We start from the raw sequence: 72089 nt of genomic DNA on the forward strand, positions 1-72089 counted from the left end.
AGAGAAGATCAAAATAAAATACTGGAACAGTACGAAATATGATACCTTTACTCTTGTACATTTTCGTCTCTAGGGACAAATGTAATGAATGTGTGCCTAAACACTGCCATTCAAAAACCACAGTTATGCACTTTCATGCCTTGAACGTTAAACAATATTTTCACTTCTGACCACTTCTAAGCTATCTAGCTAATACTGGGTAATACGTCAGGTGATAATCAGAGGGGAAACAACAGCTGAGAAATATTCAGGATGTTCATTTTAACAAAGACACCCTGGAGAATGAAAGGATACAAAAAATGTATTCAAGTTTTGAATTTCTGACAATGCAAAAATGTTATGCTATCTTTAGGAGCAGTGTTCCAAGGCAAAGAGAAATCTCATCTACTTTAAGTGTGTTCTTAAAAATGTCTGGTGCAGAACCAACAAGCTTAAAATATTTTGAAAGTTAATACTCCATTTTATTGGAACCTATTAAAAGGAAACAAAAGGGAACATTTGTTGTGCCTTGAACCATTGCCACCTGAGTGTATGTTGTCAGGTTTTAACTTCCCCAAAGAGTTAGTTTGGATATAGAATGCACAGAGTGAGCTCTAGTAAAAAATAAAACATTAGAGCAAGCCATCAAGTTGTACTACATTGTTATTTACAGCTTTCCTAATTAAATTCTTCAATATCAGTGAATGCTTCATACCATATCAAACAACACCTAACAGACTGTGTATAGTCTTTGCATGCTTTTTTCTCATTTAATTTTTGTGCTTATAGGTGAAATGTTTTATACTTATATTTTTGTGTGCTGTTGTTTCTCCCCCTCCCCCATCTGAAATATGAATAAAAATATAGCTAGACCAGATTTAAGAATATTTGAGAAAGAAAAAGACTGAAAAATACAAGGAAACACCAAAACTAATTAGGAAAAATAGTTAGGAAAATATTCCTTTGCCATCCTGTGGTCTGATTGAAAGCCCACTAAACATTTTCATTCACTATAGCAAGTTTTAGTTCAGGCCGTAATTAAACAGTTAAGAAATGGTAGCATAAGGAAAAAGGCATTTCTGCCTAACAAAGCTAAATACCTGATTCCTATCTTGTACCTTTGTATTTTTCATCACACTACATAATCCAAAAGGAATCAAAGCTGGATTCAAAGAGAATTGAAGTTGAACTTTGTGTTTATATCTCAGCTCTGTGATTTGAGCTGTATTTCAACATCTGTTGAAAGTTATTCTACTGTTTTGACTTTGCAGTGGAAATCACTTGCCATATTACTGAAAGAGAGAGAAAGGAGAGAGAAATATAAAAAATAGAAAATTTTGCCTTTAGTAGGGAGTGGGCAGACATCTTACAGAAAAGAAGGACATTTACATATTGTTTATGTTTGATCACTTTGAGATTCTATGAATGGACACTGAATTTTTTTTTTTTTTTTTTTGTACTCTGTGAAATACCATTCTCTCTAAAAGCAAAAGAATTGCTGTTCAAAAAGAAGCATTATCATGAGATTTAAGACATGGCTTTACATTTCTACACACCTTAAAACAGTGTTGGTAACCTCTTATCCTCTAACTAATGTTAGCTTGTTCAGCCCTTGTCTTTATGCTCTGGTATGTCATGGGTATCAATTATCTACCCTAATGAATTCAGACTGTGCAGCCTGATATTTTTGTCTTAGATATAACATTTGTCACCTTTAATTTAGTAACGAAGAAAGAGTTAATAAGGAGAAAGCAACACAGTGATGCATTTCATAGATGATTAATTGTATACAATCTATTTACTGTATAAATTCAAATGTGCAGTAATTATAATCATGTATAAGTGGAGGAAGAAATAACACTGCTATAGTGTACTGTATTATTTAGTCCAAGAGCACTGGGTGCTCTTCACCCAACAAATAACATAATAGGCTTGGTTATATACATTTTTAATTGATTTTTGTTTGTTTCTTTTAAGGATAATTTTAAATATATAGAAAATACGTATTTTATAATTATTTGATTATATTTACATTTGCACAATTGGGCTGATTTTATATATCTCTATACTTTCTACAGTATACTAGGATGAAAATGCAAACTACTGTCCTTCAAATTGTTGTATTACTTTATTCTTCAGTATTCTTTATACAACTGAGCACTTTTGGACTCAGAATCAGATGGCTAGCCATCCTTAGCGATGCTTTTTTCAATAAGAATGGAACTCACTCTCAAAAACTATGAGGTCATCTTTATGGAGTAATTTTGATTTTCATATTAGTGACAGTAGCATTACATCACTCCCTTTAAAATTCAGTTTCTATCAACTTCTAGCAGATTTTGGGAAGACCTTATGAAAAACACTCATGTTGCTATGACATGTTTCTTAAAATATGTATTTTTAAGAATGGAAAGAAGAGACATTTTCTTCTAGCTTTGTCTGATGGTTCTGATCCAATTACCTTTCAATCGTGAAATTTGTTTCAAAGTCTTTTGGCATCCTACCGCTTAGTCTAGGTATTCAGTATTTTCCTGCTGCAATTACTACTACTTTGGCATAATTAGGAGAGTGAGGCACAAATCCCTTACTCCAGTCTGATTTGGAAGAAGGGATTCCAGATTTCCTACAGTCAGATGAGACTGGCAAAAGCTATGGGACTTAAGTTTTGCATGAATAATCAGCATGAAACTCATATTTGTCATCTCATTATAATTGTGGTGTAACTGCATACCAGGACTGTTCCTCTGTGCACATGCAGTGCTCTTGTCATGAGTTCCCAGGGTGGTCCAGGACCTCTCCAGACAGTCATCTACAGCAATGAGCTAGCAGACCTGTTTGAAAGAAGGGACCATCTTGAAACTTCTTCTTCCCCCAGCTTTACATGCTGAGCATGACATCATATGGTCTGGGATGTCCCTTGGGTCAGTTGGGGTCAGCTGTCCCAGCTGTGTCCCCTCCCAACTCCTTGTGCCCCCCCAGCCTGCTCGCTGGTGGGGTGGGGGGAGAAGCAGAAAAGGCCTTGGCTCTGTGTAAGCACTGCTTACCAATAATGAGAACATCCCTGTGTTATCAACACTATTTCAAGCACAAATCCAAAACATAGCCCCATGCTACCTACTATGAAGAAAATTAACTCTATCCCAGCCAAAACCAATACATTAACATAACAGAGAAATTAATTTTCTCATGAGGATTATCATAAAATGAAAATGAAATATGTAGAAAATCTATCAAAAGTACATACTTTAAAAAAAGGAGGAAAAGAACCCCAGGAAATACAGCCACCACTACATCACTTGAAATCTTCCAATTAAGAGTTTATAGAAAAGATCAACAAGGTTAGGAAATCATAATTCCATTTTATACCTCCTAGACTACCTGCTTCTGGATATCCAGTTTAAGATCTATGTTTGAGTACATCATCTGTTCTACACAGGAATGTTGAACTACTCACCTTCTGAAGTATATATGGAATACATGTTTTTTTCTTCTAGGGTGAAAAAACATGGCTAGGAATCCGAGAAAAAAACTACTTTTGACAGTTGTAGCATCAAGATTTTTATCATGGAGATGTATCATTTTGCATTTACAAAATAAAGTAAATTTGAAGATGTTCTTAATGGTTAAGAGATCAAGATGAAACATTTTGAAAATAAAAAGATCTCTTCTTCCTGATCTGTGAACATTACAAGGTGTCCAAGACATGGGCCAATATTTCAGTTTGTATTCCGGACCTGTAGCTTTCTGTTCAAAGAAAGAACTGTAAGTCCTTAATAGGAACGACAGTTAAATTGGTGTTCATTAACAAGATAAATTAGAGGAAAAGTACAGGGGGACAAACTGTCCTTCTGTAGACTGAAGTCTGCTGAGCTCTTATCCTATCTCAGACAGCAAGCAGCTGAAAGCACCTCTAGGTGCTTTGCCTTGCCTTTCCTTCCCTTCCCACTCTGCCTCACCTCAGCTGGTTTGAAAATACATAAGAGAGAATGCAGGAAAGGGCACTAAAATCCAGATGTTACAAAAGTTACAGAATCCAAATGAAATACAAATTTAGAAACCAGAGATCACCATTTTCATAAAGATAAAATACGTGCTGCAGTGAATACCTGGAATGGCAGAAGGATAAGAGTCAGAGTAACAAATATAGAAATAGTGTAAGTAATGGTGGAAAAGCAGAACAGGAGAGGACATGTGGAAGGTAAATAGCAAGGAAGACTATAGCCTAGATCTCTGTTATTGTGAGAGACTGAAAAAGTTAATGTCTCCAACATGGCGGGGGGAGTTCTGCATAACAACGCACCTGCATAGCAAGGATGAACCGCAGGTGAAGAAACGCCGGTCAGGCGCGAGGCCACCCCCTGCCGGAGGGTGCGCAGTTCCCAGTTCTGAGGTGCTGAGCGGGGCAGCTCGCCCCGCACGGGCAAAGATCAAACAACGGCCACGTCTGCAGGGAGAGAAAAGCTACTCCCCAAGCCCGCCGACCCATTTCCCGAAGGTTCTGAAAGCCCGTGACTCCTAATGAGCTCGAGTGCCCGCCCGAAGGAGGGGCCGGGAGAGGATAAAAGGGCGCGAACTGGAGCCCCGCGTGCGCGCGCCCTTGGGGACGGGACCCCTGGGCTGAGGGGAGCGGCGCTGGAGCCAGGGCCGGTGAGAGCTTTCTCGTTGCTTTCCCCATAACCCCCCACCTCATCCCTCTGGACACCAACCGCTGACCAGGTCTGGGACTCGGAGCGGATCCCGCCGCCGCCGGGCTCCTCTCCGAGAGGGAGCCTGGAAAGCCAGGGGGTCGCCGGGAGGGCTCGCCTCATTCCCCTCCCGGAGCTGATCCGTACGTGGTGACCGCGGGTCACCCGGGCTGCCGCGGGGGTTTCGCGCCGGTTCCCGCTGTGAGGAACCCCGCCACCTGCTGTTACACCTCCCGCGCTCAGGCTGCCTCTGCCGTGAATAAAACCGCCAGCTGATCGTTGGTGTCGCTTCACCTTAATTCGGCCCGGGGGAATTCCGAACTGACCACGACTCCCTGGTCTGTCCAGCCCGGGTTGTGACAGTTGCCAGATATCAGGATAAAGAGGAGAAGGGTAGTAGGTGGAAGCAATAGGATCTGAGAGGTGAGAAAGGAAAGGTAACCTGAAGGATAAATTGAGTGGAAAGAAAAGAGAATAAAAAGAACAGTAGAAATAGAAAGCAGGTAGGGTGTGGGAGCATTCAAGTATTATATCAGCTTTCTCTCTGGAGACATATACAAATGTATTTACGGACAGAGCCTGGGAGAATTCTACAACAAAACTTCTTAATGATTTCTGTCTTGGGCACAGTTTGTTTTCACCATCAATCTGATGATGTAGCACACTAATACATCATCACAGTGACAGCACTGTGATGATATACTACACTAATGCATCATCAGAATAACTGTGATAAGAGCTGTCACTCTGGTGATACATTAGTCTGGTCCATCATGAAAGAAACATGTATTTCAAAGAAATGTAGTATAGCTATCACTAAATTTTTGTTGCCATTGCTTATTTATTCGTTCACTTTCATAGAAGACAATATCAAAAGTAGAATGCTTTTTAAATTACATTAAGTTAAAACCAATAAAAAAATGTTAAATAAAGGAAGGAATACTTGGGCATATACAATAAATGAGGAAGTGGGAGCTCAACCATTGACTACAAAACTTTGAAATAGCATATGCTACCACATTTCTTGAAAACTAATGTAAAACGATCACTAATTTATTCAAGTGTTTTCAAGTGTTCCCCCATAAGTAGCTATTTGATATCCAGACTCACGCTTGTAATAACTTTTTTCTACATGTATTAATATACATTAAAACCCACAATGATCTAAAGCACATATAATTGTCAATGTATTAAAATAGAGAAGGCCTCCTAGGTAAAGAATGTATCTTCATATGTATCTGGAAAGCCTCTACTATTTCAGTGATATATATTATTACCAGCACGAGTGGTTTTGAAAGGGTAAATAATCTGAAGTATGCCTGAATTTGACTTTATAAGCGCAAAATGAAAATATTAATCAATACTTCTGACACTAAGTTGCTCCACTGCAGTATCATTGGACCCTATGTGGAATAGTAGGAGTGGATGATAATCTGTAGGGTTCACCATGTTCAGCAGCTTCTCAGTGATGTGTGAATGCAAGCTCCTGGTAGGCAGCAAAATTCACTAGAGAAATTGTCGGGAAGGCAATGGGTTCTTTGGTGCCTCTCAGTAAAGAATCTCTGATTACATACTTTTCTGGTGGCACTGGTTCTAATGTGGGTGGGCAGTTATATCAACTTTGCATGGTCAGCCTCCCCTGGATCCCCCTCCATTACTCATGTGCTCTTCATTCTTCACCCCCAGAGCATCATATCTGTCATGTAGGGACAATTTGGGGAAGAGGGAAGGTTGTTCTTTCTTCCCTAAGCAGTAGCTCATCTTGTGAGTTACTTGAGTTAGCCGGCTCAAGGTTGAATTCAGGCTTACCTTCCCCTTGCACAGCCTGAAGGCCAGGCTGTCGCTCAGCCTGGGACAGCGTGCAGTACAATGTCTTGATCTCCTGCTCACGTTCCCAGATACTGCACTGCCTGTTGAGTTCCTCCTGTAACATAGCTACTTGTTTGAAGAGTTCTAGCTGGGCACGCTTACAGCTATGACATCCACCACTGCCTTCAGGTGCTAAAGGGACTTCCAGGTGCTGGAGCTTCATGCAACCTGAGGTTTGGACAGCTATTTCAGTCCTTGGGAGGTCTGCTTGTGTGGAGATGTCAGCATAGGTAGGCTGTAGTGCTTCTGTTTGGGTTTCATCCTCAGCTTTGCAGTTGCAGCAGGTGAACACCGTTTTCTTTTAGCAGGTCGCAGTCACCTTGTAGTTTTATAAAATGGTAATTCTTTTGAAAGATGCAATCCTTCTAATTCCCTGGAGACCTCAAGCTTCCAGGTAGGCTTGCGCATCCACCAGCTAGCTGGGGTGATTGTCGGGATTGCGGACTAAGTCTGCGGGTGAGCAGAGCAGGCAGCAGCCTGACAATGGGTGAAGTGTACTACTCTGCACATGCAAACTGCCAGTGCACACTCTGGTCACTGGCTCTTCCTAGGGACCAGTTATATGTGGTCACTCACAGTTTGAACTGGCCACAGGGACCACAAGCACTGCCCCACTCTTGCCTGCCCCTCTCGTGAGACCTGTCACTGGATGGTTGGTCCCTGCCTTTACCAGTTAGTTTAAGTTCTGTAGTGTTTAAGACATACACTTGGTAGACATGTTAACTGTGAGATGGTATTTTATGTAGTGTCCTATCAAATTGCATTGGAATAAGCTTAGTTTTAAAAGATCAAAATCACATAGAAATGTAGTTTTTATTCTGCTGACTAGTATTTCTATTTTTTTAAAAATTTTCTTAAGCTTTTATGCTGACTTGGGTATTTCTACTTTGTATTTTTCCTACTCAGCACTCTTTTGAGATCTTAAAGCAAGAATTGAATATATTTTAGTGAGCATCAATCTTGTCACTCTGCTGGCAATTAATTAATAGCCAGACAGAAACCTTGGAGCACTACATATTTAGTTTATTGATTTTTGTACACTATTGTATGTTATAGCTCGCTACACAGACTTTCAGTTGTCATACGTAGAAACTGCATTAACTCCTGACGAGTCTGCTTCTTATATTAAAGTGTCTTGAAAGAATGGAGCAATGAAATTTGGATGATTAGAGATTAGAGCAAAGAGGATTTGAGGGAAAAAAAGTAAAAACATTAATTGTTTAAAAAAACATATCATATCCAGTATCATATGTCACTTTATTTTAATATACTTTAAAAATCAGTATCAACACCACTTTGTTTAATGTGGGAGCTAGAAAAGCTTTCTTTCTTTCTTTTTACCAGTGCCTACAAATTTAAAATAAAGTCCTACAATATAAAGAATATACTAACATTTATAGACTCAGCAGAGGTACTGATTTTATTACAGACAATTTTCTCTGTATCTTGCCCCAGGGAGCTACTGAGTTTGCCACAGGTGATACTCATCTGCCTTTCCCTCTGTCTAGGAAGGCTAATGGATTCATTATGTTTCCTGTTGCTGACATGCCTTTCTGCTCCCCATTTGCCAACAATCCTTTTGCCAAATTATTTAACTGACTAACATAATTAAGTTAAATGCCAATAAATTGTATACTTAACTAGATGTTTGCAGCTTTTGAAGAAGGGCCTGTATGTCCTCCTCCCACAAAGTGTGTTTCTTGCCAGTAATCTCACAATTCTTGAATTACTAAGATGTTGTAACAGTAAGATACCAGTGTGTGTAAAGGAAAAAATGAAGTTGAACAAACAAATTCAGTGGGCATATACTCCTCACAGAGTTATTTGATGGAAACAGACAAGTTTCTGGCTTCATAATGTAGATTATATAACTGGAAAAATAATAAATTCCAGAGATGGATTTCCTTTAGTTGCTATTGCTCATTATGATTTTGTTGGTAACCTTGACAGTGCAGGCAAGGTTCCAGGACAGGCTTAAACCAAAGTGAGAACCCAAGCTGAGAGTAGTCCTTCATTTGGGCTTTACAGTGTTAAATCCCCAAATATATCTCTGTTCTTTTTATTAATTTACTGCATCCTGGACAGGCTTTGTTAACATAGTTGTTATTTCATGGCCCAAAACTCCAGGCTTAATCAACATAGTTCCACCCATGTCTGGAGAATTGTCATGATTTACATTAGCTTAGAATGTAATTTGCGTGCAGAGATGTGAAAGGTGGACATGAGTGCTGCTGTTAAAAAAAAAAAAAAAAAAAAAAAAAAAAAAAGAAAGAAAGATTGATGAATAATGCATGAGGTGTCTATGCCTTCACAGTTTCCATGGGTAGGCAGTCCTCCTAGACACCAATGTGTCCCATATGGCAATGGAGATTACCTGCTCCACTCAGCTCCTCCCACCAGAGCACCTCAACCCTCCCTCATTGACCATGAGGTTCCCTGTGTGGCCACCAGAGCCCTAAGGCACTCTTCTGGGGGAGGATACTCATCTGTTTCTCCTGAAAATTATACAGTCGCCATGTGGGGAAACAACTGAGATCTCCAGTGTCATCCAAAGATGACATAGATTTTGCACAGTATAAATGGTGTCTTACTTATTACAGCACCTTCACAAAAGCCAAAGGTTTTTATCCTTTCCTGTGAAAGGGTATAAACCACAGTTTTCATTTGCTGTTCTAGTCACCAGACTAAAGAGATAAATCCCAGCCCTCCAGATAAATCTTGTCTCCCTGTGCATCCAGGTATGCAATGGTGATGAGTCAAAAAAAGGACACCTGTCTAACCCATGGAGCAGAATGGAAAGGAGCTTCAGATCCCTGGATAGTCACTGGTTTTATTCAAAGTGTGGCTTTCTGCTCAAGAACAAGTAGAACTTCACTGTACTCTAAATAGTCAATAAAGCAATATCAACAATGCTTATTTTGTATGAAGCCCAAAAGATTATCATAAACAGTGAAAGTTTAAAGTGATCATTTTTAATGACAAAGCATAATCCTAATTTTACATATGTTGAATTTAACAGAAATTTGTAAACTATTGGTAATGTTAAAGCAAGTGCTTTTTGTGGATTGAGGAATTTCTTGACAAATGCACACAGTAGAAGCATTTAACTTTAAATGAATTAAAGCATTGTCAGGGACTGACAAATACAGTGATACGACTCCACTACCTTCATGATAGGCAGAAGCTTCAGTAAATCAGATCCTACTGAGTATTTCTGAAGTTAGTACATACATTATTAGACAATTCCATATTGTGCCATCAGAGTCCATTAAAAACTGAATTCCCTTCTTCAAGTTGGAAAAATTCTGATATTTTTACATTTCTGACATTTTAACATTTTAACATTTTTAAGATTGAAGTACTATTTTCAAATGCTGAAGTTTTCAGTGGTATGTGAAACTCCAATATGTAACTGTTTAGAAATACTTAAATAGTTAAATATTACTTTTAGACAATTTCAAGCAATTCAGTCTATTCTGAACTTAGTTTTTATATTTCTTCATGAAGTTAACAACTGAGTATCTCTTCTGCGCTTTCATTTGTACACAAAATGATTTTTTAATGATGATCAGAATTATTATTTTTTATTATTATTTTTGCCGAAGCTTTCTTTTTCATTAAAAAACATGTTACAAGAAAATACCAATGATCTTCACCAAAATTGCCGTAGAGTTTTTTTTTCTTAACCTAAGGGAACTTACAATACAGTTGTTTTCCATTTCCTACAAACAAGCTGTAAAAACAGTTTTCTTTTTATCCTGTGTTCATCACCAGGCTTTCTTAGTGACTCCACTGTGGCACTTACGGTAATAAAAATTGCTCAGGCTTTACAAAATATTTATAAGGTGGCTCCTGTTGGGGGTTTTCTGGTATTAAAAAGTACTTTAATTTCTAGGCTAGGTAATATGACGAACAACTTGCCAGCAGTTTGCACTGCTGAAACAGCTTGCAATTTATTAAACCAGAAAGAGAAAAGCAAAGGAACACTTATGTAATACAATAAATTTTCTTTCTTTTCCATTCAGCTGGTTATTTCCAAACATAACTTTTGACCTGTCCTCTTCTTTTAGAACATACTGCAGTGTTTGTGTTATTGCTAAGTACAGCATATTAATACACGAAGAGCACAAATAGATATCTCTGTGTGTATGCACAAATTAGAATTGTAGCAATGTGATGAATGATTGAAACTACGTCACTGGATATAAATTGCTAGATGTCTGACAGTTAAGTTATTCTTACTAACTTTTCCAAGTTTCTTGAATTACTGTCAAAGAAATCTGCTAGTGATAAGCCCAACACCTTGTTTCTCGAATATTCAGTAGACTTCCTTGTATCCGGGACTATTTCCAATATGCCTTACAGTTAGCCTTATAGTCTATTTTGCAGACATTTTGGAACTCAGCAACCCACAATGTATTCAAAGTATCTGCATAAGACTTGAAATGCCTCCCAGAGACAAATTCATGTGTTAATTGAGTAATGATTTCTAAGACCAAAAATTTTCCGTGTGGTTCAAATATGATTCCTCTTGCATGTCTGCGAGTCAGTTCAAGCATATGGCTATTGAAGTACATAAAATGCATGTGATGCTGTATGAATAATTACACAATCAGATACACTGCCATCATGCTATATATTCAGTTTTTTTAGTTTGTGCAAACAAACAAGACAATTTATATATTGCACAGAAGTATTATACAGATTAGAGAATGCTTTATTACATTATGGTGACAAAAGCAGACAAAATGTATGGCCAATGGCTATTGGATACATTTGTTTGCTAGTTTTGTGCATTGGTATCATGAAATGTATACATTTTCAGTTCAAAGAGCAAATAATTGATTGATGTGTAGTTGTGTTTTCAGGGTGCTTGGGGGTGTGGTTTTTTCAGTGTAGAACTACTTAATCGAAACAGTTCTTAAAAAATTTATATCTTTATAGGTCTGGTATTAGCTGATCTTAGTTTGCTCGGTCATGCTTTTGGTTCTTCATGAAATGAATGTCCAATTATGCTTAAACCTCTGAAAACTGGGAGATGAAGAATTAAAGAAACAGAGGTCTAAATTATGAAAAACTGCACACACCCCTCAGATCTCTAAAATTTAATTTAATCTCCCTCAATTTTACATTAGCTATAAAGATATTTTAAGGAGGGAGTGTTTGTGAAAATAATTAGAGAGCAAGGAAATGTATGCAATGAAACCTAGTGATAAGAGTGCAGATAAACTGTGACTCAAAACTTTAATAGGGGAGAACAAGAAAACAGCTATAGAAGAGGTTCAAGACCAAGTTCTTCAAGCTGTCTAGGTATCTATTCATATTATCAATGCAACATAACTTAGTCTAAAATTTACATTTGCTCAGATGAATTATGCTACGTTGAATTAGTCTAAAATGAGGTAAAATTAATTTCTCCCAAGCAGCTTAGCTTAGCTATTAAGCACCTAGCCCCAGAAAATTGTTTTAATATGGTCAGAACAGCTTCATGGGCTACTTTTATAGTTATTGGAATGGGGCAGATGTCTCGGAGTTATGCATAGAGCTTCCCCCCTCATATTGGCATATCCAGGTTTTGGTTTTTTGTTTTAGGAGAATGGCTGCTTAAAAAGTCCATACGTCTCTGTGAGGAATGTGAATGTCAGTATAGCTTTTTGAGAAAGCAGCTGGTTACAGCCAGGCAACAGAAATTCAAGGTAGAAATGTTTCAAACTTCTGTCTCTTAATAATGTTGGCCCTCTGAATCAGGACCCCACCCCAATAACATTCAAAGCACTGAATACTTTCATGACAAGAGGCACTAAAAGACCATGGGCAATTTTTCTGAAGTCAGTTAATAGGCCCATCTCGTTTGTAATTGCCTATGGAACATTTAGACTGAGAATGGGGAGCCTGGATTATATGTCCTGGTCTTTCTTAGGGTTTTAAATATTTGTTTATCCATTTTTAAGCAATTACAATCTCTAGGCAGTTTTGAAGTTGAAGTATTTTACTTTCTTAATAAAGCTGAATCATAGTAATTAAAGGGCAGCTACAAATTGGACAGAGGCTCTCTCTTCACAAGGAGCCTTGTGGAGAAGTGTGGTGGGTTGACCCTGGCTGGATGCCAGCTGTCAACCAAAGCCACTCTATCATTCCTACTCCAAAGCTGGACAGGGGAGAGAAAATATAATGAAGGCCTTGTGCGTCAAGGTAAGGACAGGGAGATCAGTCAGCAATTACTGTCATGGGCAAAACAGGCTTGACTTGGGGAAATTAGTTTAATTTTATTACCAATCAAAGTCAAGGTAGGATAATGAGAAATAAAAACTAAATCTTAAAACACCTTTCCCCACCCCTCCCTTCTTCCTGGGCTCAACTTCACTCCTGGGTTCTCTACTTCCTCCCCGCCAGCAGCCCTGGGGAATGGGGGTTGGGGTCAGTTCCTCACACGTTGTCTCTGCTGCTCCTTCCTCCTGAGGGGGAGGGCTCCTCACTCTTCCCCTGCTCCACCGTGGGGTCCCTCCCACGGGAGACAGTCCTCCATGAACTTCTCCAGCGTGGGTCCTTCCCACAGGCTGCAGTCCTTCAGGCACAGACTGCTCCAGTGCGCGTCCCCCCTGGGGTCACAAGTCCTGCCAGCAAACCTGCCTCAGTGTGGAGCTGTATTTAAGCTGTAATATGAAAAAAAAAATGGGTGAACATCACTGGCAGCCAAAAAACCCCAGGTTCTTCCTCTGTCTCTGGAAATTTTCTCTCTCCAGTCAGCTCAGCTCTCTACAACTCTATTTCTGACTCAGTCTCATTTGACTTCAGGAAGTAGAAGTTTACTTCAGCACTAAATTCTTATCTGCTCACATGTTACTGTGTGCTGTGTTTCTCAATTCAAGATACTTGACTTTGACCCACAAGAAAGACTTTTGAATTGACACACATAAACAACTTCATTTTGATCTGGCTTGGATAAAAGTTTCACAAATAACCCAAAGAACAAACAAACTTAAAAGCAATTGTCAGAAGCATTGACTATCTTTTTTTCCGTATCAATAGTATATACCTATCAGCCAGCCTCTATTTTGCCAGGAGCCAAGGTGTAAGAAGGATGTGGTCCTTGCTTATTAGGATAGCAAGGTTTTCTAAGAGGAGGTTCCAGTTTATTCAGGTTAGGAGTGGGTTTGGTTTTTTGAGTTTTTTTTAGGGTTGGGTTTTGGGTTTTTTTCAGTAGCCTTTGAGATATGGCCTCTTCACAGCATAGCTTAATGTTTTGTTAGCACAACAGTCATCCATCTAGCTGATTTAGAGTGAATAGTCACAAATACATTATTGTCCTAAGGTCTGCGAATAGTTCACTCAAAGAATAATGGTCTGTTACATACATGCTTGTGTATACTTTCAAGTTTTTTCAACAACTTTTTATTAATATTTATTCAATTATGGCAATATCACTGGCACTTTTTTTTTTCTGGTTAAGACACAAAATTCTACAGCTCTGAGCAAAAGCAGTACTTCAATCAATGTTGTATTTGTGTCTCCTAGTGGTTACACTGTCTTGAGGCATTTTCAACCACTATATCTGTAATTTGTCCTTAGAAAAACAGGAATATTGCTCGGGAATTCTCTGGGAACAAACCAAGCATTCTCAGGCTGTCATTCTGGTTTTGTGTTTCATGTATCTCAGATGTCCGCTGACCGAGCACAAAAAAGGCAACTCTATGGCAGGTCATTACTGCTATTAGTCAGCTTTGTGGCTTATGATATCAATTAGTTTTTCATGATGGGCCAATAGGCACAGGTTTAAAGCCTATAAATCTTTGATAGCTATATAATTTGAGGATAATTACTGTGATATGGAGAAACCGAAGTGGTTCAAAGCCTTTTCTGCTAAGCTTTTTCCTACTGAAACTTTTCTGTTCTGGCAAAGCTGGAACAAGCATACACATGCTGATTTTGCAGTTATTTTCAGTATAAAGTTTTCTGAGATTCAGTATGGACTTTCTGATCAGTGAATTATAAAACAAAGTAGAAATATGGAAGAATCTGTAACCTGCCCATTTCAATTTAGAATAAATTATTTCAGTACAATTCTATTTTGCAAAAGTTTCAATGGTTTTGTTTTGCAGTCCAGAATAAAGACATATTTCAGAAGCTCACAACTTGCTGGAAAACTTCTGACGCTCACCCTACAACTTGCCCCAAACCAACAGAAATTACTATAAAGAGTGGAACAAATCAAGTATCATTTTTTTAATTAAGTATTTATCTCTTTTCATACTTTCAAGGAATCTGAAAACAGTAGACTATTTTTTACACCTTCTAAACAGTGATACTTGCACATGCTACAAAGTATTAGTGTGGATCCGCTTTGTTCCAAGTTCTGCAAATTAAAAGCTATGGATCTGGTAAAACAAAAATAAACAGAATTGGAATTTTCTCTGATTTGCAAATTGTATATAGCTTTGCTTTGTTCATTAACAGCTGCATGTACCATTGAAAATACATTAATATTTCATCATATTTATTTCCAGAAGCTGGAATTATCTTCCACCTATGATATTGGTAAGTAACACAATGTGCTGAATGGCAAATGGCGAAACTGTGGAGACATAGTCTTTGTTTTAAAAGGATGTTGTGTTAGAGCTAATGACAATAGCAAATAATTTCAGTCTTTTCATAAGCTGCAAAATTTGTGCATTATCCAATACACAAACTCTTTTTCAGATGCTGCTTTGGTATAAAGCTAGTTATTTAGTGTCCTTCCCATCTTATCTACCATGTGGGTAGAGATAGTAAGCGTTGCGAGACAGCGGCTAATACTATTCATGAATGACCAGGTTTTTATGTAATAATAATAGTAATATAGATCAAGTGGTAGGGAGTACATAAAATTCAATTTTAGTAGCCTGAGTGGAGGATTTTCATAGGTTTCTAATCATGCTGAACTCCTCCTACTGAAAATAGAGTCACCACTGTAAAGTGAGTCCATTTTTAGGGAAGCTTCTGGCATGTCTTCTGGCATTGTTCTCTCTTTCCACTGACTATGGAGGAGGACAGGTCAAAGAAGTGCCTTATCCAATTTCTTACATTAGTTTCTTAAATCCAGGGTTAGAGTATTTTTCCTAGAACAGAGTTGGAATCCACTATGACTCTTCATATTGCTACAAATATTTCTACTACCAATAACATTCTGTGTGCGTGTGTGCATTTATAATTCCTTTACATACATATATATGTATTACACAAATGTTACAAAAACATAGAATTGTTTTATTCTTAATTTTTGTTATTAAATTTTCAATCATATATAAATATGTATTTCTTTCATATATGTATATTCTCCCACTATTTTGTTAAGTTCATCTATAGCTATTTTCTCTTTACCCCTGGTTTCTGATACTATAGAATCACTCTATTTCCTGGTGACTTTTGCAGTACAAATTCCAACACTGTTTTTTACAAACCATTCTGATCTTCAACTTTACTAACATTTTGGGTTTGTGCTGGGGTAGAGTTAATTTTCTTCATAGTGGCTAGTATGGGTCTATGTTTTGGATTTGTGCTGAAAACAGTGTTGATGATAATTAATACAAGGATATTTTCACTATTGCTGAGCAGGGCTTACACAGAGCCAATGGCTTTTCTGCTTCTCACCCCACCCCACCAGCGAGCAGGCTGGGGGGGCACAAGGAGTCGGGAGGGGACACAGCTGGGACAGCTGACCCCGACTGACCCAAGGGATATCCCATACCATAGGACGTCATGCTCAGCATAGAAAGCTGGGGGAAGAAAGAGGAAGAGGGGGACATTCGGAGTGATGGCGTTTGTCTTCCCAAGTCACTGTTATGCGTGCTGGAGCCCTGCTTTCCTGGAGATGGCTGAACACCTGCCTGCCAATGGGAAGTGGTGAATGAATTCCTTGTTATGCTTCGCTTGAGTGCATGGCTTTTGCTTTACCTATAAAACTGTCTTTATCTCAGCCCATGAGTTTTCTCACTTTTACCCTTCCAATTCTCTTCCCTTCCCCACTTGGGGGGAGTGAGCAAGCGACTGTGTGGTGCTTAGTTGCCAACTGGGGTTAAACCATGACACTTTATTTTGGGGAAAAAAAAAAAAAAAATCTTAGAAATAGTTCTTCTCTAACTTCCTGAGAGAATCTGATTTTATATTTTTACCATAGCAGGTAACCAAACAGCTGAAAAAATTAGTTGTATTAAGATACTATTAGAGCATTAATTCATATGGTGGTTTAGAAGCCTATTCTATATTAAAAAGTGCTGGCTCATGGAGACTGGAAAGAAAACCACAGCATAAAAAATAAAGGCTCTCTGGGTTAAGCCTGACATCTCCTACAAAGTCTCTGCAGAAAAAACTGAGCTGAAGATGGAACAAATGTACTATTGGGCAAGTAAATATGAACTGTCAACACTGTTTTTACTTAAATGTTATTTCAAGTTTGTCCTGGTTTCAGCTGGGATAGAGTTGATTTTCTTTCTAGTAGCTGGTATAGTGTTATGTTTTGGATTCAGTATGAGAAGAATGTTGATAACACGCTGATGTTTTCAGTTGTTGCTAAGTAGTGTTTAGACCAAGCCAAGGATTTTTCAGCTTCTGGTGCCCAGCCAGCAAGAAGGCTGGAGGGGCACAAGAAGTTGGGAGGGGGCACAGCCAGGACAGCTGACCCAAACTGGCCAAAGGGGTATTCCATACCGTGTGACGTCATGTCTAGTATATAAACTGGGGGGAGTTGACGGGAGGGATCGCCGATTGGGAACTAACCGGGCATCAGTCAGCAGGTGGTGAGCAATTGCATTGTGCATCACTTATTTTGTATATTCCAATCCTTTTATTTATTATTATTTTCATTTTATTATTATTATTGTCATTATCATCTTCCTTTCTGTTCTATTAAACTGTTCTTATCTCAACCCGTGAGTTTTACCTTTTTCTTTCCAATTCTCTTCCCATCCCACTGGTTGGGAGGGGGAAGTGAGTGAGTGGCTGCATGGTGCTTAGTTGCTGGCTGGGGTTAAACCACCACAAAGTCATATTCTTTTGCTGTAAAATCTAAGATTTATTTTTCAATTTATTGTATGGTTTTAATCTCTGTTAATGCAAGTAAGCTTTGAGTGTTTTCCGTTATTCAATAACACTGAGAAAATCCTTAGTTAATAAAAATTTAATACAATTTAAGCTTCCCAAGACCATTAAATCTCAAACTCATAATGCTGTCAAATGCGCATGTCACTGGAAGAGATTCCTAATTTAATCTTTAGGCATTCTGCAGTTATAATGAATGGAAATCTCTGTAGGAATACAAGATAATTCAGAATCAGGTACAGAATATTCTAAGTGAGAATGACCGAACTTTATCTTCATTTAGCACCTTCAGTGCTCCTAAAATATTGCAAAAAAAATAGATGCTAATTACGTAACTTCTGGGCATTTGTTTCTAATAGTCATTGTTAGTGAATGCTCATAATTATACTACTATACAGACATGTTAGATATGTTAAATGCACTCTTTTGTAGTAAAGTCAGTGAACATTTGCTATCCTTGGCACTGAGCATTCCTTCTCTAGCAGAGTTAAATTTAAGCACTATTTTGTTCCAAGTAATCTGGATCTAGACTGACTCTCACTAACAGGAACTGACCAGACTTCTTTAATTAGCAAGCACTTATGCAAGTTTAATCATTTAAAGGGGATTTAAGAACAATACAAGGCCTTTGGTGATTTGATCATTAAAAGTCAACACATTTTTTGATACTGTAAATGTTGCATGAGGCTGATTTAATTTTTAACAGAAAGAATCACCTTCTTCCCTATAGCTTGAAGAATATTTTTAGATGCAATCATCAAAACACCAAGAATGCCATTTAAAGTAGTTTTTACTGTACCAGTTCATGTCAGTGGAATTGCATAAAGTTTGGGATTCCTGGAAAGTTTTTTTACATAAGCTTAAATTTATAACATGTATTGCTGTGCCTTTCTTTTTTATGTATCAAATGTGTCTAATGATATGTTCACTGCATAGCATTGACTGCTTCATTCCCTCTGATCAAAGTAGAAAGGAATGAAGCAGTAAATTAATTTTGTTATTAATTTTTCCCTAATATAAATATCTAATTATTATATAAATAAATTGTCACCTAAATTCCAAGACAATTAATTTTGTGACTTTAAAATGCCTTAAATTTTTATGTCTACATATGTACAGTAACACTTCATTTGGAAGCATTGAGAAATTCAATTATTGACTGATAATTAAGCCTGATGAGGATTTTAAATCTCATCCAATCTCTTGAGTAGCTTGATCAGCTAGGCTGAATACACATTGATGGGGTGAAACTGTCCCACACAAATTACTGCATCATAGAAGGTTTGAGATTGTGTATTACACATGTACATAAGCCTGAGGGAAATATTTTCCTCTAACCTCAACATTTTCCTGCTGGTTTTCTTTAGCCAGATCTTTGTTTAGCATTTGGAGTGATGCAATTCTGAAGTGCCGATACTCTGAACACAGAACTAAGGTATATAATAAAAAATTAAGTTTTACTTTATGGAGTGGAGCTTGCCTAGCTTCTGAATGCGTAAGTGCTTTTCTTTTAATTTAATCTTAAGCGACAAGCCTATGAGCTTTTTATTATTATAATGTTATAGTATTACATTATAATTATAATTATATTACATATTAATGTAATTATATGATATTATATAATTATGATATAATATTATAGTATAGTAATACAAAGTTTAAAACTGTTATTACAGTCTGGTGAGTGTGAATTGGTGAAGTAAGACTACCAAACTATGTATTCTTGTTTTATTTTCATATTGAATTTTTTAGCATAGGGTCCATACCCTTCAATGTTTACTTTTGCAGCAGTTAAGGAATCTGTGGTGTTTCTGTGGGTGTTTCATTACTGGTTTTGGCAATCACTGCATTAAGAGATAACTAAGTCTGATAGGTCTCTGACTTCAACTGCTTTTCAAAACTATTAGACTGAATATGAGATTATCATAATAACAGATCCAGCAAAACAGTACATCTAATATTGGCTTTCTCTGTAATGGATTTTAATATATTCCATAATAAGTTGATTATACACCTATATTAGCTTTTATTATAACTATATTTTTCAATATAGTTCTAATTCAGCCTGAAATGGTATGGAGAAGTTTTCCTTTAAGGAGCTGTAATTCTGAAAGCAGAAGTTTTGAAGTAAAATTAATTTTCTCCCCAGATAACTCTTTTTTTTTTTTTTTTTTTTTTTTTTTTGAAAAGGAAAATTTTTCTCAGGAAAAAAAAAAAAATCCAGAATAAAATTCACAGCTAGTTCAAACATGTACAACTACCATTAGTATAAAATCATAATTTTTGAAAGTGATTGCAAATCTTCAAGTTGATCTAAATAAATTAAAAAAATAAACTTCTCTTTTGAAGTCCTTCAAAACTGTTGTAACTATTCAAGTGAAAACAGATTATTTCTTTGGCTGAAAATGACTGATCAAACCCTATTTGTCTTCTGTTCCAAATAGTCTTCTAGCACCTCTTATGTCCTGGATTTCACTAAATATATAATGTTGTTACCTTCAAATTATGACATTTATCTGTCCAACTTATCCTCTAGATCTCTTAAAAATGTAAGACATAGAATCAGACCAATTAGGGAACATTGGGGCACTCCTAGGTTTGAGGATTTCACTGCAGTGAAAATGAACTGATAGCTTTGGGGGTTTGGGATGGGGGGGTTGCTTGTTTTTTTGGTGTTTTTTTTTTTTTCATTTACATCCCTTCACATTCATTTACATCCCTTCACATTCATTTACATCCTTTCACATTCATTTACATCCTTTCATAGTCCTTGGGTTTATATCTTTTAGGTGCTTGAGATGAATGGCTTCTTACATCATATTCTATTTGATAGCTCCTTATAAATATATTGCAAAAAACTAGGTAAATTAGGTTCACTTACAGTGCTGTCTACCTCACAGAAATATTTGTAGAACTGTGATAGTTTAGTTGTAACTGACTCAAGTCATTCAGCTTACACTTTATTGTGACAGGCCTTCTAGTTCAGTTTTCTATAATTTCCCTGAATTTACTAAACACAGAAATGAATATAATGCTGAACATAGCATTAAGCAAACTTACTTCTGTGTATACTCTGCTTATATCTAGGCCCTATTTAAATTAATGGTGCAGTGTTAACCTCAGTCTAATTTTGCACATTTTTTTCTCACACATTCAGGTGTGCACACACCCTGAAGATATTCCTAGCTGAATATGAAATGTTTAATTGAAATATTGTCTTGAACAGTGATTTTTTTCAGTTCATTTCAACATAGTTGTGAGAAAACAGTGAGCAACATTGTAAGGGTTAATGATATAGTTATTTTTCCAGGTGAGACATGTTTCAGACAAATATGTTGCATTAGTTATTTCAATAAATGCCCTACTGTGAAGAGCTGTGCTTGACAACAGCTCCGAGCGTAAATCCAACTGTGTTAATGGTGGCCCATTACCCTCCTTTCTGAGTAAATGTAACTTTAGAAATAAGCATTCTTTGCATGAAATAATCTCCATTAAACATTACTCAATTATAAGCATTAATCTATGTAGATTTATAGGATTTTGACAGACAACTTCTTGAAATAACAAAACAGGAAAGTCTTTTAGAATCAGCAGTATACTAATAAAGTTGTTTGGCCAACTGTGAGTAAATATTTATATGCATATATGTGTATGCATATAATGTATGCAAATATGTATATATAAATATGTGTATGTATGCACATACAAACACACAAGTATATAATGCTAAAGAATGTGGGAGTTCATATTTTTGTTTTGCTGTTTTCTTTCACTGCTTCAATTTAAATTAAAGTATGGCCTTGAAATATGGAAGAATTTGTGGCAGATACGAAACATCTAGAAACTGACAAAGGAAGATATTAACAGCAGTTATTCACGATATTTATTACTATTCAAGACTATTTCAATCTAAATAATCCTTCAATAAGCAGAAAAAAGGTCTATCAATATCAAATATTGATAGCTTCATATATCGTCTTGTATTTTTATGCACAACTCCTGTTGAAAAGCATCAAAATTTTATGGTTGTTCCTCTGTGGAGAATGAGATATTATATTACAAATTACATTCTAATTTTAAGCTAGTTGGCCAGATAGTCATCATTGCTAATGTTTTGTAATAATGATTTTCACTGATAGCAGAGTACACTGACTATATGAATTTTATTTACAGTGAATTTTAATTTAGTTCAGTTCAGTCTATACTAAATTTATAGCTTAAAGATTCTGTAGTGGCTTTTTTCTTTCAAACAGGAAGTGATCATCAATGGCATAACTCTCCACTTGTTTTTGTGGCAGTTTGCTCACTGACTTCATTGTAAACAAGATTATGCCTCCCTTGCAATACATTTGCACCTTGTAGTAGGCAGCAGAATTTGGCAGGTAATGTAACTAAATATTTATTACTCTTATTTTATTGTGATTGATTGTCACTGTTTTAAGGTTTTTTTACATGCATGTAACAGGTTGCCCAGACTGCAGGGGTATTTTTTTAAAAACTCGCTCAGGGCCCATAGGACTCAACTATTCCCTGCTTTTCTGTCACTTCCAACAGATCTTTCCTGATTCCTGCTAGCCACTGGAAAATACTTTTTCTTTCCTGACTGCCTGCATTACTGTCTCTAAAATTAGGATATGCAGATTCTGCAGAAATACTGTGCTAGCTTTCAGATACTCTAGAGCCTTTTGCTGGCAGCTTAGCACTTGCCTGGGATGGCCTAGTAGGACAGTGCAAGGGCAATACTCCTTTGGGTGGATATGCCATGAAATTAAACAATTGGAATCCACACTTAACAAAACCCAAAGCATGGCAAGTGGCAATTCAAATATTCATATACAGCATTCCAAATTGAACAGAACAATGATAAATCTTTTAAAAAGGACAGAAGTCAGGAAAAAACCCCACAACAATTACTCTGTTCATGCTAAGATGAAATCTGAAAGGCCACTATTCCTCTCACTACATTTAGTCCTCTTGAGAAAGATGTATTTTTGGCACAACCAATCAAAGACTCAGTAATAACTCACGTGGCCAACACTAATTTTCTAGAGTGTAGGCTTCTTGTCTCAGCTTGCCACTTTGTGATCTTCATTGTCATGGAAGAGAAATAGGCACTTCTAGAATCTCATCTTAAAATAGAAATCTAAAATATACAGATGAATTCCATCCTTGTAATGTTTTTTTTTTTCTTGTTTTCCATTGACTACAAAGGCATCCGAGAACAATTGATTCAGATGCATCTATCCATACTGTAAACATTTCTGACAAAGTAATTCCACACAACGAATCTGCATGTCTAATGCCTCAGTTTTATTTCACTGATCTATTTTCAGTTAAAAAGTAGTTCCTTTTATGCAGTCTCTTCTGGAGTTTTCCAGGGATATCATTTAGATCAATTTATTCCCTAAATCCTAAGTAATTCTAAATCTCTCAGAAGTTAGTTCTCATCTGTCTTACTGTGGACCTACCTTACAGAAGATAAGTAAAAGAATCATAGAACAGCCCAGTTTGGAAGGGACCTCAAAAGATCATCTGGTCCAACGTTTTGTGGGAAAGGGAGCCTAGGTGAGATTATCTAGCATCCTGTCCAATTGCATCTTGAAAACCTCCAGTGATGCAGACTTTATCACATCCCTGGGGAGGCTGTTCCAGTGATTGGTTGTTCTCACTGCAAAAAAATTCTTTCTTATATCGAGATGAAACCTCTCCTGGTGCAACTTGTACCTGTTGCCCCTTGTCTTCTCTCTGTGCGCCTTGTGAAGAGAGAGCCTCTGTCCTCTTTGTAGCTGCCCTTTACATACTGGAACACTGTGATTAGGTCCCCCTGAGCCTTCTCCAAGAAGAAAAAACATTCAGTCTTTCCTCATAAGGCAGGTTCTCCAGCCGTTTGACCATCTTTGTGGCCCTCCTTTGGACCCTCTCCAGTCTGTCTGTGTCTCTCTTGAATTGTGGGGACTGGAGGTGGACACAGTACTCCAGGTGCAGCCTGACAAGCACTGAGTAGAGTGGGGTGATCACATCTGTATCTCTGCTAGTAATGCCCCTGCAGATGCAGCTTGGTATCTGATATGCCTTTGTTGCTGCAGCAGCACATTGCTGACTCATGTTAAGCTGGTTGTCCACCAGGAGCCCTAGGTTCTTTTAAGCACAGCAGCTCCCCAGCTCCACAGATCCTAGCCTGTACTGAGCTCTTTGGATGTTATTCCATCCCAGGTGCAGAGACTTGTCTTCATTAAACTTCATACAGTTCTTGCTAGCCCACTCTTCCAGCCTGTCCAGGTCTCTGTAAGATGGCTCTCCCTTCAAACATGTCCTCCTCATCACCCAGTTTAGTGTTGTCAGCAAAGCTGGTGAGGGTGCCTTCAATTCCATCATCCAGATCATTTATGAAGATGTTGAACAGTGTGGGGCCCAGTATTGATCTCTGGGGAACCACATTTGTGACAGGCTGCCAGCCTGAGTAAAAAACATTGATCACCATCCTCTGAGTGCTGCCTATTAGCCAATTTCCTGCCCATCTCGCAGACCACACATCTAGTCTGTATCTTGCCAGTTTGTCCAGGAGAAGGCTGTGGGAAATGGTGTTGAATGCTTTGCTGAAGTCCAAGTAAAAAACATCCACTCCTCTCCCAATCTCGTCACAAAAAGTCATTTTGTTGTAGATGGTGATCAGGTTACTCTGGCATGATTTGCCTTTTTATAAATCCATGCTGGCTTTTCCTAACCACCTGCTTCATTTCGTTTGTAGTAGTTTCTAGGAGGACTTGTTTCATTACTTTCCAAAGGATTGGAGTAAGACTAATGGGCTGGTAATTTCCTGGGTCCCCTTTTGGGCCCTTCTTATAGTTGGGTGTGACTTTTGCCCTCTTCCAGCCACAAGGGATAACTCCTGATCTTCACCACTTTCAAAGATTAGAGACGGTGGCCTCGCAACAATGTCAGCCATTTCTCTTAACACCCTGGGGTGGATTCCATCCAGGCCTATAGATTTGTGTGGGTTGAGCCCTTGCAAGAGGCCACAGACCAGCCCTTCCTCCACTACTGGTAGGTTGGCACATGCGTTGTCATAGCTACTTGATCCTGTGATGGTAAAGATAGAGAAAAAGAAGGTATTGAGATCCTCTGCTTTGTCAGCGTTAATAACTAGTTTCCCTGCCCTCTTCAGCAGTGGACCTACATCTTCCCTGTGCTTCTGCTTATTGCTCATGTATCTAATGAATCCTCTCTTCTTCTTGACATCTGTATTGGCTTTGTGTGGCAAGGTTTTGGTAGCGGAGGGGGGGGGGGGGGGGGTGTTACAGGGGTGGCTTCTGTAAGAAGTTGCTGGAAGCTTCCCCTGTGTTTGAGAGAGAGAGCCAATACCAGCCGGCTCTAAGACGGACCCACCGCCGGCCAAGGCCGAGCCAATCAGTGATAGTGGTAATGCCTCTGTGATAACATTTTTAAGAAGGAAAAAAAGTTGGGACAGGCAGTATTCGGCAGCCGGAGAGAGGAGTGAGAACATGTAAGAGAAACAACCCTGCGGACACCAAGGTCAGTGAAGAAGGAGGGGGAGGAGATGCTCCAGGTGCCGGAGCAGAGATTCCCCTGCAGCCCGTGGTGAAGACCATGGTGAGGCAGGCTGTCCCCCTGCAGTCCATGGAGGTCCACGGTGGAGCAGATATCCACCTGTAGCCCATGGAGGACCCCACACCGGAGCAGGTGGGTTCCCAAAGGAGGCTGTGACCCCGTGGGAACCCCACGCTGGAGCAGGCTCCTGGCAGGACCTGCGGATCTGTGGAGAGAGGAGCCCACGGAGCAGGTTTTCTGGCAGGACTTGTGTCCCCGTGGGGGACCCACGCTGGAGCAGTGTGCTCCTGAAGGACTGCACACTGTGGAAAGGACCCACTCTGGAGCAGTTCGTGAAGAACTGCAGCCTGTGGGAAGGACCCACATTGGAGAAGTTCGTGGAGGACTGTCTCCCGTGGGTGGGACCCCACGCTGGAGCAGGGGAAGAGTGTGATGAGTCCTCCCCCTGAGGAGGATGAAGCGGCAGAAAACAACGTGTGATGAACTGACCGTAAACCCCATTCCCCGTCCCCCTGTGCCGCTGGGGGGGGTTGGTAGAGAATCCGGGAGTGAAGTTGTGCCCGGGAAGAAGGGAGGGGTGGAGGGAAGGTGTTCTGAGATTTGGTTTTATTTCTCATTACCCTACTCTGGTTGATTTGTAATAAAGTGAGTTAATTTTCCCCAAGTTGAGTCTGTTTTGCCTGTGATGGTAATTGGTGAGTGATCTCTCCTGTCCTTATCTCGACTCACAAGCTCTTTGTTATATTTTCTCTCTCCTGTCCAGCTGAGGAGGGGGAGTGATAGAACGGCTTTGGTGGGCACCTGGCAACCAGCCAGGGTCAACCCATCACAACATCTCTCGGCTAATTTCACTTCTAGCCAAGCCTTAGCCTTCCTGACTGCATCTCTACGTGCTCTAGCAAGGTTCTTGTAGTCCTCGATGCCTATTTAGCTGCCTTTCCATAGCTAGTATGCTTTTTTGCTTTTAAGCACATCCAAAAGCTCATTGTTAAGCAGGGCACAGGGTAAGTGCTTTCTTCCTTTCCCTTTGTGGGAGATGGACTGTTCTTGCAGTTCCCGAAGGCTGTTCTTGAGTAATTCCCAGTACTCACAAGCTCCTTTGCCCTACATGGATGCTTCCATGGAATTCCTCATGGCTGAAAGTTGGTTATTCCAAAATCCGGGGTCTTTGTGCTATTACTGATGTTCAGTGTGCTCAGCACGATCTTAAACTCCACAATGTGATCTCTGCATCCAAGGCTACCATTGGTAATTAGGTTGTCAAGTGTGGTGAGTTGACCCTAGCTGGACGCCAGGTGCCCACCAAAGCCATTCTATTACTCCACCTCCTTAGCTGGACGGGGAGAGAAAAAAGGCTTGTGGGTCAAGATAAGGACAGGGAGGGATCAGTCAGCAGTTACCATTATGGGCAAAACAAACTCGACGGGGAAATTAGTTTAATTTATTACTGATCAAATCAGAGTAGGATAATAAGAAATAAAACCAAACCTTAAAACACCTTCCCCTCAGCCCTCCCTTCTTCCTGGGCTCACCTTCACTCCCAGTTTTCTCTACCTCTTCCCCCTGAGCAGCACAGGGGGATGGGGTTTGTTGTCAGTTCATCACACGTTGTTTCTGCCACTCCTTCCTCCTCAGGGGGAAGACTCCTCACACTCTTCCCCTGCTTCAGCATCGAGTCCCTCCCATGCGAGGCAGTCCTCCATGAACTTCTCCAGCATGAGTCCTTCCCATGGGCTACAGTTCTATGTGAACTGTTCCAGTGTGGGTCCTTCCCACGGGCTGTAGTCCTTCAGGCACAGACTGCTCCAGCGCAGGCTTCCCATGGGGTCACAGCCTCCTTCGGGCATCCCCTTCTCCGGTGTGGGGTCCTTGCCGGGCTGCAGGTGGATATCTGCTCCACTGTGGACCTCCGTGGGCTGCAGGAGGACAACCTGCCTCACCATGGTCTTCCCCACGGGCTGCAGGGGAATCTCTGCTCTGGTGCCTGGAGCACCTCCTCCTCCTCTTTCTTCACTGACCTTGGGGTCTGCAGAGTTGTTTCTCTCGCATGTTTCCACTTGTCTCTTTAGCTGCAGTTTGCTGTGCAGGGTTTTTTTGTCCCACTTCTTAAATACATTATCCCAGAGGTGCTACTACTGTCACTGGCTGGCTTGGCCTTGGCCAGCGATGGGTTCGTTTTCGGGTCAGCTGGCATAGGCTCTATCGGACACAGTGGAAGCTTCTGGCATCTTCTCACAGCAGCCATCCCTGTAGCCCCCCGCTACCAAAACCTTGCCACACAAACTTAATACATCAAGTAAGTCTTCTCAGTTTTTGATCAGTAAATCTAGTGATGTGCTCTTCCTAGTTGGCATGTCCAGCATCTGTAGCAGGAAGCAGTCCTTGATGAATTGCAGGAACCTGATGGACAAGTTGTGCACTGCTGTGTTGTTTTCCCAACAAATGTCTAGGTAATTAACGTCATCCATGAGGACCAGGGTCTGTTGGCCTGAGACTTCCTTGAGCAGCTGAAGTAAGGTTTCATTGACCTCACCATCCTGACTGGAAGGTCAGTAACAAATACCTAACATAAGATTACCCCTTGGTAACGATCCCTCATATCTTGATCCAAAGGCATTCAATAGAATTTCTGTGGTCTCCATAGCTCACCTCCATACACTTGAATTTCTCTTTTACATAAAGTACAACTCTACCTCCTCTTCTTCCTTTCCTATCTTTCTGAAACAGTTTGTAACTATCAGTTGTGGTCTCCCAGTCATGTGAGTTTTCCCACCAGGTTTCTGTGATTCCTGTGACATCATAAGTCTCAGACTGGGTACGGAGTTCCAGTTCCTCCTGTTTGTTGCCCAAACAACAGACTACCTGCATTGGTATATGTCCACCTGAGGTGGCTAGACTTAGTTTTCTTGCCTTTGCAAAGGCTTGGGAAGCATTCCTCACTACTCTGGTAGGTGCCCTCACCCACCCAGTCGCTTTTGAATACACGAGCATCACAGCTTTGAATACTATCCCCCAAGTTAAAGCACAATTTATGAAGTCAGCCAATCTACTAGTGAAGATTCTCCTGCCTTTTCTAGATAGGTGGATCCCATCTCTCCCCAACAGGCTGTATTTGTCAAAGAATGTCCCATGATTGTAGAAACCAAAGGTCTGGTAATGACACCAGCCACAAAGCCAGGTACTGATCTGGATGATTTGTCAAATTCTGCCTGCATCCCTATCTCTGACTGGCAAGACAGACATTTAGCTGACTAGTTGCACTGGGTTAAAAAACCATAAACAATCCCAAAACCTAGCTATTATTTTCAGTAAATTACCAACCATTTCCTCTGCATCATTGCCTGCTGTTTTCTAGTTATTATCTTCTTTAAACATGTACTACTAGAATTAAATACAATACTTCACAGAGTATCACAGATACATACTCACTGGTCCTTTGTACTAAGGCTTTAATATTTTTCTGTCTCAAATGGAAACAACATTTTTATTATGGGTCACATTAGTCTTCCCTTTTGTGAATAATGTCATACATGCAGCTTTCTGCTTCAGTGATATTTGCAGCTACTGAGCGCCTAGCTGATAGCAGAAATTCTGGTTTTAGTCCCTAAATTCATGATCTTGCACTTTCTACAATTATATTTTTCCCATTTGCTTTAGACCACTGTTCATACAGGGTTATACAGTTCATCCTGGATCACATTCCAGTCCTCTTCTGTTTTATGAATATCTCAAAGATTTGCATCATTGTGGCATTTTGTTAGCAAGTTCTGGATTGTTTTCAGCATAATGAATTAAAATATTAACAACTGGAGGACTAGCCTACTATCAGTGTCTCCAACCTGATTCCCATTGCATCAAAATCAGTTATCATCTTTCCAGCTCCACTTCTAGTAGGATTTCATAATTTATAAGATGTAGGCTTTATTTGCTGTAATTGTAGGCTTTATTGTCTCTGATTATGTTTGGTTAATTACATTTTATTATTGAAGTAAAAGGAAGATTCATTCAGTGTTGTAGATACAAAAGTATTCTTTCTTTTTTGATGTTTCCTAATAGCTGCCAACTACATTCTTCCATGTTTGAGGAAAAAAAAGCACACAAACAAAAGATAGTAAAAATGAAAGCAATGAAACTTTTTCATTGATCTTGGACATGTATTCAATGACTACACTATTAAGTTTTTAGAAATATTTAATGCATTGTGAGTAGTCAGAAGGAAATACAATGTGCTGTTGCTGCCAACTGAAACTAATCAAAGAAGTACTACAAAGAAATCCACAGAAGAGAAATTACCTGTGCAGAACAACTTCCTAAGTGACTGACATGGGGAAGAAAGCTGCAAGCATATAGCACCACTAACGTTATTAATCTGAATGACAAGTACGAAAAGAAAAGATAACAATAGATGCTGACAGTGCACACCATGAGCAATGAATCAATTTATCTTGACACTGACAGTTTAGAAAGGACATTCATCTGATTACGTGGTTAAATACCACCATTATCTGCATACAAAAGTGGGGCAGCACAGCTTTTTCTTTTTCCTTTTTTTATGTTACAAGCATATTTTTTCTTCCCTCCCTTCTTCCCTCCCTTCCTCGCTCTTCCCTTTCTTTTCACAGAATGGCTGAGATGGTAAGGGACCTTCAGAGGTCATCTTGTTCAATCCACCTGCTCGGAGCAGGGTCACCCAGAGCCCATTGCTCAGCACCACATCCAGTCAGCTTTTGAAGACCTCCAAGGCTGGAGACTCCAGAACCTCCCTGGGCAACCTGTGCCAGTGCTTAGTCACCCTCACAGTAAAAACGTGTTTCCTGATGTTCAGATGGAACCTCCTGTGTTTCAGTTTGTGCCTATTGCCTCTGGTCCTCTCTTCCCTCCCCCCCCCCCCCACCCCCCCCCCCCCCCGCTTCCTTCTCTTCTTTCTTTCTCGGTCTTTGTGTCTCTTGCTTATTTGGACTTTCTGATTTATTTTGTTAAGCTTTTTTTTTAGAATAATTTCACTGTCTTTGGTCAATTATTAAAGGTTTTATTAAATTTTGATAACTTTCTGGAAAAACACACAGTGAAAATATATTCATGATCAGTGCCGTCATCTCCATCATATCATCATCACCATGAGAGAGGGAGATTCTGAAGAATGAGAGCATTGTGTCACAAAATGTTTACTTCATGCAGTGTGATGACCAAAATACATTACTCAAAATTGCAAAATCACGCGTTCCCGTAAAATGTAACTTGGACCATCCTTGTGTGCAGTTACTGCTTTTTATAGGACTCTCTTGGGAGGAAGAAGAGATTTATTTGTGTTCAAGAAACCAAACTTCCTGGCTCCAGAGAGAGTGCTGTCATCCTAAAGGTATTATATAAAAGCTAGATGGTGGCCCAACCAACTCCTCTAGCTGTGCTTTAAAACAAGGGCAAAATTTATTGCCTATGGCAGGCTCTAGGCTGCAAATCCTAATAAAACCTTAGTCAGGATTTCAGGTACTTAGTTTCCAGTGCTTTAGGTGGAAAATCTATACAGAAAAAGTGCTCATCCTTGTTCTAGAAAAGCAGAAAAGACCTGTGCTGCATTTTCTTCCCTGTACATACTTGGGGAAGTGTAAAAAAAAAAAAAAAAAACAAAAACCTAGGGAGAATGAAAAGTCCTCCTGGACTCCAATGTTACTGGTCAATAATACACAAGGTCGTCTTAATCTGTTTGATTTAAATACGTTTCAGAACGTTGAGGATTTTTTTATTGAATACACACTTACTATATTTATTATCAATACTGCACTGTTTCACAGGTTTTTAATCATTTTGACAGATAAGTGAATATTGTTTATTTTTACAGCCATTTTTTGATAATCATTACTGCTTACATTATTTAGCCAAACTTTAATTGTTTTACATTGTTAATGGGCACCAGGGGATAACCTGTACTTCCTGTTATTTTGCTTTCTTGTAATGGATTATTAACATTTTTAGGCTACTTACATATTTACATACTTTCTATTCTGTTTTTAAAGGAAATTACTGAGAGAACTCCAGTAGACTCCCTCACTGCAAATGTCATTCTACTTTCCCTGTGAATTAATCTACCTTGAATAAATCAGTAACCCTTGTCTGAACTTCCTGCATTGCTCAGTCTCGAAAGAATACTTAGACCTAATTCTTGTTTGTCTCTCTAAAATATTCATCATGGGACCATATTTTTGAAAGGGAGCTACCATGTTACATTCTTCCTTAATTATCGTCTGCTTTTAAAATTAATCATAAGGAAAATAATATTTTACCAGTAGAGGGAGATATAATACTAGCAAAATATTTTTGTTTTACATGATTTATTACATGCTGGAGGAAGATTTTTTTTTATTAGGATTTCTTTGTGTTAGCTAGACAGATATATTCAGGGCTGCAAAAACATAAGCATCCAAATGGCAATGCTAATGGAATATTTATAGCCCAAAGTATTTCCTGGAGACTAACCGGAATTGCTCATAACCACAAAAATTTCAACAGATCTACTGGGATCAAGTTTAGATCCTTTGTCACTAATTTCCTGCATGTATTAAATTAACAGGTAGTGCATACATAAGCCATGTGAAGTAGTCCATATTGTTTCAGAATATAAGCATGAAAAACTTTTTATTCTAGTAAAATCATACCAGCCTTATTTCCATTGCACTTACAAAATTATATTAGACTATTTGTAGTTTTTATAGTCTGAGCAGAGGCTCTGCCTTTCAATAAAGTGAGATAGGCATGTCCAGAAAAAAAAAAAAATCAAGCTCACGCTCCCCCAAAACTCCAGATGAGATACTTTGGCCCCAAAAGTTTTTATTTACCCCTGTTAATTAGGGAGTGAAACAGTTTCTTGACTCCTAATTCACAGTACCTTTGTAATCTCACATTTTATGGATCTTAGCATTTCTGTTCCTTTCCCTCCCCACCTTTCTTTATTTCAGCTTGTTAGTTGGTTATATCTCTGTAACAGACTCTCTCTTCTGTAATAAAGGACATCACACAACCTCAGGAACAATAAGGACACAGATGACATCCCTAATTATTGCTGTAAAAATACAAACCAGCAACATATCCCTTAAGTAGAAAATAGATTACATTCACTGACACGTTCAAATACAATCTTACTGTCTACAGTACTAGAAGGGCTACATAAATGTTCTCATGGGACAATATTTTAAAGGCTTAGATTGTGTGCTCAATGGACTGCCATATGGATTTCAAATGAACTCTTTATGCAAATACAGTAGATCTGGCACCATTATTTATTCTCTCTCTTCTCTCCCTTCTTTCCCTGTCTCTAAAATAGTGTATGCTATTTAAATAATATCAGAAGGGCAAAGAGTTAGAGGAATTTTATTTACAATTTTTAAATGAGAACTTCTCTAAAAATTAGCATAACAACAGCAGTGTTAGCATTACTATTCTTTCTACACTACTATTTATGAAAAAATTAACTTCCAAAAGCAGAGAAAGATAATTTACCATCTTCACTAACTTATACATATCAGCATGTCACATATAACTTCTTTGTTTTTCATGTCATCCTATTTTTGTCCAGTCTTTTCTGCTATTAGGCATTTAAACTGATATGGATTTAAATTCTGTATATATGGCTTTTTTTTTTTCCAATGGGGATTCTGCAATTATCTCTGCAGAATCCTTATAATATGACAGAAAACCATACATATAGTGGCATACAGATTAAAAGAAACTGTTCACCTCTGTGACCTTTCAACTTTAAAGGCATCATGTTTTTTTCTGAAACAAGCTTTCTCTATTAGCTAGTAGCTGATACAAATTGTTGTTTTACAGTCTATGCTTCCTGGAATAGAGAAGCTTTCTTTGGGTAGCTGTTTTCACTTTTAAATCAACATGGAATTTCAAAAGCAACAGAAATTATGGATCTTTCAATAATTTGGTACATTACCCTGTCTAGTCTTCTTTGTTAGTACCACAGGGAGAAGTGGAAGATAAAATTAAAAAGTGATATACAATGTCTTATGGGATTCAGGTTTTTTAAAAAAATTATTAGATAACAGCAACAACAAAAAATACTTCTGACTGCAATGTTTTATGTGGGCTATTCTCATCTTGATATCAATATAACAGTTTTAATCATCATTTTGAGTACATTTGAGTAAATACTTTTTGGAGCTTGGAGGCAAAACTAAAATATTGCCTAAATTATTCCGGCTACCAAGGATGTTCACAATAAGATAAATTATATAATCAGAGATGTACATTAGAAAAGCCCATTAACTAACTAAAATGAGACTTGTTATAATTATGCCATATAAGATAAATTAGCATATATTTGATTTGTTTGTACTGTTTATCTATCACTGACAAACACATTACACAAAAATACTGTTCACTTAGCAGCTGATTTGATTAAAACTGCAAATACTGCATCTAAGTGTTGCTGAAGAGTAACCTTTGTTGCTTAGTAACACCACATAAAATTCTAGTGGTGACATAGAAAGCTAGAATCCTGCTGACTATTAATCACTGAATTTGCTATGCTTATGAACATTTTGCTTAGTTTGGTTTAGTATATTTTACTAGTTTTAATATTTTCTCATAAAATTTGCCATCAGCATTATCACAGTCATTTTTACATTTATCTACATAAATTATTATTAGATCTTGTGTAACACAGTGCAGCACATTTTTATTAATATATGAAAACCAGCATTCTGGTATATAATAAAAATGGAAAGTAAAGAATTTTATCTTCCTATACAGGACATGGAAAAGAGAAATCTTTTTATCAAACACAAAGATCCTTATTAGGGAGTAATGGGCAAAAAGGGTTGTGCTTCTAGTACCATGGTTTTATTTACAATCTGATCAACATCTGGCACTGAAAATTTAACATACTGAAATTTGTTTGTCCAGTGTTTTCTTCTTTATCAGAATGTGTCCAAGATATAAAGGTAAAAATCTTATAAGGGATTTTGAAATTAGGATTTGGAAAGAATTAGAATGATTTGCATGGTGGCTTTAAAAATAGATCCCACACTTGTTATCTCTTGATATTTCTTGCTAACTTATTAGATTTTCAGCATTTATATTAGAGACCTGAGGGACTTTGGTTTTTCATCTGACTAAGCAACCTGGGACTACATCAAAAGACCCAATTTCTTCCAGATATTGGAAATTAAAATGTAACAGAAGGCTAACTTCAGGTGGAAAATGCATCACCATTCAGTTACTCTGACTATTTGGAGATGTTTGAGAACCATAACCTTTTCCCCTTAGGAATAAATAGTTATGGCATTGTGAAAGAACATAGACTTAAATTAAAATAGTGCAGTCATACACTGATACACATCTTGAGTTGCGATTTCAATTATAAATACCTGTTTTCTGGAGTTTCTAACTTGGTCATAAAACTTTGCTCAGGGCTAAACGGTGTTGCACGAGGTAAACATTTACAGAATAAGCTATTGGGGTTTTGTCTGAAAAAAAGGCATACAGAAGAACCAGTACTATTCTTTGTGACTAAAATGCTGGCTAAACATAATTTGACTGTTACTTAAAACTATATGTGTAAAGATTTCCTAATATTTTTGTCATATTGGACAAGGAAGACAAGCTGCATAGCCACTGGGACTGGTGATATACAATGATGATATACAAACTGAAAACACTGCATCTAAAATCAAAACGTGTTTATGACAGAAGAGCAGGGTAATCTCCCTTAGAGAACTCTGGGGAACCAATAGGTGAAAAGCATCACACTGTATGTTCATAAGTACGAAAAGTGATTGGCAAATACTGATATTTATAAAGAGGATAAAAATTGATCTATGTACCTCTGAACTTGTTTGTCCTTAAATTATGCAAGTTTTTAGAACAATATTCAAGGAAAAATTATTAAAGCCTCAAGGAATTAAATAAACATATAATGTGAGCTTACATAGCAGTATACAGTATCAGATTACAATACCTGTTTTGTTGTATTGAAATGAAAATATTAGTGGAGGAGTCATAATTGGAATTTATTGCGGATTGGGAGCAGTCTCAGTATGTCAATCTTCAATTCTGACCTTGGCTCAAAAGTTGAAGTGAGGTAATGAAATTAGATGATATCACAAAGTTGGCAGTCATTTTGAATAGAGGGGAGCAGTGAAATATTATACATAAATAAATGAATAGCCTTCGAGAGTGAAGTAATAGGATGAGGGGGAATTTATGAGAACAAAGTGAAAGTCCATTCATTTAGAGACTCGGAACAAGAATCTGTAGTGCAGTCTTGGACCTGGAAACAAGCTGGAATTTTCTCAGCTGAGAACAAGAAATGAAAGGAAAACCAGGTATTTGTATATTTACAAAGTATGTTTATAAGGATGATAGCAAATCAATAATGGTTAAAGCTGTAAAAAGGGCAACTATGGTCCCCCAAATCAGTAAGCAAAATGCTTCCAGCTAAGCAGAAGTCTTAGTACCTTTGTGCAAGACATCAGTGAGACCTCATTTAGAGTCAGTGTACAGATTTAGTTATCTAAATTGAGGAGAGACCATGGGCTACTATGTAGAATTTAAAAAAAAAGAAAAAAAAAATGGAAAAAGAAACTAGCAAAACATGACTCACTTAGCAAATTATTCATAGATTGTGTCTATCCTCTCAAGTAAGACACACTAGGGCAAAAGCTCCAGCAGTTGATCCCAGACTATCCACACCGCTTAGTTCCTTGACTCTAGTTTGGACTGGTCCAATTAACTTTTTCCAAGAAAAAGCCTCGCCATTGTTCTGACGATAATTCACTCCTGTGACCACTCTTAAAAGTCGGTATGGACAACACAGAAGCAGATACCATTTGACCTGCCCTACTTTTTGTCAAAATCTCTATTAGAAGACTTTGCACCACAATGCTAACGATATTTATCTTCAGTTTTACACCATTAAAAAAAGAGACTATACTATAGTCCCAGACTTTCTGAATGAAAACCAACAAAAAAATCATAGCAAAAGTTATGGGTTTTCTAGAGTCACAGCAGCAACACATCCTTGGAAAACCAGGGACAAATTTTGTACAGTCAGTCAGCTCTGGAGTAAACTTGGTCTAAATTTCATGGACACGCATCTTTGTATTCTTCCTGACCACAAGTAGAAGGGTGATGCCCTGGAAATGATGTGTTTAACAATACAGACACAGCCAGAGGCAATATATTTGCTCTCTAGAAATGCACCGGAGACAAACATTATGAAAATAAATATTTAACTCAAGGACAGTGTGGGCACAAAAGCTTAAGTGTATTCATAGTCACAAATACACTGAAAATTAAAAGCAATTATTTAATAGTGACACAAGTGAAATTCTGGAGCAGCAACCCAAAGAAAACAGTGAGCTTAGAGAAAATACAAACAGTTTTTAAACAAACCATACTGAATTTATGAAAGCCATTTTATGAGATGATTGCCTGCAATAGGAAGAGACAGGACTAAACAATGAAGGGAATTGTTCTCAGGCTTATGTTCATAAAGTGAAGCATATTTGTGATTGTATAAAAATTTAATAGTTTATGTCACAAAGATTCATATGCTTCTGATTTTAAAGTAGCACTAAACTTCACAAACTAAAGATGAACTTTAGGCCTGGCCTTCCCAAAAGCTTGTTAATCTGCTTAACTTTAACTACCTACATGATGAGCATCTTTTTCAGTGTAGTTATCAAGACTTTCTTCATTGCCAGTAGAGAAGAGACCATTCAAAACTATTTTGGCACTTACTTCAGGTGCCTTATCTCAGAGTCACCCTCTGAAGAAACCTGTCTTTCTTTATTGATTATAACATGGACATAGACAGTACTGTTGCCTATATATTTAACTTTTACATGAATATATATGGTAAGGTATAACTAAAGAATAAATGTTTTTGAAAGATACATGCTTGAAAATCTACCACTAGCAACTTCTCAGATACCATTCAGCATGAACAAAAATGTAGTGTGCAATTTTAAATTAAATTTTAAATTAACATTGCCACAGGATAAATACCTTGAATGTGACCCATGACGTCACTTTTCCCATCTTAAAATGATAACCGTTCTCTGCATTTTTAGTCCCCAGAATTTCAGGGCTATGATAAACTGACTGCAGCATCTTCCTCTTCTCCCACGAAGAGTGACCAGTCTTCTAAACTCTTGAATTTGTGAACCTATGTATAAATGCGATTTATTCTTCCATTTTCTATCCCACTATCTCACATCTCTGTAATTTCTTACAAACATAAAAATGGTTGTATTGACCATTCACATGAAAGATCCAACTCGACCAGAATTCTGCCTAGGAGGCTGAACAGCACAAAATGCAGGAAAGATCACCAGAACAGGGCAAATGTGGAATAATATTTAACAGCATTCTCTGTCAAGGTGTTGTAAATTGTGCTTCAGAGACTTAGTGAGCGAGAGGTGGTGACTTCATATTTGTAGAATATTTTTTCCTCTATTTATGCAAGCACTGTCTGAATACAGAGAAGTTCAAGGACTTCGATACTGTATTAGACCAGGAATCCAGCTGTGTGATATCTTGTTGTGAGAGGAGCCACACAAACAGCCCAATGACATGACATACAAATACAATGATTTCCTTAATTCCTCTCTTAGACCTGAGTTATTTTCAGCTCAGTGGATTTACTTATGTACCCAGTTATCCTACCTGTATTACATTTCTTGTTGTTAAACCTTGAGTAGATACAAACTTTAAGCATCTTTGCAGTGAGTCTTTGGTGCTCAGTTCTGTATGTTTACTGATTTTTCTGTGAAGAATCATCTTTTAGTACTTCACTTAGATGTTGATAGTCTCATTGATGTTCAGTATTTCATATATTAGAATGAACTGTCAGCCCATCTGTACTGTCTTTTCATCAGACTTAGAACTGTAGTTTTCTTTCCTAGCCCCCTCACTTATCTGTTTCCAAGCAGGGAAGTTTTACCACTCATACCTCAAGTGGAACAAACCTCATACAACAAAACTGTTCTGCAACTTTGGTCATCTTCCCTAATGGCCATATTCAAGATGTGTTTGAAACAGGAATTTACACTGGAAAATGATTTTATTTTTTATTTCTTTTCTAATAGTTTCCAACATTTGCTTTGATTTTTTGACCACTACTGAACTGGTGCTAGTTTTTCTTTACTACAAGGTCTCACCTCTAAGGTAATAGCCAGTGCACAGTGCATATGTTATACGTTTGCTTTTTTTCCAACCACTTTATAGTTGTCTACACTGATATTCATTTTCCATGCTGTTGCATAGTTTCTTGAAGCCATAAACTCTGTTTTTGAAGGTTTTTCTGCAGTTCTGCACGGTCTGGCTGTATGTCCTCATTATCTAGAATAACTCCATACTATCAGCAATGTTTCTGCACTTGCTGCTCACATCAAGTTAATTTATGAATATGTTGAATAGCACAAATCCCAGCACAGACCATTAGTGAGCTGTAGTGACCTTTGGTGACCATTTATTTTTACCCTGTTTCCTGAATTTCAGCCACTTATTTATCCATTCAAGGCCATTCCTTCCTATTCCATGGCTGTTTAATTTGTTTAGGAGACCTGAGTGAAAGGATATGTCAAGAGCCTTGTGGAAATCCAGCGAGATTGACCGAATCATCTTTACCCACATTTGTAGATGATTTCAGATTATGTCAATAGATTTATAAGGCAAAACTTCCTAAAAATAAACCAATTCACTCATTCCAACTAAATCACACTAATGAAGCTATTAACTAATTCAGTTCTTCACAATGTTTTCTGCTAATTTACTAGTAGTTCTTCAGAGTTCCCTTTAGAAAATTTTTAAACAATTGGCATGCCATTTGCCACCTTCCACCTTCAGGTGTTCAGGAAGTTTTAAGAGATGCCAGTATTCAGTATAATGCATTATTAATTTGCCTTAGAGCTGTTTGATGAACACTGGTAGATCCCCACAATTAGTATGGTTCATTTTACGTTTGTTCCACAACATCTTCTGCAACGACTATCTGATGAGTCCTCCAGAAGTAAGGGTTAGGGCATGGGGAATAAAGTTTCTTTCACAGTATAAGACTAATGTGAAGAATTTTTTTTTAGCTTCTTTGCAATGGCCTTGTGTTCCCTGAGCACTCCATTATGTAGTTTGGCCTTACAGACTCTCTAGGAGCCTTTTTTCCCTTTTGCATCTGAAGAAAACTTCAGTACTGGATTTTATCCTTTTTGATATCTGTTCCTCAGATTATTTGTGGACTTCTTAATTGTGCTGCTGCATTTAATTTACTATAATGGTTTTTTTTTTCTGTTTTCTTAAGTTGCACATGCTATCAGATTTATTTGAAGGCTGTCTTCTTGTTTCTACCAAGAAATTACCATGAAAACACTTCTGGTTTCAGAGCCATCAAAAAACTTTTGTGAACAGGTTATGTTTATATTCTGAATAAGGAGGACACACATTTTAACATGGAATAAAATGAAAACACATATAGAAGAATCCATTTTCATTTTATAGGGTAGGTCTATGTTCTGATACTTGTTTTTCCTGAAGAGGATTTCATTATTACCATTAGCTACTTGTAAAGACTTGATAATTAAAATGACAGGTATATGAGAACTTTGGGCAGATGGCTAAATCTGACATTTATAAAGCTACATATCTTGTTTTACTACACTGCAGAGAGTGTTGTTATTTCTACCAGTGTAACAGGGTTGGATGATAACCTGAGATGAGAAATTTTTTTAATATTAAGAAATTAAGTTTTCCATAGTGTTATTAAACCAGGATGCCGACAGAAAAAAACACAGTTCTAAGGTAAGTGGGAGATGAAAGATCTCAAAATTTCTCGACTCAAGATTTTTTCAGCCCTGAAACTCTGTTTCCTATGTTAAATTGGAGGATTTTATTATTGTTGTTGATGATTTTTTTCTGACTGCCCATTACACATTGGAGCGTCCTTAAGTAGATTGTCTTAATTGCAGCCACAGTGCAACAGTGATAATTGCGGGGCCCCTATCAGCTCCAGAAGGGAAAATACATGATAGGTACAAAATGAGACACAAAAAAAAAAAAAGAAAACAAACCTTCTGAAATTATACTGTTGCTAACACTCGTGCTTATATTTTAATTTTTCTGTATTTATTTTTGTTGTGTAAATTCATTTAATCCAGTTTCACCTCTACATAATTCATTATGCTAAACTGTATACCAATTCATCATTTTTCTTTTAGCAAACTGCATTACCATGGCTGCATAATGTGCACAGTACATCTATACTTCCGATTAACAAGGTCTGTAACATTTTTTTGTAATCCATTATTGGTACATTGTAATACCACTTAATAGCATAACACATGTTTTAAGCCTCTTCCAGCTGGCATGGTCAGCTACTGCTAACTCCCAAGTTCCCAGATAATGTGAATTTGATGATCATTCTCTGTTGCAGAGATACAGGAGTGCATAGCAATGGAGCTAATCACTAGTTCTCTATCTGTAATGTTCCTATAAAGATTTGTCACAATGACATAGATAGGGAAGGCCTGACTCTCATTTAAAATGCCAACTCTCAACATCTTTGCAATTTCAACCCTATTTAACACAAACCAGAGGATTCTGATGAGTACTAGCAGAAAGGAGAATCAGGCCAAAATGATGTAAGAATACGGGGAAACATAAACGGACTTTAATTTTTATTTTTTTTTTCTGGCAGGCATAGCAGTGATTTACATGTGTACATGGGTATATATCTGCTGTCTTTCTTTCCAGACAGTCTTTACAGATTTGTGTCATCCAAGTATAAGAAGACACTCATAAGATGAATAGATTAAAAGAACCCCTAGATCAATTAAAAAGACAATAAGCTTTTTCAAATTGACATATATGTAAAGACTTGAAAGAAATATTAATGATGGATAATATGAAATCTCCAATTCTATTCTTACAAAGAAAGTCAAGAATTTTATTAGTGGAAATATTAACAAGTTCCTATCTTATCTGAGAAAACAGTAGTTTAAATGATAAAAATGTCTCAACTGTAAATATTTTGATATCTACAAAAAAATTTATTTGTGCATATTTTATTGTTTATGCATGTATGGCATAATAAAGAAAAATACTGGGGAAAAATGTTTCATTAAGTGCATTAAAATCTTGATTAATAGAAGCATCCTTGTTATCATAGCCACATTCATTATAAATGTTAACTTTATTTTTCATTAATTATTTTTTGCTGTGGTTCTAAATGAAGCATTCTGGATCATAGAAATTCTTAATGTTTGACCACATGATTGGAAAATTGCTACACTTAATCCTAAGATACCTCTGCTAAAGATAACATGTTGGGGCTTCATATTTATTTTTGAGAAATCAAATTTAAAATGACATTTATAAAATGCAAACACTCAAATAAGAGGTCTGGGGTAAAGATTCTGGCAGAATATTTTTATATAACATAAAGTTATTTCTAAGGCCTTCCCAGTTTCGGCTATGTAGATATCTACATCTTGATTAATCAACAAGATTGTTTATATGATTCACAGAGATACATATTACTTCCAAAGTTCTTCTAACCATTTTAGAGATCTATATTATGATGAGATGAATCATGTTCTAGAAGTGTCCATTTTTATTCAAGGAATAAAACCTCTAGCTGGCAAGCTCAGATGTAGATGTCTGCGTCATAAAAATTTAAAGGTAGATGAGATAAATCCCACTATATTTGACTTATCTCAGTGGAAAAGAATGTGAATTGCTACATAATTCTTACTAAGCATCTCATGTGTTGTGGAAGGAAATTACATTATCAATTGTATTAGAAATAGCGGAGCTAAAGATAACTTTTTGCAGTGTATGATGACTGCAAATATTACATCTATTTCCTCTCTGCTATAGCATCATTTTTAAAGTGAAGCAAGTGTTAAGATTCTTCCTGAAGAAGCCTAAAGAGGAAGAGGGCTGCATAAGTTATTCCTGTTCCATTAAATTAGAAGTGCCCTGAGCCTGTTCTCTGACAATAGTCACATAATGACCGGTACCCATACTACTAAACATGCTGATATACACAGCATCAGTAGATGCATCAATATTACATTTTTGACAAAGGTCCCTGGCCCACAGTAACACCTGAACCATGCCCAGAAATTGCATGGAAAAGTGCTAGCAGAAATGAGCAAAGATCTGGCCAAGGTCTGTTTGACAAATTTGACTTAAATCAAGTTCCAGAGTAATGGAATATCCCCTACCACTATTTGTACCGCTAGCATAGACATGCCTTTAGATCCCATGAATACCTCTGATCCATACTTACAGCATGGGAATAATGAATGCATCATAATTTTTTATGCAGTACCTTGTTTCTTGCTTGCATTTTGGATATAAATACAGTGGGAATGGCGAGTGCTTCCTGGCTCAGTCTTGTTTATTCACTTGCCACCACTCATAAGAAATATCGACCACATATTTTTATATTCATGAGCCCAGTCACTTCAATCTATCCGAAAGAGTGTACTTTCGGGGAGAAGGAGGCAGGAAAGATTTTGATATGTCTCCCTCTGATAAGGGTTGCCATTAGTCAACACATAAAAGAAGAGAAAAAAATATGCAAGTGGAAAGGGATGTCAAAATTAAAATAAGAGTTCGGGAAACAGAATATTCTGGTGAAGCAGCAAGGGTATGGTTACTGTCAGAACTTTTTGGCATACACCACAAAGTAACCTTTGTAAAACCCAAACTTTGATCTTTTTTGACTGGAGAAAATGGTTGGCTGGAGAGGAGAAGAAGGAGGAATTATTGGGGAATATTAAAAAATGACAACTTCAATGCATGTTCAGTTAATATGTTACTTCAGATTCAAGTTTTTTAGGGTAAATGAGCTGATACATATGCTTCCTAGAATATCATGTATCATATTCAAGAATATTTTTTTCTTATCCATAGCTAAATTATATAGAATGTTCAGTGGTCACAAATTTTATATTCTTTCAAAAATTAAGTCACTTACCAAATTTTTGCAACTATAAGGTGGTGACGTTTTTACCAGAGTACTTTTTGGTGAGTTTTCTTTCTCATAGTTCAACATCAAACTTTAACAGGAAGTATAGAAAAATATAGAGGAGTATAGAGTAAGGAAAATGGCTTCAGTTTTGGCAAATAAAATACAAATATAAAATGTTAAACTTTTTTTAAAAATCTAATTAAAATGAACTTTTATTAAACTGATGGTTGAAATTTTCATTTTGAATATGTCTAATGCCTGTTCTTCAGCTGTTACTCAAAACTGGGTTTTAAGATTTTATATTAGTATTATTTGACTATACAGCTTTATAAGGTTTTTAGAACTGCTCTCGCTTCTTTTTCAAATAAAGGTGACTTGTAGTAGATACTGTATTTTAGAAGAATTTTAACTAAGTCCTTTTTTTCAACTCCTTTATAGCATTTTTCAGTAATTGTTTTTTAACATCCTTTGCTTATTGAGGGAAAGTTGTAATTAAAGTTTTAGATCATGTCACTTAGATAACATAAAAATCTATTTTCTGAATAGTACACTGCAGCATATTTCCACTCAATTCACAATCCTTCCTTTTTTTTATCCTATTATGTATTTATTTTCTTGGTCATGTGGGTTTTGGTTTGTTGTTTGTTTGTTTTTTTTTTTTTCTGGTATTATTTGCAATATACATAAAAAAAATTGGATACAAACATAAGAAACATCTAGTATATACTACCTCTGAGGTGTAGCATTGATACTAAATGTATACCACAGGTTAAGAAAAATGGATACAATAGTTACGCTACTATTTGACACTTAGTCCAAAATTTTTAAAGAAAAAGTAGATATTTAATTTTAATTGTAAGATATTTTACTGCTTTTATACAAATTAAATATTCTTGGTCTCTAGGTTACACATGAAAGTCTAGATCAGAACTTCGAGTTTCTTTGGGTTGAAATGTGACATATTTATTTTTCCTAACACAGTAAACATAAAACTTAGCATGCTGAAACGTCTTCTCAAAAGCATTGAAAATTCTGTCTATCATGTCTGGGTTTTGGTGATTTTTAGCAAAAATCCCTTAGGAATAACCAGTATAAACATTTAATCCGATTGATTCTATCTTCTTTAAAAGCATATTTCCCAGCTGATATTGTAGGACTGTCTTTCAACTGATTTCAGGGGGAATCTGAATTAGGCCTTAGGTTACTAATGAGTTCTTTTTACTGCAGTACTCTGTTTCACTATGGATTTACAGCCCTTTGGTGACACCACTGAGACAGGACGGGCAAAATGTTAACACTCACTTCCGACATAAATCTTTGAGAAGAGAGAGAATCTTGTCCTGCTCACTTAGTTATAGAAAACATTCCAGCTGAAGCCTGAAGAAGTGCTGGCTTCGGACCACTTGATTAAATAAACTTGACCAATATTTTTGTAAGCAAATAAGAATAAATTGTGTTTTCCTCAGATATTCATCTTTTGTTCAAGAATATAAATCCTTGCTTGGAAAACAAACCACACTTCCTCACGTCAGTAGGATGTCATTTCTGGAATTACATGCAGTGTCTGCAGTCTGACTCACTCATACAAATCAGCTGAAAAAGGATTATTTTCTATTTTTTAATAAATGAGAATTTTGGTGCATAGTCCCCAAGGTGACTTATAGTTTATAATATTCTACATATTTAACTACTTAGTAATGATAAAATATGTATTTTGGGAGAACAAGGGATAAAGGTATAACTGAACAAATTTTTGTTGCAGAATTTACTTGCAATATCTTGCCCTTTTAACGTCCTCAAATATGCCCCAGACCCCTTCTATAAGTTCATCTGACTTTTCTCTGCAGTACAGTCCATATGTCTCTTAATATCAACAAATTAACAATGATAGTTATACCAAGCAGTCTGACAAACTATTTTCTATCTTTGAGGGAACAATTTATCCCTATGAATTGCAGTAAAAGGCAATTTTGTCTAATTACACTGAGCATATTGAAATGTTAGCTTTTCCCTCATGGGTACTAACACCAGATTTGTAATTGTTGATGGTACTGAATTTAAAATGTCCCTCCATTTGGGAATTAGAAGACCCAAGCTTGCTCTTGAATATATGACCCTTACTTCTTAAAGTCTGAAATATCCTTACTGTGTTCTTACAGATGTCTCTACACTACCATGAGAGAAAGACTTCATTTTTTTAAAAAGATTTTCCAAGTTTCAGTTTTAATCTGTTTTACTTAATAATCCATACACTTTGTTAATCTAATACAGAAATGCAACATTTCAAATGTGCAAATATTTGTAAAATTTTTTTGTAATTTTTTTAAGATATAACTTTAAAATCTTGTCCAACTGCTCTTGAACAATTAATTTTATTTTTTTGAAAGTGATGATTCACTGAAGAGACCATACAAAAATACATACATGAAGGTACACAGTCATCCCTATGCACACCCCTTCACCCATATTGTCCTGGATGATAAACTATGAGGTTTAGGCTAGTGAAGTAACCTCCCATCAGAAAAAACATGCAACTTACATTGGCTTTCCCCTAATAATATCCCAGCTATACTGTGTTTTTCATAAAAATCAGGGAGAAAAAGAGAGAGAGAGGGATAAAGAAAACAAAGTGTAACAGCACGCAAGGTATTTCCCCCTCCAAAACAGTAGTTCTACTTACTGAGCTATGAGGTGGTAACTGAGTTTTCTAAAGAAGTGAGTTTTCTTTACATGTTGTTTATGGTAAAACTGTTCGTCAGCTTGACCTGAAGAGTAGAATTTCAGCCAACCGAATTATACTGAAATAATTATTTATCAAATACAGCTTTTTAATTTTACTTCATAAACTGATCTGTTTAATTTGTAGCAGTTCATATGCATCTGCAGGAAATAACAACAACAAAAATGTTAGCAATTGAGCTGTGTTGTGCTCATCCTTTCATGTGATAATGTGCTTACGTAATAGCGAAATCAAGCAAAAACTACAGTGGCCCACCCAAAGCTAATGATCTCTTAGTAATTCATATAAAATAATGAATCCAATAAAATTAATAAAATTAACTATTTTCAAGAATAAAGGAAACAGAACATTTTTAATATTTCTCATTAATTTATCTGTAGGTAATTTCTAATGTAGGCTGGCATTTGTTAACTATTATAATTAAATTGCTTACTTTTCTTCTACCTTGTTATTTAAAGAAAAAAAAAATAAATAAACCTCCTATTAAGTGAATGGATGCCTGGAACAATTTTAAGGAGTAACAACCTTATTGAAAAGTAGTGTATTTTAAGGAGACAAGCATGCCCCCGTTAATCCAGGATCTAGGTGATCTGGTAAGACTAGATTTTTTTCTTATTGTACTCAAGAGTAGTCTTCATCATTCTTCTACTCATAAAATCTTTAGGAGTGAACAGATGGCAATAAGCCTTTTTTTAAATGTCTTTCAAACAAATCCATAGGCTTTCTCTTTATTTGAAATGAAACAGAAGAGTAATAAAAATCTGTACATGCCTCTACTTAAATATGGGGAAGTACCAGATGAGTATCAAGAAATAGTTTACTCATTTAATGTTTTAAGGCAAGAGGAACAGGAGTTTAAAGTTCAGAGGAGGTTCTTGCTCAAATCATGACCCTATTTTAATGTATGTTATATATTTCTGTATTTATCCATACACATACAAGAAAGATCATTCCTTGCACTGGGGACATTATCACATGGACTTCCATCCAACAGCACAAAGATTCAAGGGAAGATGAGTGAAAATATAATAAGTCACAGATTGAATGGAATAGCTGAGATAAGCACAGACACAAGCTGCTGTCAAAATTCTAAATGGATCCTTTTTGATGCTTAAGAAAGTTTTCCTTTTTGTTTCAAGTTTTTTCCATTATTATTACCAGTAATATTTTTACTGATCCCACACTTACCTCTGACATAAAGACTGATGGAGATAACAAATAAAAAGATTGCTGTGATATCTCTCTTAAATATATCTATGTACAATTATGGACTGAAATGTATCCATAAAAATGGAAATTTTTCTCTCTAGGTTAATCTGCAGTTAAAAAGCCATCAAACTATATTAAACCCAACAATCAATGATCAAAGTTATCAATGATCTGGAAGCAGGAGTTCAAGTTTGCTGATGATACCAAACTGTGAGGTGCTGTTGACTTTTTCGAGGGACAAAGTGCCTTGCAGAGGGATCTAGGTATATTGGAGCATTGTGTAGTAGATTAATGGGCTGAAATTTAACAAGTCCAAATGCCAGATCCTGCAACCAGGACAGAGTAATGCCAAGTATAAATTGGGAGAGGAGTGGCTGGCGAGCAGCCCCGCAGAAAGGGATCTGGGGGTGCCGGGCGACAGCAGGCTCAGTGTGAGTCAGCAGTGTGCCCTGCCAGCCAAGAGGGCAAACCCCGTCCTGGGGGGCATCAAACACAGCATGACCAGCCGGTCAGAAGAGGTGATTATCCCGCTGTATTTAGTGATGGTGTGGCCTCGCCTCAAGTACTGCGTGCAGTTCTGGGCCCCACAATTTAAGAAGGATCTTGAGGTCCTTGAATGCGTCCAGAGGACGGCAACCAAGCTGGTGACAGGGCTGGAAGGAATGTCCTGTGAGGAATGGCTAAGGACTTTGGGCTTGTCTAGTTTGCAGAAGAGGAGGCTGAGGGGCGACCTCATTGCTCTCTACAGCTTCCTGAGGAGGGGACGTGGAGAGGGAGGTGCTGAGCTCTTCTCCCTGGTACCCAGTGATAGGACGCCTGGGAACGGGTCAAAGCTGTGTCAGGGGAGGTTCAGACTGGACATGAGGAAGCATTTCTTTACCAAGAGGGTGGTCAAACACTGGAACAGGCTTCCTAGAGAGGTGGTCGATGCCCCAAGCCTGTCAGTGTTTAAGAGGCATTTGGACAATGCCCTTAACAACATGCTTTAACTTTTGGTCATCCTTGAAGTGGTCAGGCAGTTGGAGTAAATGATCTTTGTAGGTCACTTTCAACTGAACTATTCTATTCTATTCTATTCTATTCTATTCTATTCTATTCTAAAACTTATGAACATAATAAATAAGAATGAGAAAAACTCACAGACCACACTGAGAAATCCCAGATAGAAATACCTCTATGGCAGTCATTTAAAAAAACCCAACACACACAGACCCCCCCACACACACACAAAAAAGTTGAGCATGTGAAAATGTGCTTCATGATAACCTCTCCTTTAGTTGGAAAGCAAAATTGAATTTTTCCCTCTTTTTACTTCTCATCTTTCGGAGTGATGTTTTAAAATGTAATAGGGAGAATGTACTAAGGCTTCCTTTAGGACAGAGGATGATCAGTGCAAATAAAATAGACCCTTCCATTAATTTCTGCCTTTGCTAATTCATTAGATATTTCAGGTAAGGTTTTGTGCATCATACTGAAGAGGGCAGTAGAGTTACATTACACACTGTAAGCAGGACAAGCCTCAACTGCCTCAGAGAACATTCTCTTGGTAAAAAAGTGAAAGAGGAAGGATGATTTCTGGGATGTCCTGGGCTTCTGGTAGGTGTATGAATTAAAATGTCTGTCAATGCACTTCTGTTTCACATTCTTTATTGACTTAAATTTCCAGTGGCTTAAAATGGTATTGCACATGCAGCCGAATCCTCCCTGTAGCAGGCAGGTTGGAATGATAGGGAAACCAACCATTTCCTAAAGTTATACCTCTCATGTAATGGAGGAAATTCTATTTGAAGAATGTGTTTATGTCCCTCTGTGTGGAAATGTCAGGAATATTGATCAGAGGTTGCTGAAGATTCAAACCACTGAGATGCCCAAGTACTTAGTTCCAAAGGATGCTGGAAGAAGACATAGGGCTCCTTCAGCTCTTCTTTGAATCTCTACTGATATTAACAGTAAAGGTGGAAGAGCAAGAGTTTGAGGTTTTGCTAGCTTGTGCCACATACAATTTTAAAGGAAGAACTATTGTTAACAAAAGAAGTAAAGTTAGAAAGGCATACAGAAGAAATATCTGGGAATCTTGAAGACACTGCAATTATTGATCTTTTTGAAGTGAACATTTCTCCTACAGTATTATTTAAACCCTGGATTGTAGAAGAATCAGTGATCTGCATGGTTGCAATAACATAATGATAATAGTGAAAATATCATTTAATGCATACTGTTCCAAATCCATATTGTACACAAAACTTTAAGATTTTTTTAATCTGAAATACACTTCCATCTTGATTTTTATTCGTGTGTAAAGTAAACAAATATTTTCACTTATCTTCCTCTTATTTCACTACCTGACAGTAGGTCAAGAAATGTAATATATTTTCCTCATTATAGTGTGAATCTCTCATGTGTAGAAATATTGTAGTCCAATCTGAGCTGAAAACAGTCATAATATTTAATACAAATACATGTCTCTGTATGGGTATATAAGTATGTACGCTTCACATTTTTTCCCACCACACGTGGAAGAAATGCTACTGCTGTTACAGCCTTGTTGATCAGTGAATCAATTAAACAACAAGTTCTATGTTAAACTGCTAATAAAAGTTTCATGGATTGCTACACCCCAAAAAAAGCATTCTGGAAAGCCTCTTCCCCTATCCCAGCTTTTTGTTATCTATTAACCTATTCTGAAAACTGTATTAACATCCTAACATTTCCTAAAGCAATTCATACTTTTACATCAGCATATGTAGCTGTCCGCTGCAATCCTGACTGTTTAGGCATTTTGCGAATGATAATTACCAAAGAAGAAATCAAACACCCCTATTTTTTCATGTTTGACTGTATGAGATACGATATGTGTAGTACTTACCTTCTCATAGCACTTAAGAGGTGGGGGGGATGCTTGGCCTGGCCAAATCCTACTGAAGTTCGTGGAAGGTTTCCTGCCAACATCAATAGACTTTGCAGCAAAGCCCGTGTAAATCATTCTGGCTGCTCTCCCGCTTTGCTGCACAAAGAGGGTCTGGTCAGGGAAGCAGCTACAATAAGACACATTTTGTACTTAAGCAGCAGATGGGCACATCTTCTGTAAGATGGGATGATAAGAAAGCCATAGCGGTTCAGACCAAGATTGATCTTACCTGATAATAGAAAGCAGGAGAAGAGCAAAAGAAATAGGATAACCATGAAATGATCTTTTATCACGCAGTTGCTGGCAAACTTTTTTTTTTTTAGGACTTTCTGATAATGAATCTAATCCCTTTTTCAACACTTTTGCTTTATGTATAAAAAAAGAACTTTCCCTTCCTTTTCATATTCTACCCGCTAATTTCTCTATTCTGAGAAAGTAAACCAAAACCCAAAAAAGATTCTCTATTCACGTTCCCTAGTCATACAGGTTTATGCAGTACTTTGCCAGGCTGAGGAAACCTAAGCTATTTATTCTCTCTCTGTGAAAACTATTCCATATGCCTGGTTTTCTCTGACACTTTTCCTTATTCCTTTTCTAGTTCTTTACTTTATTTCCTAGACCTAGAAAGGGGACAGCTGGAAATCTGCCAACTTAGTGTGGTCTAGAATAATAAAAAAGTTCTCTGCCTGTTCTTTATTTATTACAAAATCAACAGATCTAATATGTTCTCTTTTTTTGAGATGTGATGACTAATACTTCACTTTATTTTTAAAACATACATGTAATAGAGACCTACCAGGAACACAATATTTTTGTAAATGTGTTATTTCATAACTGACACCCTAAGATTTCCTACTGTACCAGTTGCCTTTTCACAGATGCAGAATGTTGGGCCAATTTTTCAGATAACCATCCATAACAACTTTAAGATCTGTTTTATCACTGGTAGTAAGAAATATAGATATCATGTTTTGGTGGTTTGGTTTTTTTTATTTTTCACAACTAACATTCATTTTCTTCTGTCAGTTGTGCCAAGTCTTTTACTACTGGAAGATTTTTGTAGATTTTTGTCAACTTTTTTTATGCTCTGAAGAATATTTTTTATCATCGCTATGCTGTCATTGCTTTATTTATTGCTTTTTCAAATAATTTTTTGATATATTGAAGTACATTGAGTGTATGTTCCAGTGAGTAGGCTAGTCAGTTTGTTCTTACCTTTTGTTTACCACCTTTCTCCATTCTCTAATCCAAAAGGAGGTATTTCCTCTCACCTGAATTTCTATAATATAGTTATAGCTATATGTACACATATAGTATATATTTCTCATTTTGTTAGTAGCTCTTGCCTTGTCTTCATTTTCATCTATTAAGTGAGGCTTCTGAACTTAAACAGAGTAATGGATTTAGTTACTAGCCACTTCAATGTGTATTGAAAAATTTGCCTGTGGCCACTTATTAATAACATTTTTTTTCACATAACTGTAGAAGTCCTAATATAAATGTATATGTATGGAAATTGACCTAGGCACACATGCATATGTCCCTTTAACATGATAATTTATTTTCTTGTGCAAATAGAAGATAATTCATGCAGATCTACCGTAACTTTGCAAACTTGTACTAATAGAATGTAATCTATGCTGATCTACCCTGAAATATATGTGAAGCATATAGAAAAGCATATGAGAATCTCCTTTCTTCTCTGTGTGTGTGTGTATAAGTTGAAGACAGACTGCATTCTTCATTATGCATACATAGTGAAAGTAGAATTCATAAAAGAATTAGTATGACTAAAGGCAGATGAACACCAAGGCTGTCTTTATAGTCAATAGGAATAAATTGACATGTCTAGGACGTGATTTTTGTCATCACAGGGTCAATATTTACATTTAACCAGAATAATCAGACCAACAACATCTTGTTTCTCTTCGTTGTCCAGAAAGTAGAAAATGAAGTTCCTGCACTGGGACTCAGATGGGAAAGTTTACATAGCTCATATCTAAAATTAGATGTGGTAAATTCCACTTTGAGAAATTGCAGTGAACTGAATGAAAGCCAATATGCTGTTGAACGTTTGGAATATGATACCTTAATTAGACAATTAACTACAGATCTGAAGAACAACAGAAGAGACTTCTAAACTGTTTGCCAGCATATTAATCTGATTATGATTTTTTTCTAAAGAATACCTTTATATAAAAGATATGTATAAACTTATTTAATTAATACTATGTTAACAAAGACAGATAGGTGAGTTTGATTTTATTGTTAAAAAAATACAATAAATGGATGGTACAATGAACAATTAAAAGCATACTTCTCCTCTTGGATGGCACTATGAACTCTTCTGTTAGAATGTTTTGGCATGGAGTATAGAATGATTATACATTTTTACTTTTTTGTTGCTTTACAAAAGACCAGCAGTTGGAAAAAAATTTTGTAAACATATGTTAAAAATGTATATGAAACCACACCTATCCATCATTACTTCTATCAGACTACCTATCTCTATCAGACAGCTGAAGTTAAGTTTTCCTTCACACATTTCAATGGAGCCAGACAGATGTCTCAATTTCAGTCCATCTGTTTATACAAGAAATTACACAATTGCAGAAGTGGAACTGATACTCACATAGGAGCAAGTATCTGAACTTTTTTCAGAACAATTGTTTAACTTGTGTGGTGTTCAAAAATGAAATTTAATTCTGAGTTTCTTTTTTGTACCTATAACTTTTTTGGAAGTTAAAAAGATATTTCTTGTCATAACATAAGTTGAAAGAAGAAAAGTATTGCTACAGGTATACATCAGTTCCTGAATGCTTTATATTCATGTCATTTTATTCCCTTTCAGAAACTCTTTCACCCTCTGTGGCAATATCATTGCAATTACACTGGTGGAAGCAAGGCAGAGTGGTGAGGAATGCAGCCTTTTTCCCCCAAAGCTACACAGAGTGTATGGCCTCAGGAAAAAATGGTTGACCACTGCTTTGTTTGTAATGTAAAGTATCTAGGTAGGGTCCAAAAGGCATGGGACTCTCAAGAAGAGAATTTCTCCTGGGTTTTTTGTTTGTTTGTTTCAACTTTTGTTCCCAGTCGATTGTTTAGTTTTGTTAGAGATTGAAGCAATCCTACTTGCTTTCAGCAGATCAGATGGAGAAAAAAAAAATCTACAAGAGTTTGTCAGACCTGCAATGTATTAAATTTGCTGGTATGTTTGGAATTATATACTTAGAAACTGAATCTTAATATGTAAATGGCTAAATCAAAGAGAAAGTACTTGTTTAGAACATTTTGTAAATTTTTACAGGGTGAGGGTATGTTACTCTCCAGTGTGTTATTGTCTGTTGAGTAACTTGAGCAACTTTCCTGCCCTTGTCACTGGAGGTATTGCATATGGCTCATAAAAAAACCAAAAATGGTAGAATCACAGACTCATTTGGGTTGGTAGGGTTCTCAAGAGGCCACCTAGTCCAACATCCTGCTCCAAGCAGGATTAACAGTGCATCCAGACCACATTGCTTAGGGTTTTGTTCAGCTAAGTATTGAAAAACTCCAAGGATGGAGACTGCACAACCTCTCTGGGCAGCCTGCTCTGCTGCTTAATTCCCCTCAGAGTGAAATTTTTATTTCTCTATATCCAGCTGGCATCCTCTTGTTTCAATTTAGGATCACTGTCTCTTGTTCTCCTGCTATGCACAGCAGTAGAAACTGTCTTTGTCTTCTCAGTAACCTCCGAAGAGGCACTGGAGGGGGCTGCTGTTAGGTGTTCCACAGCTGGCTCTTCTCCAAGCTGACAAAGGCCCAGGCCCTCAGCCTCTCCTCAAAGATCAAGTGCTCCAGCCATGACCATCCTGGTGGACTTGGTCCAGTTTATCGATGTCTTTCCTGTCTCGGGGGGGCCAGAACTGCATGCGCTATTTGTGCTGTAGTACAATGAGTGACAAAAAAAAATTCATGTTCCTCGATCTACTGGCTATGCAGACTTGATTGGAATGAGTTGTTATGCTGAAAAGGTTTGAAAGTCAGGACAACTATTCATGTCAGCAAGTTAAGAAGGTCTGCTTAAAATGATTGTTCCTTGAGTTCTTAAAACAATGCAGACTATTTTACAGTATTATTTTTATATGAAAAGATTAATAGAGCATGAGCTTTCATGCCTATTTTTAGTTTATTCTGATTTCCCTTTGACAATTTTGCCTTTGAGCAAGCTTCTAGCTCAATATTTAACTTTATCATTAATATAAACTCTGTAAGAATAAATGTATCTAATACTATCCTAACTGCCAGCCTCTATTGCCAGTAAAATCACTTAATGCCTTTAAAAATTTTGCAGATGCAGCAATGCTACAGCAGCAAGCTATCTTTTTTTTTAAGAGAGTTTTTAGACAGAGGTGAATGCACACGTGTGTGGGCACTTGTGGGTACAAGTGTATGTGAATGTACAAGCATTATATAATGTTGCAATGTTTTTGACAAAGGCACAAACTAAGCCTTAAATGTCATTACTAATTGATTAATACACATAACTAATAAAATTCTTTAAATCTGTTTGGAAAAGGTTAATGGCAATGAAATTTCACTGAAAAATAGAATTAACAATTTGATGAGTGCACCTAAGATGCATTGTGACCTCCTACAGGCACAGGCCATTGAGTCCAGTCTGCTTGGAAAATACACATCATAAATAAATTGTAGTTAGTATAATGAACAGAATCATAAATAAAAGTGTTACAGCATATTGGCATTAATGAGAAATTTAATTCAAATTAAAATTTAGTCATCTCTTCGAGGGAATACTGCAAAGGGAAGAAAAATAGTGATGGAATTACATATAAAATTACTACTGAATTTCTGTTCAGAAGAGATGCATGTAGGTGACTATATTTTTTTAATATACATTCTTGTCAGTCACAGAGTCTATACTGTACTCATTTCCCTTCAGCGAACTCCCAAGACCCTGGTGTAACTGTGGTGGATAGCCTTGGCTAACAGCCAATTTCCCACCCAGCTGCTCACTCACAGAGTTTACTGTGGGTTTGTAGCATATAACAGTTCCTCTCTGCTGCTTCTTCCCCCTTACACACTTTTACCCTGATCCAGCATGGACTCTCCACAGGACACAGTTTCTTTCAGGAAATATAATCCTGCTCCAGTGTGGGGTCCTCCATGGGCTGCAGTATGAGTATCTGCTCTGGCACCACGGAGCACCTCCTCCCTGACTTTGGCATTCCCTCTGCTTTTTCTCCATTAGCTGCCTCCTCCTCTGCTTGTCCGTTGGGTTTTTTGCCCTTTCTTAAACACACTTTCCCACAGATACCACCAGCTTGGCTGACGGTCTCAGCTGTGTCCTGCTGTGGGTCTGTTGGAGCTGGTTGGAAACAGCTGTGTCTGGCATGGGACAGCCCCTGGCCTCTTCTCACAGATGCCACCCCTGAACCCCTACAATCTTGTTACCAAAACCTTGCCACCTACACCCAATATAGTACAGTTTTTCAAACATAATATTTTAATGGGAAAAAAAAAAGTTTTTATGATAATTTGGATGTTTTGTTTCTTTTTTCATTCACTGATGCCTCGAAAAGTATGGTTAAGCATTCTTATATATGCTGCTTCTCCTTTGTACTACTGTGCTGGTTTTGGCTGGGATAGAGTTAATTTTCTTCATAGTAACTAGTAGGGGGCTTTGTTTTGGGTTTGTGCTGAAAACAGTGTTGATAATTAATACAGGGCCGTTTTAGTTATTGCTGAGCAGGGCTTATACAGAGCCAAGGGCTTTTCTGCTTCTCCCCCCACCCCACCAGCGAGCAGGCTGGGGAGCACAAGGAGTCGGGAGGGGACACAGCTGGGACAGCTGACCCCAACTGACCCAAGGGATATCCCACACCATAGGACGTCATGCTCAGCATATAAAGCTGGGGGAAGGAGAAGGAAGGGGGTGACACACATTTGGAGTGATGGTGTTTGTCTTCCCCAGTAACCATTACGCGTGCTGGAGCCCTGCTTTCCTGGAGATGGCTGAACACCTGCCCGCCGATGGGAAGTGGTGAATGAATTCCTTGTTTTGCCTTGCTTGTGCACGTGGCTTTTGCTTTACCTATTAAACTGTCTTTATCTCAGCCCACGAGTTTTCTCACTTCTACTCTTCTGATTCTCTCCCCCATCCCACTGTGAGGCAGATGAGTGAGTGGCTGTGTGGTGCTTAGTTGCTGGCTGGGGTTAAACCACAACAACTACTTTTACTATATTTTTCATACACACTAACAAGGTATTAAAGAGTTAACTCTAAAAATGGTATTGGAGTAGACCCCTCCAAATAAGTAAAATAATTAGTATATGGGAAGGTGGAACAAGAATGCCCGTGAAGACATTGAGAAGTAAAGCCTATAGGGGACACAAGGTTCTGAATCTGTACTGCTGGAAGTGTGTGCTCATGTAAAGGTATTGGGTAGGATGGTCTTGTGAATATCTTAAGTGCACAGCAGAATTAATTAAGACGTGAAAAAAAAGCTTAGCCCTAGGACTTTTTTCTACATGTGCCTCCTGATATCTACCAGAGCAGTCTTATTGCTGAGACATAGAATATATATCAAGTAGATATTGAGGAAAACCTCATCCTTTGCTCTACTTTTTAATGGTTTCTGTGCAAAATCTCTGCCCCTTGAGTGTCAGACTTACAGAGTTTCATGTGTCAGCCTTAAAGGAATAGATACCTTGTTTGGCAGGTAAATCTGAAGCAGCCCATTATGTTCTGTCATGGGATTTTTTTAATCCTACTCCTCTGCTAACAATTACTTCCTGCCATCAAGATTTAGGGCTTCAGCTAATCAGTATTAATTTGCATACTTTGCTTTGACTTAAGTTGGACTACTATTTATCTCAATTCTCAACCTATATTAAAGTATATTGCTTTCCATATTACTTTGATAAACCAAATGTCAGAAATTTTCTCCTATTCCAAGGAAAGAATACTCAGTTCAAATACTTGAAGCCAAAATCCTGATCAAAGTGATTTATGAATTTATTAATGACAGGTTATTAACTGACAGTCAGTGAACCATACATTCAGGATCAATATTGGTAATACAACATACAAACCATAAGATTAGTTTTGCACAATGTTACTAAACACTTGGGTACCGTTGCTCTGCTAGCTGGGTGCAGGCTGCTCTCGGTGACCATGGGGAGGCTGTGCTACCAAGCCTTGGCGGTGGGCAGGGGTCCTGGGGATATTGCCAGCAAGGACAGGCCTCCATGACTCTCCCTTTCGAAGGTCTCCACCTCCATGCTAGAAATGTTCATGCTTCTTTTATATTTATTATCAGGCTGATTCCTCCTTTGCTTCAAAAGTCTTTTTGGTATTTCCCAAGTTACTGTTGAATCCAGCTGATGTTCATCATTAGTTTGAGGCTCATGCTTGTCTTCCTCTTTAATAAGATGAGTTTTTGGTGAATGCCCTCTGGACAGTTTTGTTTACTCAGTATAGACACACAAACACACACACACACACAGAGGTTGCACTTGCCATCTTAAAAGCTGTTTTCATGCAGGACAATTGCTATGAGTGCGTCATGTAAGCATCCCCACATCCTCCTTCCCCAACCATTTTTTTGTAATTTGCAGGTTATCCTGAGGTTACAATAGAGGAATGGTTATGCAAAGAAATGTTTGAGAAGTAGGGTTCTTTTCTCTTGCTCTCTTTCTCTTCTCAAACCTGTGTGCACACATGCACACACAGACATACATGCTTTTTTAGCTATCTGGGAATACGTGACATATTGTACTAATACAGCTGGAGTTGATGACCTAAAATAATGTCATAAATTAAAACATGTAATAACATTTAAGCTTAAAATTTAGGTAATTTTACTTAGTTGTGTCTAGCCATCACTTGTTGAATCAGGAAAATTAAGTCTAATTTCATTGTGTTGTAAATGCTGCAAAAGGTTTTATAAATTCATAAGGAGGAATGGGAATAAAATAACAAGAAGAGAAAGCAATCATAGTTTTCATCCATTTTGTTGCAGAATATTTCTGAAGAATGCATAGAATTCTGTAAGGAAAAAAACTCTAACTTAATTTCATATCCAGCCCAAGGACACCTTTTTACAAAATTTAGACAGAGCAAAATATCATCATTGCTATTTTTATATATTTTATTGATTTTTTTTTTCTATATTTGTATATATTTTACAGATTTTTTTGAGCTGATCCAGCTGCACTTTGAATGAGAGAAGGTTGATGGGATGTTCTTGTACTCCTTTATACACACGGTCATGCCATGTAGCACCAGTCAGGTCGGTGTTAATGGGAAGAAAGAAGCTTTTCAGGTAAGGGCAGTACCATTTCTCTTACTGATGAACACTACTAAACTTTACATGAGAGAAAAGAATAGACATAGTAAAGGAATACTGTAAAAGATACATAGTTTTTTTTCCTGCCAGATTGGTAAATGTGTTTATAATCATGTATTTAGAAAGTATCCAGTGAATAGATAGATTTAGAGCCATGAACCACTCAAAGCAATATGTTACTGAAGATTTTTTTTTCTTCCCTTTTTCTTGTAACCATAAATTTAGGTAAGACTAACTGATATTTTGAAATCCCATTGATCTTTTAGAGTCCAAGCCTGGAAAGTTCACATTTCAATTTTGGTGTATTCATACACACACACACACACAGTTTTGAATAGTTATTGAAATGAATGTGTACTGTTTCAAAATTATATTCATATAGCAACATGAAATGTGCATCAGTTGCTCTTTGATCAAAGCTTTTTCCATTGGACAGTCTTCTGAAGTAAAATCTGGATATTCATTTTAAGTGCTGGACCATATAAACTTTTTTAAAAGGAACTTTTCTCCAAGGACAAAATTCCAGACAGAGACTTAGAGAAAGAAGTATAAGAACTAACTGAAGTGCTCAACACGCATTTCCAGAAAATTGCCAAAGGCAAGGTTTAAATGAACAGCAGATTGGTGCTGTTTAAGTTCAATGGACACAGCATGTCACTTTGAGCCACTTTCTTATCCTGTTAGTGGATTGATCAGAATAGAGCTCTGTTCCTGGTTCTGCCATACAGGATAAATGACCTTTTTTGCCTTGTCAACCTGTCAGCGTGGCTTGACCTATAATATAGACCTAACTTTTGCCCTGAGTTACTTTTAAGATATCGATTCCCCAAAGGAGATGTGGATGTTACACAGTAGCTGGGACTGATTCTGAAAAAACACTGTCACATCGTTAAGACTCAGAAGCATTTTCTGACCCCTTAGTGGGGAAATAAAAGGTGTGAAAAACATAAAAGCTTTTCTTACAGTCTATTTAGTGGGCTGCAGCTCAAGATGTTAGATATCACATCAAGTGTGCTCAAATTTTGATCATTGACTCAACACCTCCCATCCAGGAAACAACGCATTTCACATCACCACTGAAATACGGATGTCAGAGGACTTAGAAAAATCTTCTGATAAAGAACAAGGTAGTCTGAACTTAACTACTGAATAGCAGAGTTTCTATTTCCTTATAATCTTTTTGTGCTCATGTCTATTTTTCCTTGTCTATGGACTACCTTTCATAGCTATAGACACATTCATTAAAACTTACAGAAAACCTGAACAGGGTTTTCATTTTTGTTTAAGTACTTATTTTGCAATGCTGCCAAATTTACCTGAAAGACACTGTTACAATAAATATTTGAAAATGCCTATAATGTATTAGAATTTGATTTTTTTTATGCAATTAAACATTGTTATGAAAAAAACCCAAGCTTTCCCAAACATTTCTCACCTAGTATTGAGTTGGAGAAAAACAATAAAATGAAAACTTTCTGTAGATTTGGACACTTTTAAGATTAAAATGCACAAATAAACTCTTGGTCCCATTGATTCTCTTAAGTGTGAATTAAATGTTTCATGTTCTTTATCTGAAAATAAGAGATATGGACATGAAGCTTAATTATGACATTAGAATATTTTTATTTTTAATTTGTGAATTACAATATTGAAAAAAATCCTCCATATAAAGGACAACAGGAAATTTCAAAATGCAGAAAATGGCAAAGGCCTTGAGGTTTTTAAATAGAAAAGGGAGTTAGTAATAATACTTGGGGCGCACTCCTACTTACATAGGAGTCTAGTATAGTTTTAGAAATTGGTAAAAGAAAAAAGATTCTTACCATAGGAACTTAACTAATGATTTTCAACTACATTACTTTTCTTCTTTTGAGAACTTTAGTCAGATGGGAAACAGCCCAGAGGAGTGTGAAGCTTGCATGAGAGTGAATTCTGAGACTGTCAAAAAGAGGTAGAATTGCTCCCCTGTTAGAGTGAACAGCACACAGTACCATACTCTACATGCGTGGGATTGGTAACTGATATCAGTGAAGGAAACATGCAATAGCAGATCGGCTTTGTGGAGGAAAGGGAACACACCTCCTTTTCTATTTTCTTTTCAGGCTGGAGAAGCTACACCACCAGAAGACAGCACAGAGAACGTTGCATCTTTTGCCATTTTTCTTATTTCAGAATAACTTCTGTAGCAATGATGTGTCTGATGTAACTTGGTACTCTGAATTTTTACAGGGCCATGCCTCACAAGAGACGTATGTTCATTTATTTGTGCAGTTAGTAAGAGGAAACAGGCTGGCCAATGATTTCTGCTTACTCTTTCTGATCAGCTAGCTAAAACATCAACTCAATTATTTCCAAAAATTATATTCCTTTTCTCCTAAAATGAGGTTGGGAATCATTAGAAGGTACTTACTACACCTAGAGATTGGTCTTATGGATGTAAAGACAGAACTGTTCCAAGGACAGAAGAAACTGAACTCAAAGACATGTATTATCATTCGTAAAGCTATCCTTCAAAATAAAATACTCCTTATTTAACTGTGATCAGAACAATGATTGTATAAAACTGTAATCACTCTATGCAAAACTGTCTTTTTATTATACATACTCAAGATGTGTTTGATTTTCTTTATAATATAATAATGATATTGATAAAACAAGGGATGGCGACACTGATGAGAAGAGCAAAAAGTTAAGGCAGACCTCAGCTGAGATGTCCGTAAAACAGAAAGAAAAACACAAATGCATCTTGTATAGGTGCTTTTTTAAGAGCAGACAAGAAAATCTATGAAAACAAACCTAAAAAGAAAACTCTGTCTTGCAAAGACTTAAAGGAAACGGAGGCAAAAGATCATTTATAGGCCACTTTTATTTCTGTTTCGTTTCATTTTGACCTATTGCTGAGAGCTACCTCTTCAAGTTTCAGTTCAAACAAGTTCCTGAATTTAGAAGCCTTGTGGATTTGAGGAAGGAAGAGGTAATAGTCTAGAGGGGAAGGTTACTCACACTCTTGGCATGGTCTGGACATATCCGCACCAAACTTCACGCAAACAGAAATGATTTAGCCTGTGTATATATAATTTATACATACACATGCCACTTTCCTTATGTGCATTTTAGTCTCTATAAAGTATGAATAGACTAAATATATGCAGTACCATGTTGCATTTCCCACAATGTCTGCATCTTTTCTCCACACATAGATGTGTTCATTTCCTTGTAGAGTTATCTTTGCCCTATGGGTAACTGAGTGTTTCATAGTATTAATGTGTTTATATTAACAATACCCATATAAGAGAAGGTGTACATATTCATCTATTACAAACGGGGAACATGAACTCTAAGCATTGCTTTTTATAACTCTAGGGTCTGTCTGTATTATTATACTGTAATTCATGTGTTCAAAATTCTGCATTCTTGAAATTCATTGCAGCTGGCAGTAATTAACATTTTGTGAATAAAATTTGCTGGCATCAAATCTGACTCCTAAAAAGTGACAAGCACATAGTAGCTACTTTAGAAACAGTTGTTAGCAGGCAGTTTGATATCATCTTACAGCAAAACAACCGAAATCTCCAGAAAATAACAAAATTCCCTCCATTTTATATATATATATAAAAATATATATATATTTAATTTTAATTCTAAAGCAAGTTCTGCAGTGTACCAGCTACAGTCCTTCCATTCATGATGGGAAAAAAAGTCATTCTGTGTATTTAATAGTGAAAGAATGCCACAAAAAAATATCTCAGGACCAACCATGGTTTTCTTATGTCCTCAGTTCTGAGCACTCAACTTCTCAAGCTCAACCTCAGAAAACATCACAGAACGGCTGCTCCATGGGGTCAGGGTGTCCCCATGGGATGTCACGGCAGGAGCAGGGCATCCAGGGTGTAGCGGGGGGCAGGCCCAGCCCTGGGCATCAGGCTCCTTACTGGGGTTGAGGACGGGCTGAGGCCGGACCAGGACATGGGCTTGGCGGGACCCATGGCCAGGCAAAGCGGAGCTGTGGGGAGCCGGAGACTGGCCCTGCTACGGCATCACTGGGGCAGGGGATGCAAGACATGCACAGAGTTGAGAGAGACTAGCAAAAGGCTGCTAAGAAGATGAAGGGATTGGAGCATCTCTCCTATGAGGAAAGGCTGAGGGAGCTGAGACTGTTTAGCCTGGAGAAAAGAAGGCTCCGGGGGGATCTTATCAATGTGTACAAACACCTGAAGAGAGGGCGCAAAGAGGACACAGCCAGGCTCTGCTCAGTGGTGCCCAGAGACAGGACCAGAGGCGATGGGCGCAAACTGAAACACAGAAGTTCCCTCTGAACATCAGGAAACAGATTTTCAGTGTGAGGGGGTGACTGAGCACTGGAACAGGTTGCTCAGAGAGGTTGTGAGGTTTCCCACCTTGGAGATACTCAAAAGCTGTCTGGACGTGGTGCTGGGCAACTGGTTCTAGCTGGTCATGCTCAAGCAGGGGGGTTGCACACTGTAATCTTGAGGTTCCTTCCAATCTCAATCAGTCTGTGATTCTGTGGTTTATCAATTTTTTTTTAGTTTTTTGAACTTTCAGCTTTTTTGTAAAGCACTGGGAAAAAAAAGGGGTGAATGTTTTTTACACTCAAAAAAGCGTGCAAAGTATTTTGTTATTTCAAATCCTGTAAAATTCTACTATAATTAATAATAATAATAATAAACCCTGGAATTAGTGTTGCTTAGTCCTTTTTTGAGAATTTCATTTTAAAGCAGGTTGGTTGTAAAATTAACAGAAATGAAAGCTGCATTGTTGTAAACTGAACAATTATACATGGTTTACTTGCTTCTGTCTTAGAAGCTGTGGCTTTCCAGTAGAGCATAATGCAAGATTTTGTAGAATAATATGCTTTGAATTATTCAACACAATTGGCTGTTTTAAGAAATCTAATCACCAACATTGTGCCATCTAATTATGCTTACCATTCTCCTTTAGAAATACTATTATTCCAGCTGTATTTAATACAGAGTGTCTATGACATTTGATTAAAAATCATGTTTAATGTTGACTACATAAGACCATGGCACATATTAAAATGTAAAAAAAACATAAAATGTGTTTTATGTTTGAAATGATAATACAATATTCACCCATTGTATAGATAATGAGGCAAATTTAAAATGGATTCTCCAGTTACTAGCATTTAATGGCATCCCCATAGTAATTATCTTATGAAATGGTGAGGAACTTAGAAGAAAGATACGAATGATTGACAGCCAATGAAGATGATAAATAAATGTGTGACATTTTGCTGAAGTGTCATTAAATACTGGACATAGGTTTATGATAAAACATACTCTTTTTCCTTTTGAATAAAAAAGGAGCTGAAGATTTTCCCATCATTGTATTGTGGGAATTCTGAAAACAGATGCAAGAGTCATCACTAAATAACGTTTACTTCCCTGGAATGGAGAAACCAGATATTTCCTGATATGATCATTAACCACTCCGTTCACTGTGGATTGGTGATAATTGCACACTAAGTGTAAGGAAATAAGTGGCACATAATTAGCTTTTCCAAATAAAACTAATTGGAAGAAAAATGACAACAAAGTAATACATATGAGAGTGTGGTAATTAAAAAGATGAGGACAGATAATCATACAATGGTAATTAAATGGTGTGGTAAATGATAGATTCTGCATGCTAACTTTTTGTATTTCTTTGCTTTATTCGGTTTTCATTTGTTTTTAAGATTCACTTTTTATATATTGGTTCTGAATTAACCCCTTGGCAAAAAAGAAATTTCCTACCAAGTGCACATGGACATTTGTTGTAATTTTTTATTTTATTTTTCATGCAACAAAGGCAATTAGCTTAGTCCTTGGGGGTCTTTTTGTGTGCATTTTGATTCTGACATTTTTAGACTTCTAAGAAGAGAAGCAAATAATAATAACTGGAAAATATGAATCAATTCCTTAAAGATAACCATCCAACAGTCTTGACTGTGGCTTCTGAGGTGCATAAATTCTTGAAAATAATGGACCAATTGACGTTTATCTTTCTCACTTAGCTTGTGCAAGTGTGTATCTCACACTCAGAAAATTAAGGACAATTAGAATGTTATCCTGAAAATGTTGTTAAGCTGTTCTCATTAAGTTAAATTGCATGTTTGAGAAAACATGTATTTTGTATTGTATATAGTATAGAGATAGCAAGGATTTATTTTTTTTTATTATTATTATTCCCTTTTAAGGTATTTGCAACATCAAACTTTGTATGCTTGCATCCAGGGTAGCCATTCAGAAAGTCCTGGGAACCCCAGGTACTTGGACACTCAGCAGGCAGAGCTGTTTTTCCCTCCTACTTGTAAAAAATTGTAGTAAAATTAGGAAAAAAGAGTCATGGAGGGGGTACGAAAGAGTAATAAAGAAGGAACCTACTGGAAAACAGGGTGCCCTGGGAGGGGAGACTCCTAGATAAAGGAGACCCTGAGGACTTCCCTTCACATGAACTGCAGATCAGGCTCCATCTCCATATATTTCTTCCCAGCATCCCCTGCATTTGCCCTCTTTGCTTCAGTGAATTCTAATTTTACAAGAAATAGCTCTTTCCCTTGGCTATGCTGCAGAACATGGTTTCTTCTTTTGAAACATCATATAGCTCAGGGTTGATGCACTCTGGAAAACATTAAACTATTTATAGAGAATATAGGCTGAGGAGTGTCAAGGTCATTTTTTTCATTCATTTGTTTCACTGCCCAAGTTTATTCTTTGAAAACAAAGATTTCATGTAAATAGGGGCTGCAAATTAGTACCGTTTTTTAATTTAACTCATAAAACTCAGCGATTTAAAGATGAATAAAGCTTTACTTGTACACACCTAACAAATTAGTTCTTTGAAAGACCTAAGAAAGAGATTTGTGGCGCCTCCTTATATCTGAGTACAGTCAATCTTACTTACATGCTGTTTAGGACACTGCTGAGCATTTACATAGTATCCTACCTAGGCAGCATCAGAGCACTTAGGTACTCTAAAGTGAAGTTATGCCAGTTGGCCTAAGGGGTCTCCAAAGAGTCTGAGTGATATGAAGAAGATGTAAATTGTTCTTTCAGATTCATGTACTAAGAGTTTTAAGATTATAGCAGATCATTCATGGAATATTAGGATTTTTTAGAAGCCTTTTTTCTCTACAAATGTCTTTAGAAAACAGAAAGTGTTTTCTCTAAAAGTATTTATATATGTACATGTACATGTATATTTATATGAACTTGTACGTGTATGTACTATATACACATATATGTATATATACACATACACACACATACACACATATATATATATACTTCTAAAAACTTCTTGTCAGTCAAGAACTAATGAGAAGTTACATTTCATTGACATTAGGACAGGAAAACCAAAATCTGTTCCATATTTATTTAAATTTTCAGTGCCATAATCATAAGGGAAAGATCTCTTCCTAAGACTCATTTTGCTCATGAGGATGGTTTTCCCTTCCCTTCACTTCCCTTCCCTTCCCTTCCCCATTCTAAATATAGATAAAATCCTCTCAGGCTCTGGAAATCAAAACATGAGATTTTATTACTGTTAAGGAATTACATGAAGAAAGAGTCAACCTACTTTCACTGTGTGTGAGTTCACAGAATCACAGAATGGTTGAGGATGGAAGGGACCTCTGGAGGTCAGCTGGTCTGATGCTTGTGCTCAAGCAGGGCCACCTCGGGCCAGTTGCCCAGCACCATGTCCAGATGGCTTTTGAATATCTCCAATGGACACTACACATCCTCTCCGGGCAACCTGTTCCCATGCTCAGTCACCCTCACAGTAAAAAAAGTGTTTCCTGATGTTCAGAGGGAACCTCCTGTATTTCAGTTTGTGCCCATTGTCCCTGGTCCTGTCACTGGGCACCTCTGGAGAGAACCTGGCTCTCTCTTCTTTGCATGACTTCTTTGAGCTCAGTGTATTAAATGTTTTTTCAATAAAAGAAGGTTAATCAGAGACAGTAAAGAATATATTTCATGTGCATTCTGAAACTAATAATCCAACCAAAATGAGAAAAAAGCAAGCTCACGAGTTTGCTTTTTCAAAAAAATGTGATTGATTGCTTCAATAAAGGTGGGAGCTCTTGACTTTTATAATTCTGATTAAAGAAGCAGAAAGCATCCAGATTGATAATACTGGGGGGAAAAAAAATTGCACTAACCTTTTCTATGAATATGTCATTAAAATTAAAACATGGCAAAATAGGACTTTCAGATGATCAAATAATTGAAATTTCCCTTTAGCATGTCTAGTAAAATAACCTTGGCATTTATTAGCAAAATGAAATCTTATAAATAGTACATTTAGTAACTGAATTGTTAAGTCTTTGCTTTCAGTGTCTCAGTTTGGTAGTTCTTAGCAGACATCACTTTTTATTACTTTTCCATTCTATAATTAATTCAATAAAGATCAGATTTCTTGACCTGGAGAGATGCCATAAAGATTGTTTATTTACCCAAGCTTTAAGTGGAGGCAGGCTGTACAGGAATGACTTTCACATAGACGTTTGTATGTCCCACACATTTCCTCAAAATGAAGAAATGCACAATATAAAATGCATACAAACCAACACTTTAAAATATAAGTTTTCCTTTAAATAAAATGTAAAATATAGAATAAATATTCAGTCCTTCTTTTTAATGAGTTATTCTACCATATATCTGAGACTTGCCAGTAACAATTCAAAATTCCTAGTTTATACATACAAATTATACATATTCCTGTGTTTAAATTCTAGAGGTATACAGGATTAATAATGCCTGATATTCTTTGGAACCACCAAGTAATAAAACCTGCTTCTGGCAGATTACCCAATTTGTTAATTATCTGAAAAAATAGTTTGAAAGAATTTATTACCTGTTAAAACCTGATAATTTTAGAGCAAGCAGTAACATAATTCTTTTGTCTGTAAACATACTTAATGCAAAGAAAAAAAGTTATGCCAGTGTTCTGAGAAAAAATTAGTAATAGAAACTCAAGTTACTGTTCACCACATGATCCAAGAGATGACAGTGGAATAGTCATCAAAGACTGCAATGTTCTGCATTACTCCAGAGAAAAGGCATTTGGGGCATGATTAAGTACAGTTAAACAACATGCAGGTAACGGAATAAACTATACTATATATTTACTGATGTATATCACATAAAGCAAAACCGGCCACCTCTCCCCTCAAAAAAAAAAAAGAATTTCCAATTGCTACCCGGGTTACTTTGCATAACTTTGATATGCCCTACCTGCACTTACCTTCATCTCTGAAATAGGATGTTGATTTATGTTTGAAATATTTAAAATTGATGTATTTTAAGGGCTAGATCATTGTCAATAGTACATTTCATGTTTCATATGGCAACCTGGTATTTGAGAAGAGGAATTAATACTTTCATAGTGTCTGTAATACTTCCATTGGCATAATTTTGTCAGGTGGTTGTGAAATAAGAACAAAAAAAATCTTTTGCTCCCTTCATTGTTCATCACACAATTGTTTGTTACTCAGAATCAAATCCTACTTAGAAAATTATTCACCTAATACTTTATATTAAATGCAAAAATTTCAGTCTAACTTTTTGAACAGATAAAGAAGGGTACAGGCTATGTGTGTTCTGCTCTGGTGGTAGATCTGAATGAAATGCAATAGCAGTAACAAACAGAGAAGGGGAAGGGGAAAGGGAAGGGGAAGAGGAAGGGGAATCATAGAATCATAGAATCATTTAGGTTGGAAAAGACCTTCAAGATCATCAAGTCCAACCATCAACCATGCCCACTAAACCACGTCCTGAAGTGCCTTGTCTACGCACTTTTTGAATACCTCCAGGGATGGTGACTCAACCACTTCCCTGGGCAGCCTATTCCAATGTATGACAACCCTTTCAATAAAGAAATTTTTCCTAATATCCAACCTAAACCTCCCTTGCCTCAACTTGAGGCCATTTCCTCTTGTCCTATCTCCAGCCCCCTGACAGAAGAGACCAGCACCCACCTCGCGACAATCTCCTGTCAGGCAGTTGTAGAGAGCGATAAGGTCTCCCCTCAGCCTCCTTTTCTCCAGGCTGAACAACCCCAGTTCCCTCAGCCGCTCCTCATCAGACTTGTTCTCCAGACCCTTCACCAGCTTCGTTGCCCTTCTCTGGACAGGCTCCAGCACCTCATGTCTTTCCTGGAGTGAGGGGCCCAAAACCAAACACAGGACTCGAGGTGTGGCCTCACCAGTGCCCAGTACGGGGGAACAATCACCTCCCTGCTCCTGCTGGCCACGCTATTTCTGATACAGGCCAGGATGCCGTTGGCCTTCTTGGCCACCCGGGCACACTGCTGGCTCATATCCAGCCGGCTGTCAACCAACACCCCCAGGTCCTTTTCCGCCGGGCAGCTTTCCAGCCACTCTTCCCCAAGCCTGTAGCGCTGCACGGGGTTGTTGTGACCCAAGTGCAGGACCCGGCACTCGGCCTTGTTGAACCTCATACAATTGCCCTCGGCCCATTGATCCAGCCTGTCCAGATCCCTCTGTAGAGCCTTCCTGCCCTCAAGCAGGTCAACCCTCCCGCCCAACTTGGTGTCATCTGCAAACTTGCTGAGGGTGCACTCGATCCAGTTGTCCAGATCATTGATAAAGATATTAAACAGAATGGGTCCCAATACTGAGCCCTAGGGAACATACACTCGTGACCAGCCGCCAACTGGATTTAACTCCATTCTCCACAACCCTCTGGGCTCATCCATCCAGCCCATTTTTCACCCAGCGAAGAGTACACTTGTCTAAGCCATGAGCCGCCAGTTTCTCAATGAGTATGCCATGAGAGACAGGGTCAAAGGCCTTGCTGAAGTCGAGGTAGACAACATCCACAGCCTTTCCCTCATCCACTAGGCAGGTCACCTGGTCATAGAAGGAGATCAGGTTGGTCAAGCAGGACCTGCCTTTTGTAAATCCATGCTGACTGGGCCTGATCCCCTGGTTGCCCTGCACATGCCATGTGAGCGCTCTCAAGACGAACTGTTCCATAATCCTCCCTGCTACCGAGGTCAGGCTGACAGGCCTGTAGTTCCCAGGATCCTCCCTCTGACCCTTCTTGTAAATGGGCGTCACACTGGCAAGCCTCCAGTCCTCTGGGACCTCCCCCGTTGACCAGGATTGCTGATAGATGATGGAGAGAGGCTTGGCAAGCACCTCCACCAGCTCCCTCAGTACTCTTGGATGGATCCCATCTGGTCCCATAGATTTGTGAGTGTCCAGATGGTGTACTATTCTGGACTATTTCCTCCTGGATTATGGGGGGTATATTCTGCTCTTTGTCCTTGCCTTCCAGCTCAGGGGGCAGAGTACCCTGAGGATAACTGGTCTCTAAAGGGGAAGGGGAAGGGGAAGGGGAAGATTGAAGTTGAAGGGAATAGGGAAAGGGAAGGTCATTAATGTCCTTTCCTTTCCTTTCCTTTCCTTTCCTTTCCTTTCCTTTCCCTTTCCTTTCCTTTCCCCTTTCCTTTCCTTTTCCGTTCCTTTCCTTTCCTTTCCTTCCTTCCCTCCGTTCCTTCCTTTCCTTGCTCCTTTCCCCTTTCTTTCCCCTTTCCCTCCCCCCCTCCTCCTTTCCCCCCCCTCCCCCTTCTCCCTCCCTCCCTCCTCTGCTACTCTTCCTTTTTTGTTTGTCTCTTGCATCTCTGAAAGTATTTCATCTATATACATACATGTCACGTATCTGTAAGGCATCCCACACAGTTTCAGCTTGTTTCATTTATGTCCTCATTCAAACAAAAGGAAAGGGACAGTGATAAATGATCAATCTATTCACATATTTAAACAAATAATAAAAATGTTTATATGCAATTATGCCTCCCATGATATAGTTACTAGTCAACAGACTCCAGGGACATTTTCAAATTCTTTAGCTTTATTTTTTATGACCTTTCCTAGATCTGCCACTTCAATTTCTGCTTTTTGCTCAGTCACAGAGCTGATTTATTTCTAGTAAGAAGATCAGTATAATGAGCTGGCTGATATCATTGTGTTGTCATTGAGAAAGTTCATGGCTCATAGATTCCCTTATATATCTCATTTTAATGTGTAGAAAAAGATGCAACCCTCTAGTGAATATCAGAGATTGTATGTTTCTGACCAACATTATGAAACAAAAGCTTGATTTATTAAGTAATATTGAAATAACTTTTGACTATGGACATTTCTGTTGATTACTTTAAATTAATATCATCTTAATTTCCTTTAATCTCTTTTTATACTCTCCCATAGTTACTACAAGTTAACTTATATTTAGTATATACAGACGTTTAGCATCACAGAGCTGATTTGCACTCACACAGAGATTACAGTATGATTTATTTTGAAATCACTGGGGTTTTGTTGTTGTTGTTGTTGTCTTGAAGACAGTAAATCACATGCTTATTTCACCTCAACAATTTACAGTGATGTGACTTATACTGGACTGGATATTCAGTCTTGCAGAATGAAAAAAATTAATTAGAAATGGCATTTTTTCTAAAATTAATGTCGTAATATCTTTTATTAACACAAAACTTAATTCACCATTTCTTCTCTGTCTCAGGGACCAATATGCATATTAAATAATTTCCAATCTCATTATTTAATATGGGCAATAGTGCCTAATACTCTTAAATTATATTTAAAGGTCTAGAATTTAATATCGAAATAAAATTACTGTTGTATGACAGATACAGGTATTATAGCACTATGAAATGCACAATTATTATAATTAAATAAACTTTTTTTTTACAGAAAATATTATGTCTTCATCATAGGCAGATCTAGACACAGCACATAAAAATTTCCTTTTAATTTTTAGGCTTGGTAAGAAAAAACTGTTTTTCACTTTCATCTTTCACAGGATCACTAGATCTTAGGTTCACTATGCCTTTTGTCATTTTGCTTTTTACATCGAATTTGTTTCATTAAATGATTTATCTTATTTTATGTATTTATTTTATTTATTTTATTAATTTATTTTTTGTAATAGTACATGCAAACCTGGGAGAATTGCAAGCTTCTGCAAATCAGAGTTGTATTTACATATTGGACACCTGATAAAATTTTTTTGTAATGATGAAGCTCCAGCCAGCATTATAAAAGCTGAATGGAATTTTTGTATAATTGACCTGTCCAACAAAACATATGCTTTTATTTGTCTTAGGAATGCTCACAAAATCAATGTCCCAAAAGTGAATAATAAAATAAAATAAAATATTTAGAATTAATATCAATGAATTATCTTAATATCAATCATTTATCAAAATTATTACTTATAATAATAATAACATTTTTCTAAATATTGTTCACTTTGAGATAAAACTATTATTCTTTTTTGGAAAAACAAAGACAAAAGTGGGAAAAATTAAATGTTTAACTTGATATTTCATTCTTTCTATTTTGTATCATTCTCTGAACAAAAAAATACATTGAAAACAAACTAATATTTGTCCTTCATGCAGCTTTACTTATGAGGATAATTTTTTAAATTGTGTAATGAAGCAACGGTCATCTGGGCAGGGCTTGGGGGTTGAAATGTGTAAAATTAAAGACTGCACAAGGTTGGAATTGAGAAGATAAGGTTATATTCTTATCTCATACTTCATAAATTGGGTCTGTCCTCAGTTAACCAGATGAAACACATCATCTCTCCTCTTACTTGTCATAGAAAGTAGCAAAACTATCTGTCTTGCAAGGACAGTGGGCCACACACAG

The 72089-nt window shown here is 37.3% G+C and overlaps 1 long non-coding RNA gene across 1 annotated transcript; it reads left to right on the forward strand.

Moving 5' to 3' along the window:
* Positions 1-4583: 4583 nt before the first annotated feature.
* On the forward strand, positions 4584-41226 carry LOC115350652. Its single transcript, XR_003926543.1, has 5 exons — positions 4584-4626; positions 15038-15068; positions 21860-21988; positions 40394-40453; positions 40873-41226. It is a non-coding gene; the product is annotated as an uncharacterized LOC115350652 (long non-coding RNA).
* The last annotated feature ends 30863 nt before the right edge of the window (positions 41227-72089 follow it).

Source organism: Aquila chrysaetos, chromosome 14 (assembly GCF_900496995.4).
Source record: "Aquila chrysaetos chrysaetos chromosome 14, bAquChr1.4, whole genome shotgun sequence".
NCBI classification, from domain to species: Eukaryota; Metazoa; Chordata; class Aves; order Accipitriformes; family Accipitridae; genus Aquila; species Aquila chrysaetos.